The sequence below is a fragment of the Seriola dumerili genome, unplaced genomic scaffold (genome assembly GCF_002260705.1).
Source record: "Seriola dumerili isolate Sdu_G_001 unplaced genomic scaffold, Sdu_1.0 BDQW01000002.1, whole genome shotgun sequence".
NCBI lineage: Eukaryota > Metazoa > Chordata > Actinopteri > Carangiformes > Carangidae > Seriola > Seriola dumerili.
In genome coordinates, this window is record NW_019174257.1 from 10978835 (window position 1) to 11050923 (window position 72089).

The window sequence follows — 72089 nt, forward strand, 5'->3', positions numbered from 1 at the left end:
TTTAAAAATAAAAAAAAACGTTCTCACAGATTGATTAACACACACAAGCATTAACAGAAGCCTACCTACCTGTGCCCCATACGTAAATATATGATCCATCCCATTCAAATAGGACATAAGATGTAGCCAGATCTTATAAAACTTTGTGCTTAATACCAATCAATAACTGATTTTTTGGTCACTTGGGGACAGTGGAGACAAGTTGTGATCAAAGCACTGATGTGTCACTTTTTAAGTTGATATGGTGAACTTCTCAAACAGTTGTTTATTTACACTTCCAGCCATTACAGAGCTACATTATCATTCATTCAGTTGTGTCTCTGGACACCTGGCTTATGCAAGTCCGATGCTTACTCTCTTTTAGCTCTGTTTTTGGTCTCTACCAAGTCCTGATTAGCTGATTAAGCTGCTAAATGCTCCTCTATATTCAGCAGCTAGTCGCAGACTGCGTCTTTCTGCAGCTAATTGCTGGAAACAGCTGCATGGTGCAGGCGAAAACAACTCAATGAGAGTGAACCAATGAACAGTTAAATATAGCTTTAAATATAAAGCTCTGTAAAGCCAAAGGCAGCTGCAGATTCAAGTGATAATTCTCAGTGGGTTCATCACTATGTGTGTCACATTGTTTTCACTTCATCATTTGAAACATGATTATTGTGAAAATGATTATAGCCGCTTTAAGTCCTCTGGAACCACCCCACATATAGCCACCCAAGGGTTAAGGCCACATGAACAATCTTGACACTGAGGTTTCCCAAAGAGAAGTTGCATACTGTATGTAAAGAACATACATAGTGATGATGATCTTTAAAGGTTACTTTTCATTTTGATTATAGTTCATTTTTCCATGGGTTACGGGCAATATGTTTTGGTAGTTATGCCAATTGGTCATTGATTTCTCTCCGTCTCTCTCCCTCTCTCTCTCTCTCTCTCTCTCTCTCTCTCTCTCTCTCTCTGCTGCAGCTATAGTCCAGGGCTCGTCTCTAGAGGAAGTGTACTCGCAGGTGAAGCAGATCATAGAGGAGCAGTCTGGTCCTTACATCTGGGTACCAACCAAGGAGCGACTCTGAATAAACACACACATACTACATGATCACACACACACATCACTCTTTCAATACTTCCTACTTCTCTGATTTTCTATTATCAGCCTGCTTCCTCTCTTTCTCTCTCTCTCTCTCTCTCTCTCTCTCTTTCTTTCTCTTACATACACATCACCACCAACACACACATACACACACAAACACACACACACACACATACACACACACACACACACACACACACACACACACACACACGTGCACAAGCACATAAAATTGAACGAGGCTGGGACTATCTGGGACTGCTACTTCCTGAAGAGGGAGGAGCTCATGTCTGTCCAGCAGCCTATTGGTGGATCTTCCTACAGCTCAGTTCCTTAATGTTTAAGGAGGTGGTTCAAATCAAGGCGACATGTACCATTATCTGATTTGATTTCATTATTGTTGTTCTTATTGTTGTTGTCGTTGTTGTTTTCATATTAACGAAGGGTAATGCATTCATGTATGGGTTTGTAATGATAATATTGTCACCAAGAGGCAGACTTTTGCACGCTGTAGCTTTAAGAGCATGTTTTTGGGACAAAATCTTGATCTCCCTCCCCGTCTGTCTGTCTTTCCTCATGGCATCGCTCCGGTTTCTCTCTTTCTTGTCTTTTTCTATCTTTCTCTCATATCTCATCCCTGGTTCCAGACTGTCAACAGTCTTTAGAAAACTTTATAATGTGCCCCAACATTTCGGTTTAAAGGGTCAGAATGAAACAATATTGCAATTACTCTTTAAAGCTGTAGCAAGAAAATATATCCTAAGTAACATAGGATTTCTACAATTCAGACACTTGCTAATATTTATTGTAACAAGCAAAAAATCAGAATTAAAATAGAAAACTAAATTAGACTGCATTAAATTAAACAAACATGATTAATCACATACATGTTCAGAGCAGGAACAGCCAATCAGAGATCATCAATTAAAAAAATCATTAAAAATAACTTATATCTCACTCAGTGATATGTTATGTTATGTCATTTTATCCTTGCCAACCTCAATATCTCTAATAGTAATTAACATGTGAGATTAACAACAACAATCCAATATATTATATTTAAATTGGTTGTGATTGAAACTAACAGAAACCCAAAATGGAGCAGAGAGGAAATTCTCCATCTGGTAGATGATCTACAAGCAAGATAGAATGTTAGCAAGGTAAAATTAGATAGATACAAATGAATAAAACAAAGATAAGAAAAGAAAATAGAAGATAAGTAGAATTTAGTGCCACACTGACAGGTGGAAATTGATTGATTGCAGTTTTATTCTTTTTGATTGTAACTCTGTATGAAGAAGGTCATAACAGAAGAAGAGGAAAAAGTGGTGTAAAATCCTACTAAATGTTCAAATCAAATGCACATGCTTCAGCCAACATATTGCTCATTATGACCAATAATGTTTCATACAATCCCTCCAAAAGCAACTGCATTAATGAGTCAGTTAATTTTTAAAACGAATGGGTTTATAGTGAATGATTGATGATTTGTTTTTCTTACGTCCAACATATGACTTTTGCTGTTTGATAAATACAGGTTCAGATCCTCAGTTTAAGAAACTTGGGTTTGTATCGCTCAAGTCTTCATCCCACAATGGTTTTTCTGCCTTTCCTTCCTTCTCCTCCTCTCTCGCCTCCTCACCCCTCTCTCTCTCTCTCTCTCTCTCTCTCTCTGTCTCTCTCTCTCTCTCTCTCTCTCTCTCTCTCTGTCTCTCATGCCTTCATTTCTCTCTTCCTCTCCACATCCACACTCACAGTGTGACATTAGTTGAGCAACAGTGTATCATCGTCTTCATCAACACTATCATCACAATCATAATCATCAGCATCATCATTATAGCTTACCTTCTTCTCTGTAGTTGCACTAATGAGGGCTGGTTTCTTAAAAGCATCTTCGTGACAGAGCTGATACCATCCCAGTGTTTCTGGTATTGATGGATATGTGATACACTCACTTCTCCTTCAGCTAATTCCCTGAGTTATTCTGCTCGTTTGAACGTGCTGAAGAGGTCAGGAAACATTTTTTGGTAAAAGGTATTTGCAGTTATCTCATTTGCTGTATTTCATGCTATTGTTGAGTAGTTAAAAACATCAGATGCACCCCTCTGGTGAAAGCTACTGTCAGCTACTGTATTAGCTCTGCAGGTAACAGTTTCGTTTTTTTCATGCTGGATTTATTTGAGCCATCAGTCCCAGCACGTATGAAAGACACGTGAAACTAGTGCCATTTGTGACTGCAGGACTCAGGACTTTACTTTGTGATTTGGTCAAATACCATTCCTTACACAAACCTTTGAGGAAAAATCTAAATGTTATTTTTTTTTACCCATCATCCAGCAGTGGGTTGTATCTTCAAGGGTGTCTGCAGTTTGCCCACAAAAAATAAAATGTTTGAACGAAGGTAAACTACCATTTAATTCCAGCGTTTCCACAGACTGCACCAATTATTGCTGTGGACTTAAAGGTGCCCAGGAGAGCTTTTGATCATAAACTTTAAAATGCAGTGAGTGTTTTATTTTGAGGAATAGTTTTCCACTTTATAGGTGCTACAACATGCAGCTTTTGTCAGTCATGTGACCTTCGCTTTTGCACAACTGTTGGCTGTAGTGGAGTTTCACCAGTCTAACTCACTTCACAAGTAACATACTATATTAAACTTTACTTGCAGTGAACACTAAGAAAAATAGAAAACTTGCTATGTTGTACACAGTAAAACACAGGCCTGGATTGAAACCTATCTTGAAAACGACCATCAGTTTCAACACTGCAGCTGTTTTATTGTCATGTTTTTTTGTTTTTTTTTATCAATTCACATGTTGTGCTAAATCATTTTAGTAGCTTGAATAGTGTTATTGAGCAATGTTTTCACCAATGGGCCCCTGTTTTTTTTTTAAATCATGCATCTTGCCTTCGGTTTCATGCTATACCGCTGATCGACAGTCAGTGGCAGGATCAGCAGTGAATGTAAACGTAACTTTTGTCTGTTTACACAAAAACTCCACACGGCATCTTTAATGAACATTCCAGTGAAGAAGAAAAATGGGACATGGCAGTCCGTGGAAATCAGCCGAATATTTTATCTTCCCATGCAGAAAGTAGACGGAAGATGCAAACCTCTGCTGGGTAACGGGTAAAAAAAATGACGATCTAGCTTTTACCTTAAAGTGGCTATAATTAATATTTTTATGATAACAATGTATCGAATGAGCAACAATGTGAAAATAATGTGACAACTGCTCATTGTGATGAACCTACAGAGAATTATCATCTGAATCTGCAGCTGTGCTCAGCCGTACAGAGCTTTATAGTGAGTTTCAACTCACTATTTAGCTGTCTTCAACTTTTCTGTTTTGGTTCACTGTCCCCGTTCTCATCAGCTACTTTAAGCAAAATACTAGCACTAGCTGCTCAGCACCAAACAGTAGGCAGATACAGTTAGAGACCAGCTGGTGACACATAGTGGAGAATATAGCAGCTAAAGAGCCAGATATTTCACTAAGAAGTTGGTGGAGACCAAAAACAGAGCTAAAGGAGCATAAAGTCACAAACGGGGCTAAACCGAAACAAATGACAATAATCTCTGTTGTCGAGTGAAACATTCGAGATACCAAGATGCTTTTGGTGACACAGCCCCCTGTATGGACCTTGTCAGCCAACCACTTCCCATGTCCACCCTCAACCCCCTGAGGCGACTCCTCCAAGCTGACTGGAGACCAGAGCCGTGCAGAGAGACTGTTCTGTCAGCAGAGTAGCTCTTAGACCCAAATAATAAATAGTTTTGACCACATGTGTTTTGAAAGCTTTAATATCTCCTCACAGAATGTTCAGCTAAACTAAATTTCTGTCCAGCTATAATCCTCTGTATGAATCGAGTAGATCAGTGGTGTTTGTCAGTTGACAGAACCAGACTCTCTGGGTGACTCTGGCTGTGTGTTTTAGCCAGGGGACCATGCCACTGTCTGTTAGAGTAAAGCACTGATGCAAAGAATCTATTACAGAGATGGATCTATATCTAACATATTATAATATTTATCCCTGCTCTAACTGCCTATTTTGGTACAAAAAAATAAATAAATAAAAGTCTTTATTGAGATTTACTGAAATCCCTCGACCAATGACCAGACATGATTTTTTCTTTTTGTGTTGTGGAATGTGTATGAATGTGAATATGACATAATAACTGTAAATATGAATATATTTTCCTTCACTTTCACTTCTACTGCAGATTCGTAGTGGTCCGTACTGATGTCTTGGTTTCCACATCAAAGCTTAAGGATTTCTGTGTGTCAACTGCTTTATGCTTATGTAATAGAAAATGTATTTAAGGATCTCCACCTCTAAAGCTTATTAATGGACATGATCACATAATATAACTGACAACAGTTTACAAACTCTAAAAAATTAACCTCTAAACTTTACAAATTTATTTTCACTGTACATGACTTGTAACTCTTAAAATCACAAAATGGAACTGCGATTTATCCATCACTCCCATCTGCGACTTCTGTACATAGGCTTGAAAAAAAAACACCTTTTTTAACAACTGAAATTACAAACTTATAACACATTCAACGTAAAAACCATTCACAGAACATATATCACCTTATGTGAAATGTACAGTCACAGAAAAAGGAAAATTTTCTTAAACCATCAACAACAAAAAAAACAATTGTTATGAACTGGAAAAAAACAGAAAAATTGACTGTGAATGTTTGTAACAACCAACACTGAGGTTGAAGAATTTTTTCCATTTGTCAGTTCAACAAAGTTGCATTGCGCCTGTGTAAAGAAAACTCTTGACACATATACACACATGAAAACACAAAACATTTATTTGCTCATGTATTGATCATTAACCACCTCTGACTTTATCACACAAACAGTATCTCTTTTGTTCACATGGACTTTCAGCATCTTTCCTTTCTCCCCTCATATTTAACTCACTGACTCACTGCTGTAATCAATCACTGCCTGTCCAGCAGCAGAGCCAGCAGCTTGTTTCTCAGCACATGTGAATGCGGTTACACTCAACTATAATTACGTAAAAGAAGACCTCATGTCAGCTTTTAAATTCTCGAACCGAAGTCTCGAAGTGCTAGTGAGATAAAATTATGTCACTTTTTTTGTGATTTAAAGAACTTTCTAAGAGCAAGTAACATGATGTTGATACATTTGTGTTGCACCTTTCATGCAACGACATGAACAACAGAGGTCAAAAATAAAGTTACCTCAAAAAGATAGGTCTTTCATTTCTTTTAAAACACATTTCTGGTGGCATACCATAGGAATTTCTAAATGAAAGGCAGTGGAAGATCTAAGAGTTGGAGCATCAAACAAAAGGCAGCTGATATTAGTTGTTGTGTTCGGAAGGTGCAAGGCTTTATAGCAGGTAAATGGACGTTAAAATCAATTCTAAATGATACAAATATCCAGTGCAGTGATTTTTTTGTATTAGTGAAAATCCTGGCTGCAGCATTCTGAATTAACTGCTTGCTTGCAGACTAATTTCACATGTTTGTATGTTCATCTGACCTAGTGTGCATTCACTCAACCAAAAGACTCCCTGCATAAGGATCAGTTATTTAGAAGTGCACAAGTTAAAAACCGTCTTTATTTTCCCTCTCATTCGTACCAAATTGCATGGCTCTTTCCAGGAACCTTTGTAGATATTATTGGGAAATAATTCTGAAGTGAAGGATCTGTAAATACAACCTAAATGAGCACAAAAGTAGTCCCAGCTGTACTGATTTAACATATCGTAATTAAATAAAAACAAGCAAAGGGTAAATAAATAATAATAATTAAAATAAGTAAAAGGCAAAGATTATTAAAACATACAGATTTCAAGGTAATAAAGTTGTTTCAAGGAAATTCTTTATCTTTACATTTTTTTAAACAATTCATGAGATCTCTGAAGTCAGCATTCATCTCATTTAACAGTGTCACAAAGTCACATCCAAGGTTCACATTATTACAGTCTTTGAGTTCATCCGGCCCTTGGGTTCAAGTTACCATAATCCAGTAATGAGAGGTAATATCCTGCTGTAAACTACTGTTAGAGTAAAGAAATCACCAGGTGTTCAAACACTGTTGTTATATGATCTGTAATAATCTTATAAAATGTTAAGCACCTCGGCTGCACACAGAACCTGCTGGATGTGGCAATAAGAAAAGCTGGTGTTCACTGAGGAACAGATAATTTGGCTGTTTCAGCATTTTAATAGAAAGAAAAGTAGATTTGTTTCACTAACTGTTTCATAAAATTCATATCTCAGAGAAAGTCAGATTTCCAGTGGTGACAGCTGATTCTCAGGTCAGATGATGCTAGGCACTGACTGCTCCTAGAATGAAGACACCAGGAGGGGAAAATAACACCATCCTGACACCTCAGTGTGGCTGTCACCTCCGTGTCATCCTCGCTCCATCACACTGTGAATGTTGCAGCAGATTAAACATAATCTGACTCCCCAGCCAACTACAAACTCCATTCTGCAGTTAGATTTACTGCCCACGATGAATGTAGTTTCACCTGCTCTGCATTCCACCTTATGTCAAGTTGCATTATCTATACTGGGCACTGCCAGGGATTTAGCAGGAACCAACTAATCTTTTCTAATTAACAGAAAGTAGTAACAGAAAGTGTTAATTTCAAGTGAATTCATGTTAAAAAATTCTGTTCATAAACATGGGTTCCCCTGACCTAAAATATTTTGCCTTGACATGATCAGTTCAGTGAATGTACTTCTGAGAGTTCACATAACTAGTTTTTAAAGAAACAGCATATTACCAGATGACCCAGCATAGATTGTTTGAAAGTTAAAACTCTTTTTTTTTTAGATAAGTCATGGTTGTATATTCTCATAATAATGAAAACAACAGAAACCACAATGAAGGTTGAAATGAATCCCTACCCCCTATCCTACTAACTTGTTGGAAACAACCTTGTATGTGGTCTTTGCACTAACTATGTGTTGATTCAACACAATATGCTTCAGTTGTTTGAACTTGTTTTCTTAAGTTCAGTAAATTGAACTGCGTTGGTTTTATGGTTTCAAAACTCACTATTTTAACTCAAACTCTTTTGGCTACAGGGGAGCTTTCATTTTTAAGTTGAACTGGTTTAAAATGATCTACTGTAGCCTATATACTCGATTTTGTCTGATTTCACATATAATTAATAGATTTTTAAGATTTATTAGTGTTATCACCCATGTTAGGTAATTTTTATGGAGGAACATTCACAGCAATTAGAGATTTTATGATGAGGTTGCCTTCCTGTGTTTCATCTAATGTATGCAGAAATATTTATGACCATAATCCTCATATCCGACTTCACTTTGGACTGAATAGAATTTGAATTTTTATTTCTCTGAAGTCTGGTACATGCTGTTTGACACTGGCTTTGGCAGAGGTTCTCCGAGTACCCTTCTAGTTACAGATTAAACCAGTGATACCCAACGTATTTGGCTTGTGACCCATCACAGAAAAACAACATCTAGTCGGGAACAGTTTCTCTGCAGTATAAGTACTTTAACTGTTGCTTGATTTTAAATGCACCTTACACCACATGAAGGGAGGCCCTCTGAACCACTTTGACAACAACTTCGCCTCAGTTCACTTCACAACATTTTACCATGATGACCACATGACCAAATACTGTGGAACTAGTTTTTGGTAGTAAAGCTCAGTGGAAATAGTTGATAACTTTCTTACTCTGTTCAAGACAAATTCAGCTTCTGAGATTCACAGACAAGGTCAAAGTTAGTCAGGGAAGCAGGTAAACAGACTCCTTGTCTCTGTGGTCTGCTCTCAGCAGCCAGAACAGTGACTCAGTGACCAACGGTCTAAATCTCTTCTTTCCCTTTGGCCATTAGTGGAAAATCACCACACTAGTAGAGTAGAGGAGTGAGAGGAAAGCAGAGGTGGGGTCCTGACTGTAAAAGACCTCTCTGTCTGGGCTTTGGCCTGCAGCCAGGCGGCAGCAGCAGAGACGTGTCAGACCAGGTACACGCCAGGGACGCACACCTCATAAACTCTACTCTGAGTTTCAAATACTCAAGCTGAGAGTCTTGTGATTCCTGAATTACATATTCTAGATGACCATGTTGTAAATCAGTGAAAATATAAACCTCCTCTGAGCTTCACACAGGACTGGACACGAGGCCAAGTCTTTGAGATAGAAGTTGGACTTTGACTCTGGAGTCATCATATAAAGCAGCGGAGAGGGAAAAGGAGGCTGTTTTACCTAACAGAGGGAAGACGAGAGAACAAAGCCATGGCCACGTGGAGGACAGTGGGAGCTCTACTGCTGATAGCACATGCTGGTAAGAACTGCTATATTACATCTAAATACACTGTAAAGCTTTTGTATGTATATATTTTTTCAGTTCAGCTCAGATCTTTGTACCACAAGAAGAAATTCTTTTTGTAGCCAGGCAGCATTAAAACACAAGAAAACAAGAAACATAAACACAATAAAAACACAACAAGACAAGCGAGGACATTAAAAGAGTTGGAACAATGCACACATTAAAGAAATTAAAGAAAGGGTGTATGACACAGGCAAAGATATATATTTCTGACAATTATGTCTTTGTGTGTGGCCATGTGAACCTTCTCATCTCTTGTGTTAAAATACATAAAAGACATAAATGAGTAACAAGTTGGATTACCATTGATGCCTGTGAAGATAAGGGGAAATTTTCCTTCAGCAACAATGAGCAAAGACATCATAATGAGAAATTTGCTTTGCATGTCTTACAAAAGTAATGTGTTTTACAAGAACTTACAAGTAAAGTACTTTACTTTGGACAGAAAGTACAGTGGAAATTGTGATGTAGATTTTTTTTCTCATTCCACTGTTCCTCTTGTTTTCCTAAGCCTCACCAACACTCCAAGAGTTATAACCATAACAACCTTCACGTTGTCAGACATTGTTCAGCTGCTATTATGACTGTGTGTGTGGATGGAGCCACCGCTATAATCCGTAGCAAGGGTACCCAGAGTCTGATGGTTAAAGGGGTACAAGGAAAGCATAGACTTAGAATATATTCAAATCTAGTTGTTGTCAAAGATAAGATAAGATAAGATAAGATAAGTAGGCGAAAGGACAAGAAACATGTAATATTAAGTAGGTAAGACCATGTGACAGTGCAGATTTTGGTGTCCAATAGCATCTTCACACATGAATGTTGAGGATAAAGTTTGACCTCATATGGAATAAGGTGTGGTAAAATGTAGCAACCATGTGATACCTAAGATTATATACCCATAGTCTGACAAGACAGTTTTCTTCAGCTCACAAGAATTTCAGTCACAGAAATGACAGAACATAGTCATCCGTATTTCATATGGATGGATTGCCAAATGGGCCTTCACCTACGTATAAAAGAGACCCAAAATGACCACACAGACACATACACTAACCACACAGACACATGAAATGATCACAAAGAGATATAAAACAACCAAATAGAGATTCGAAACAACCACAAAGAAATGTAAAAAGACTACAAATGACATAATGATTTTATGTCTCTTTCAGCCTGGGTGTCTTTGTGCTATTTACATGTGTGTACAGGGACCCATTGTCTTCTGGTTATAGGTGTTTAATACTCAAGGCTACAAGATGTTTTCATGAATCATTTGGTGGAATATTTCAACAACTGAATGACGGGCAGTCTGCATATCTCCTTCCCTCAGTGTTTGGCCAGAAAACCATCAGATGGTGCACCATCTCAGACCCAGAGCAGAGGAAATGTCAGGCCATGTCGCAGGCTTTCGCCAGCGTCTCCATCCGTCCGTCTCTGAGCTGTGTCGGCGCAGGGACAATCGAGGGCTGCGTTCAGAAACTACAGGTCAGATTTTGATAACAGGAACTTTAATTCAATAAATCTTTAAACCTCATTGAGCAAGTTTAATTAAATGACCTGTGATTATTGTAGTTTCTAAATGTTCACTGTTATATCACACTGTGTCGTTGTGGATTGATGTAGAGCATTATATTAAATATTAATTTAGTTATCTATTCATTTTTATCAGTCAGGACAGCAGGGAACACGTTAAAAGCTAATGAACTGCTTAGAGTGGCAGAACATACAATCAGGCATCAGATAACAGAGGCCACATGGAAAGTTTCAATAAACATCTTAATAGGCGATGCAGTTATCAGGACCCTGAGCTCTTTATGACACCCACAGACCGGAGGATTTCTGATCTGTGTTCTGTTACCAGAAGCTGAACAAGGAAGGAAACACAAGCATAAACACATGCATTACCAATTTCATTCTGTAGGTATAAAGAAAATAGATTAATTTTAAGAGGAAGGACATGGTTGTGATGTCCCAGAGCTCAATGTTTTAAATCATCACAAGGCCACAGAAGCTCCTCATGGTTCTTCATCATATACTACAGATTTATTAGTTTATCTATTTGAGTCTATTAACACTGTGATTCCAGTTATTCCCCAATCATTCATCTTTTTCTTTGACGTGTCTGCAGAGAAAAGAAGCTGATGCCTTGTCCATGTTTGCCAAGGACATCTACACCCTGGGGAAGACTGCCTCCTTCAAGGTGGCTGCCAGTGAAACAAAGGCTGACCGTAAGATTTAACAATAACTAAAAAGAAATTGCATCACTGAAAATTCATTTTGGGCTAGTGGCAGTGGGGATTATAGGTACTGGTTCCAATATTATCCGAGGATCAGCAACAGTGAAGGAGTAAGAGTTGTATCATGAGCAGCACAGGTTCCCAAAACTCTAAGTGACTTTTGTTGTATTTTTATTGGTGTGATCTAATACAGCATTTCAACAAATTCACTCTAAGGACAGAATTAATTTCTGATGGTCACAGAGTTGCCACTGCCACTGCAGCAAAGATTACTGTGATACTAATAGAGCATTGTCTCCTAATTTATTGATGAGGATGTAGTTTATAATATTCAGTGCATCAGGAAAAGACTAAACAATCTGACGATAATAAAACATATTAATGATGAAAATTATGACTTACTCTTAAAGAACTCTTAATTCAATCTTCTGGCTTTGACTAGTGTCCTAAATCTGACATCATATCTGACATGAATGTTCTCTTTTCTTTTTTTATCAGAAAAAATAACTTATAATTTATAATTTCTTGTCACAATAACTGACCTACTTATTTAAGTTACATCACGCTGAAAAACATTAACTAAACTCCAGATCACTGTTACATACTCTGGACTTCTTTATACTGATGCTTGATGAAAATATGTGATAATTCTCCACTTGTGATGACACATTAGCTCAGTTTAATCTTGTTGGATAACACAGATGTTCTGTTATCACACCCTGATTATAATCTCTGCACAGCATGTGGGTTATTTCAGAACAGGACTGGTAGTCTGTACTTTGATCTCAATCTCATTTCTGTTCTGTGATAACATGTTGCTGTCCAACTACTTAGTGTCTCAGTGTCACACGTGTGCCAACACCAGTGATTTTTTTGCCTCAGGTACTGGTGCCGTCTACTATGCAGTTGCTGTGGTGAAGAAAGCGAACTTTGCCATCAACATCAACAACCTAGCAGGAAAAAAGACCTGCCACACCGGAAAAGGCCGAACAGCTGGCTGGAACATGCCTCTGGGATACTTCATAGACCAGGGTTACATGTCTGTGATGGGCTGCGGCATCTCACAGGGTAGGACAAATGTACATAGACACAAATACATATATACATATATATACTGAACATATAGAAAGCTGGAGTGAGGCATGTGTATGTGTGCATTTGCGATTAGGTGTGGCAAATTTCTTCAATGCGAGCTGTATCCCCGGAGCAAACACATCTGAGGATCCTCCGTCTCTGTGTCAGCTGTGCATTGGAGACACGAGCGGAAACTTCAAATGTGATTGGAGTAACAAGGAGAGATACTTCAGCTATGAAGGAGCTTTCAGGTAACACACATTCATACCATGTATACTTACACTCTTACACAAAGAAGTTACTGTCCTGTAGAACTGCGTATATACATGTGGAGTCATTTTTGTTCACTCCAACACTTCTAGATTGCTTCCTTTCCTTGTTTGCACCTTTAATTGGGAATTTCTCTGTAGATGTATGGCTGAAGGTGCAGGAGAGGTGGCCTTCATCAAACACACGACTGTCGAGGAGAACACTGATGGTAACGTCTTAGTTATGGCTGGACAATGACTAGTTGGTTATTACAGTAACTATTGACCCATTCAGCCGCTTTGTTGTTAGTGAGCCAGTCTTTTGGCTAACCAGTTATGTTTTTCACCAGGTCGTGGCCCTGTGTGGGCGCAAGGACTGAAGTCATCTGAATATGAGCTGCTGTGTCGTGATGGCACCAGAGCTCCAGTCTCTCAGTGGAAAACATGTCACCTGGTCCGTGTCCCATTCCGTGGCATTGTGGTCGCCAATGACATCACTCCCTCTGTGGTGTTTAACATGCTGACGGAGGGGCTGGTACGTCACAGCTCACACACTCTGTAGTAGTAACACACATGAACCGGTCCTCTGCTCATTCATAAACAGCACCCCAGTGTCCCAGATGGCCAGTTTCATTTCTGCACATTGTGAATGTCAGAGCCTGTCACTTGACTTCTGCTGATAGAAATTTGATAATAGCCAGAATTATCCTCATGCAGTGTTCTTGATAAGTACCAAAATAAAATCTAGATCTTTAAATTTTAATAAATCTCACCACAAATTTAGTTTAGTAGCTGTACAAGAGCTTTCGTTCATGTTATTTATTTTGATGTGATCTCTGCTAGAAACCACCCAAACTATGCAAAGCCTTAAAGGAGCTATTTGTAAGTTTTGCTATTGCTACATAGCCAACATTAGCATTAGCAGCTGTCAGCTGTTTACTTACCAGTCTAGAAGAAAAGTTGTGGGTTCAGCATCAAGCTTAATTCCTTTACTCACCAAGAGTTGTCTCCAGCACTGGAAAGCAACACCAATGTTAACTCTTGTCTCTAATAAGTTTTTTCTTCTACTGAAGTTAGAACGCTAACCAGCTAGCTCCGGCCCGTCTCGTCACTTTCCAAGAGTTACAATAACTTTTCTCTGAGCATTTGAGGCACCTCTTGCCCACATTCACTTCAAAGTTCACATTTCAAAATTCCCAGCCATTGGGCTGCTGATGAGGATCATGTGATATGATTCGAAGATCCAGAACAGTTACTAATTTAACCTTGGCATGAGATTGTTTGTTAATTTTGAATCTAAGTTTTAAAATACAGTTGTAATGTATATAAGAGAGTGCTCCAAACATTGCATGTTCAAGCATTACAAGAATGACTTTCCATCAGCTCTTTATTTCTATGTAGGCTATGGTCACTCTAAAAGATGTATTTAACCAAATTAACCTCTACATGTGTAAATTCCTGTCTGCAGGAAAAGTCGGGCTTCCAGATGTTTTCATCTGCTGCGTATGGAGGAGGAACTGTGCTGTTCTCCGAGTCATCCATCATGTTTCAGGGGGTGGAATCAGAGGACCACAAGAAGTGGATGGGCAGCAATTATTATAATGTTCTGCGTGCCATGGACTGTAAACCAGAAAGTAAGACTATCTATCTATCTATCTATCTATCTATCTATCTATCTATCTATCTATCTATCTATCTATCTATTGGCAGGTGAAATGCATGTACTCTGTAAAAGGATGGATGGATTTATTTGTTTCTAGTTAACCGGGCAATGAACCTACTGTACCTATCCACGTCTTTCTTTCCGTCTTTACCACTCACCCATCTACCTGTGAATACCCCAGGTGCCCTGCGGTGGTGTGTGTTGTCCAGCGGTGAGCAACAGAAGTGTGCTGATATGGCTGTGGCCTTTCAAAGTAAACATCTGACTCCGGACATCAAATGTGTCCATGGGGACTCTGTGACTGACTGCATGAATAAAATCAAGGTGACCGATGTTTCTCAGTGATATTCATTTATTTCTAATTAAAATGTTAAACACTTGAAATTCTAGGGTCTGATGGAGTTTTTGAGTAATTTTATATCAGCTGATATTTGTTCTTTGCATTTGGAGTGTCTCAGATTATCACTTTCAGATGTAAAGACTAACATGCTGATGTTTAGAAATTATTTTTACCAGGTTCATCATCTTGATTTAGCTTGTTAGCATGCTAATTCACACTAAAAGCAAAGTACGACTGAGGCTGATGGGAATGTCAATAGTTTTAATTAAAGTATGTCGTTTAGCTACCAAAATATCCTGAGGGGACCATGAATGTCTGCACCAAATTTAATGGTAATCTAAGAGTTGTTGAGCCGTTTCAACAACAAAATTACAAATATCAACCTGCTGATGGCACGAGAGGAAAATCAAGGCATCCCCAAATTCAGTCGGTTTTATCCTCTGGGGATCATGAATGTCTGAAATACATTTCAGGGCAATCCATTAAATAGTTGTTAAGATATTTCAGTCTGAACCTATGTGATGGACCAACCATCAGACCGTTATTGCCATCCATATAGCCATGCTTCTAGCACGACTGAAGAAAACACTGGTTAATAAAAACCAAGCAAAACAAAGCAGAAACAAAAACTGATGGCTTTTTTTTCGAGCAGTTCTGAGATTTCAATCTGTCTTCTTCTGTTTCTTGTTGGTGTAGAACAACGAGGCTGATGCCATCACTCTGGATGGGGGTTACATCTACACAGCAGGCAAAGACTATGGCTTGGTTCCTGCAACTGGCGAGAGCTACACAGGTAAAAACACAAAACAAAAAAGCACAAAAAAGTCACACGTTCTGGATTCAGACAGCACATACATTCGTTTTTTTTGTTTCTTTTCTCTGCAGATGACCGTGATGGCTCCATGTACTATGCAGTTGTGGTGGTAAAAAAGAATAGCTATGACATCCGTAACCTTGACGACCTGCGTGGCCGTCGCTCCTGTCACACAGGATACGGTCGCACCGCTGGATGGAACGTTCCTGTAGCGGCGCTGATGGAGAGAGGCTTGATCACCCCTAAGCAGTGTCAGATACCTCAAGGTTAGTGGGATGTTGGTGTGTGAGTGTCAGTGAGAGAGGCAGAGGTGTGAGCTGGACAAGTCAGCTTAACTCACTCCTCCTACCCATTCTGGGCATCAGAATGTTTCGTTTTCTAGATTTTACTACGGATGTTTCTTTATTGGTTAGTCTGCTGATTACTTTTTTCCATTACTGATTAAGTTAGGTCAAAAGGCATGTTTTGACTGATTTAGTATTAGAAAACTACTGTATTACAGTGACAAAGACAAAGACAAAAGAACATTTTTAGATTTGAGAAGCCTGACACAGAGAAAGATCATTGATTATTACTGTAAAATTGTTGCTAATTTATTTTCTGTTGATCGGCTATTGGTTTAATTGACTAATTTGTTTCAATACTAGTTTATACATCCCCACTCTCAATTCCCTGTTAAGTCAGCAAGTGCCATCATGTATGGTGGCTGACCAGGGTAAACGCGCTGCAACGGCCCAAAACACTTCCAAAAGGAGAAACAAGAGCTGTAAATTCATAAATGATGCAGATTCAAAAACACATACAAAAATACAAAATAAATACAACAACGGGAACTAGCTGCAAATGCAAATGAAAAAAACATGCTGCAGGAAGTCAAAACAAAGACATTAACTGCAAACACGCTGCAAATACAGAAACGCTGCAACAAAAAAAACACACAAACCCCCAAAACAAATGCAACAGAAGGAAGCGCTGCATATTCAGACAACATGACGGAAGGGCTCCAGGGCTCTAGAGGGAAGGCCAGGTGGAACACCTTGACCATAAGTTTGAGCCTCGACTCCAGAGGCCAGACCAGAAGTGCCAATGGTATAAAATGGTCGTGGTCGTGATTGCTTCCTTATGTCAAACAATACAACACTAGATACAGAATGAATTTGTGCCTGATTTTCTGCTTGTTTCTAGCTGCTATCCTAATATCTGCTCAATCCAGTACAAGGACAAGTACACTTTTTGAGATGTGACTGAGCTCCTCCACAGCCACAGCTGTTGTCACAGGCTGAGTGTTTCTTGTACAGTAGATAGAGCAGGTTAGAAAACATAATCGGTTTCAATGCCTGAATATTCCCTCCAGTGTTTGACTTTCTGTTTCTTGTCTTTCCCATGATGCTTAGCGGTGGGCGGGTTCTTCAAGCAGAGCTGTGTACCAGGTGCCAACCAGCCTGGTTTTCCCAACAACCTGTGTGACTTGTGTGTGGGAGACAACACAGGGAAGAGCAAATGTGAAAAGGGAAAAGACCTGTATGATGGATACAACGGTGCCTTCAGGTACTAAAACATTGGAACATCCTAAACCACTGCCCCTCATCAGGATTACATGTTTCACTCCAGTAGCTACATTTCCATTTCCAGCTTTTCTTTTAATTATATCCTGTATATTACTTAACATAGAAACATGTGCCTCTCCTGCATAATGTAACAATCTTATTTATTCTATCACCATGCTGATCCAAGCCTAGAAAAGCTCCAACTGTCTGTCACGTACCTTTTTCTGTGGGAAAAAATGAATGTGCCTGAAATAGCTCATCCTACTTTGAAGCTCTTCTGCCTCCAATAGAAAAGCGACTGGAATTTAATGAAACACTTCATGTGTCTATCTGTCCATTTAGGTGTCTGGCGAAGGGAGATGGCGACGTGGCTTTCATCAAGCATTCTACTGTCTTCCAAAACACTGACGGTAAGTAAAGTAGCTCCAAGATTTTCAAAGTTTTCTTCTTTCTGGGGTCTCAGATTTTTAACCATCTCACTTTGTGTGTCGATTCAGGTAACTCTGGAGAATCGTGGACTGTAGGTCTACAATCTACAGATTTCCAGCTGCTCTGTTCTCAGGGCGCGAAAGCCGAGGTCACGCAGTACAAACACTGTAACCTGGCTAGAGTCCCTTCTCATGCTGTAATGGTACGACCAGACACCAACATCCACGCTGTCTATGGACTCCTGGACCGCGCTCAGGTAAGACTGTTTATACTATACGTTCCGTTTGTGAGTGAGTCAAGCCAACAAAGTGCTGAGACCTGAAACTGGTTTAAGATAGGTAATCCTTGAGAGTAAAGAACTTTTTTGTAAGATTTATGTCATAATCATAATTGTAATTCTTCTTGCTGGTGCAGTCAAGGATGCTCCGACATCTGAGAATCAATAATTGGCCATCAGAAAACAGAAAGCAGTATACATTAACAAATAAAAAAAACACACTACCATGGGATTTTTGAAGATAACATTACTTTGACCCATAAATGAATACAGAAATCAGGAGTCTTGTCGTGTCTCATTTTAGTTTCACAGTGAGATGAATGGAAATCAAGTGGTAACTGGCATCTCTCTTTATCTCTTCCTCACTGTTTCCATGTAGACATATTTCGGCAGTGACACAGGTACTGGTTTCAAGATGTTTGACTCGAACGGCTATCAGGGAACAGACCTCATCTTCAAAGACTCCACTGTCCGCCTCGTGGGTGTCGGTGACAGAAAGACCTTTCAGGAGTGGCTGGGACAGGGCTACATGGACTCACTGGTAGAAATGGAATGTAATTCATCAGCTGCAGGTAAAAACACATAATTCCTTATAGTCCAATGCCAATTCAAGTGACTCCTGTTTTTAATAGCCTATGTGAAATATGTCTTTTATTCTGTGTGGGTATGAAATAAAGCTGATCGCAAAAGCCCCAAATTGTTGTTCCCTTGACAAAAGCAGTATGAACTCTCACTGCTTAAACATCTTGTAATTAAAAATATACATCAACTTTACAGAGAGGAATGCAATTTTTATGATTTATTTAAAGGAGCTACTTGTAAGTTTTGCTATTGCTACATAGCTAACGTTAGCATTACCAGCTGTTTACTTACCAGTCTAGAAGAAACTTTGCAAGTTCCGCATCAAACTTCATTCCTTTACTCACCAAGAGCTATCTCCAGCAGTGGAAAGCAACACCAATGTTAACTCTTATCTCTATCATGCGTTTTCTTCTACTGAAGTTAGCATGCTAACCAGCCAGCCCCCGTCCAACTTGTTACTTTCCGATACCGACTCACTGTAGCCTCCAGTTTGCCCTGAAGACGTAGCACTACACAGAGGGCGTATTTTAACATCTTGTATTATAAAGACAACAATTGCTGAAGCTTTTGTCAGGGGACAATCACCTCCACCTGCTTCTGGCAAGAAACCACATTCAGCGGCAGAGAAAACTTACAAATAGCCCCTTTAAGGGAATAGTTGGACATCTTGGGGAATACCTTTATTCAGCATGATACAACTCTCATGTCTGTACATTAAATATAAAACTACAGCCAGTAGACAGCTTATGCTGTGTTCATGTCATGTCGGATTTACCATAATTACTGGTTTCCCCACTTGTAAATGGCATTCACATCAACATCCAAGTTATAATTATGCCTGGGAAAGTTTCATTTTTCTGAAAGTTACGATACATATGATACATTAGTTTTGAAGTGCTGGCAAAACCAGGCAAACATAGATGTCTCATTTCAGCCAAAGTCTGTTGTAAAGGTTTTTTCTTTTAAGAAATGTCACTAACGTTTGTGCCTCTGTTTTATTTTGTTAGTGTTTTTTCTCCTTGTAGCATCAAAATCCAACTGGGCAGTCTAAGATATTATAGATGACATATTAAAAAAATTGATCAGTGTAGCTACTCCTCTGGCTTATCAGTTTGATTTTGTGTGTTGCCATGAGATGAATCTTTCATCTATTTGCCGCAATCATTCAGCTGTATATGAGACATTAAGTTGTATGGATGGATAGGAAATTGATGGAGAGATTGATGAAGGAAGAAACGAATACTGATCCATAAATAAAGACTCTATAATCCACAGATTAGGGAAGCTGCTGCCAGTTTTCATTGCATAAAATGGCCACTTTGCCTCTAAGAGCCAGATTCAGTCAAAGTTGTTTTCTTTTGTACAATCTCTAATATTTACCAATTTCTCTCCCTGTTGTAGTGATGTCCTCTGCATGGCTGCTGCTGGTGGCCCTGTTCAGCTTCATGCTGACCAACCTCTGGATGTAAAGGCACAATATGACCCAGGCATCCTGCGTCTTCTCCTACTCCCTTCCTCACCTTTTTTTCTAATCCTTTCCCCTTGCTTTTCTGGAGATCCACTCCTTCTATCCATGAATGTTTTTTTTTGTTTTATTGTAAAATTGCGTAGCTTCTACCTGATTGTATGATGTTTTGATGTATGTGAGGGTGGCATGTTGGAACTACCTTTGGATTTGAATTGCGCTACTGTTGTAGAAAATGAAGGACTTCTTTTTAGTGGCAGAGAAGAGTTAGATAGATGAGAGAAGGTGTTACTACCACTGTGTTTACTGAAGGTGAGCTGCCATATCAGTGCGTATGCTGCCACCTGTTACATTGCTTTAGTGGTTAGTGCCTCCTCCGAAGCTTGTTTTACAAAGAACAGCCAATATGATTTTTAATGTCACATGAGCTACAGAAAATGCTTTAACTTCTGGTTTAACTCTCTGAAGCCTAGTTACTTAAACTGCAATGATCACTTAAACTGCATATCTAAAAGTGCAGTTTTCAGGTCAGTGAGCTTTGTCCAAGTTTTGATATTTCTGCCTCCACCTCAATACAAAAGGAAGTGAAACAAATCATTTGTGGAGCTCACAGCATTGAGAAAAAATTACATTACTTCTCCCCATTAGTTTGGATTATCCACACAACACCCTCTCAGTAGTTTCTATAGGGAATTAGTAAGTAGTAGTAGTAGTAGAAAGTAGTTCTAGTCAAAATAGTTCAGTGTCTGGGAATTATCCAGAAAATTCTGTTGAATTGCTCTTGAATTTGTAATTTTAACTTCTCAGTGATGTGAGCACCATCTACAGTACATCCATTGTATTGGAGTAGGTACAAACCTGGACAAATAACAACAACATTTACAAACTTACTGGAGGTAAATGTGTTGTTATGTGGGTGGACTGGCCCTTTAACCTAAGGAGCAGTAACTTCAGTAAAATGGATAAAATGTATCCAGACAAAAATATATCATTACATCTTTAAAGCTTTTTCTTCTGGTACCTTTAAGACTCTAACCCGCTGTAACTGATCCAAGTTCAGTTTCCCCATTTGCAAAGGCTTCATGTGTATTTAGAAGTCAGATTGTTGTTCTGCTCTGCTGCTCTTTGCTCTGTGAGTACTACTAACAGACATGGCCTTGTCTGAGTTCAGGCTGTGTATCTTACTATAAGCTAATGCCATATCAGTGAATATGCACTAGTGTTGCCTCCACAGAGAGCTGTGTTGGGGATGGTGTGATGATGAGTGATTGAGTTTTCATCCATAGGCTGTTGGCTTCATGTATTCTCCTCAAATGCTTTGAAATTAAAGAGATAAATGATTTAATTCATACAGTGTACAGTGTAACTCAGCATTCATTTGAGCCCGCCTGCAGCTCAACATCTAAATCTTTTGCTGCATTATTTTTTGGCTTTTCACTTATTTCCGTAACTTATCTGAAACTGTGTAGACACAAATGGAGTGAGTAACTCTAACACACTGGTTTGGGGAGAACATGAAGAAAACCTCCTGTGGTTTGTGATGGAGAGTGAATGAGTTTTTGTTTGTCTGGATGGTATAAGTCAACAAAGAGAATGTGTCAGGTGAAGAAAAACAACAGGGTTTTAATACTGGTTAATTTCCTGGTAAAAAAAAAAAAATACAAAATATAATACAATTAAAAGACAATAACTGCTAATGCTAGACTATTCTGAGCCCTCGTGTCTGCTTACCTGAACGACTCACTCCAGGATTGTCTCTTACTAACTCAAACTAACCAATTTCCTGTCACAACTACTGTACTTCCTGCTGCTTGATGCTGTTTCCAGATTTAAAATTGTTGATTGGATGTGTATTTCCCTATGTTGAGAGATTTATTTTTATATGAAGTTCAGGTGCCATATCAGTGTATATGTACTGGCTCATGCTGTCAGACACTTATGTCTCTTCTTCCTCACGATGAAGTTTTATTTCTCTGTGAAACATGTAACTAATATTTAGTTGCCAGGCCAGTGCGTCTGCACAAGTATTACTACATAAAGCTGTTTTCTCTGCTTTTTCAAATGAAATAAAGATACTTTATATGCTGCAAAATGGCATCTGTTGAGCTTCATTTTTGAGTATTTGTTATGCTTTCAATGCTTTTTTTCCCCTACAGTTTCTCACCTCTGATTAAGAGTCATATGAGGATCTTTGTCATGTAGCAGTTCTATATAGCAGCCCTTTAACCCATCTGCTGTTACTACTATTATGCATCAGAGTAATGAATTTGCATCAGAATAAAGTCCTTGTGTACATGGAGGCAGAGTATTTTTATACAACCAAATGATGAGATAAGCAGTAAAAAATTTTTTTTTCTTTTTTTGTATATTCTAATATAGCGAAAATACACCTGTATCTAATAATTATTTCCATGATAGATTAATCCAACTGTTATTTCCTTAATTAATCTATATAACATCAGAAAAGTGGGAAAACCCCATCAGAATTTTCTAGAGCCAAAGATGACATGTTTTGTCATGAGCATGTTTTGTTTTTCTACGACCAACAGTCTAAAGATATTCAATTTTCTAAGATGCTGAGGCAATGAAAATAAGAAAGCTCACATCTGAAAAGTTGAAACTCAAATGTTTGCTTGAGAAAATGTCTTAAAGAATTAATTATCGTAGTTGCTGAATAATTTTTTGTTGATCAACAATTCATGGCACCTTTAAAGTAACAGCACAATACACAGTAATTGCCAGAAGTGATAATCTTTGTTCATGCTCTGCTCACTCTACTGGTGTAAAGATACGTGCACAGGTGTTTGAAAGTAGCATACAGCTGAATCTGCTTTTGCCACTGCAGTGACCAAATCTCACAGGAGGCAATAAAATGTCCTTTTATCTCTACTTATGTTGTAAATTCATCTCTGCCACTCTCCTGCCAGAGTTGTGAAAGCAAATGAACTATGAGCTAAAACTTGGAGGCAGTGAACTGTGAACTCCAGTCCTTCTGACTCTGCTGTGGATTTCTACATCACACGTGTGTACTTGTGAACTGCACACTGAACTGAGTGGCTTCAAAACTACTTGTGATATCACAAAATACTGCTCTGGAAGACACTTCTTATACTGAAATTTAAGATGAGCATAAAGAAAACTTCTCCACTATCAACAGATTAATGTGAAAACAACTTCTAACGTCAAACTCTGCAGATGCATCATTCTGCACATTAAAGGTTAGATCCCAAAACACATTTTTTGAGTGGGTGGGGATTTTAAAATCTGATCTTTCAGGTTCACTCGATTGCATTTGGAGTATCAGAAAACAGCCCACCTTCATTTAAACCAAAAAAAAATTATTTCTTTTATATGTAATTTTATTATACAGCTATATCAACTTTGAAAATATAGTTTGCATTTTTTCCTCTTACTTTACACACGCTTTGTTTTGTGCCAGGGGCAAATGATATCAACTGACACAGACTAGCAGTCAAAGCACTGTTATAAATTATAATCTTTATTCATACAGTGAGAATTAAATGAATTCATTGTTTACACACATCACATCCATCTACATATACACATTCAGCTGATAAAAGCGTTTCCACTGACAACTTCATGAACAGATCAGAAAAAGGTCTTCGGCAGGATTGGTGTCATAGATGCATGAGTGCCAGGCGGGGGAGGGAAATGAAAAAAATCAAACAATACTTTTGTCAGAACACAGGACATGACTGTGTAGTGTTGTTCATAGCTTCATGTGAAAAGGCTATGAACACAAAATAGCTCCAGAGTACATAACATTTCCCAAGACAGTCCCACAAGCTTTCTGCAAGACTAAATACACACATCATAAATTATCTGGCCAAAGAAGTGTAGACCTCTCCGTATTATTAACAATCACCATTCCCGATTGTCAACTGCTCCGAGTTCACCATATCTGATGGTTGCAGTTGATCACCACATTCCTGAGGCAGGTTCTTTATTTTTCATTTCTCCTTTCATCTCCTGGTTTCTTCAACGGGCAGTCAGGTGAGATGTTGTCAGCCTGTCAGTAACAACACATCCTACAGCCAGTCTGTCCTCTTTATTTCTTGATCTGTCTGGAGCCGTCCTTCCATCCTTCCTTCACTTCATTCACAAATGTCTCTCGGACTCTCTTGAGGCGGCTGCCCATCTCTCCCAGGTCACCGGGGACTCTGCCGGCCTCGTCCCGAACCTGCCGCAGCGTCTGGGACCGCATGACCCGTTCCGAGGCGTCCCGCCCGGCTATCTGAGCTTTAGTGATGGCGTACGCTGTGATCTGGGCCGCCCTACGAATCGGCCGAGACTCTGCCAGTTTCTCGACTACGTGGAGGTTGTTGAGGAGATAAAATAACAAGCGAGAAATCATTTTATCCAGTGTTTAGGTAAGTCAGCTAACTTAACAGTCCCGTCCACCTCTCGTGTATTTCAGCCCTGTAATGACACCAACATTTTCCGTTAGTTAACTGCAGATGTAAGTTTGTCAACGGTAGCTTAAATCACCATATAGGTTGTGGTTACGGTGTAAATTTCAATAACTACATATATAAAAAGTTGACTTACTTCAGCTGAACCAGGTGACCGCTAGCTAGCAATGGATGACATAACAGACTGTGCAGGGAGGATAAAGTTGGCTTCACAATGGGAAGTTAAACTTAGTAAGCAGCGGCCACAAGTGGTAATTATAGCACGCTGGCACATTCAGTTCTGGAAATGTTTGCACATTTTTTTCCCTTCTGTATATACCGGGTGCCTACCTCTAAATGTAAGGGCTATTTTTAGTTTTTCAGTATTGTGTGCTATGCACCTTTCGGGCCACAATAGTAACACCCTAATGCTGCATTCACTTGCTATTCGAATGGTTCCGTTTCCCGAGCTGGGAAGTTGTTCTTCCGACTTAGGTGTGTTCGTGTGCTTTAAATCGGAATATGGAAACAACATGGACGGTACAAAGAAGATGTGCTGTATTTTATTGCTCAAGACAACATATTGATAATTGTTCCCAGTATTTGTCTAACTTATTGGTGCCGTTATTGCTAATAAATAACTTTTCTAGCTACTATAGGTCACTCTGCGTAGACAGCAACTAACGGTAGCAAACTAATATATTGCCGGGTAGCAAAATCTATAATAATACATATTCTGTCTCATCATACATCATCATTTCTTTTCTGTACGAATCCGAAGCCAACTTCAAAACAAACGTTTTTCCGGACGTTTTTTTCTGGTAACACCAACCGGTGAAATACATCCGGTGGTATCGCACGTACATCCGCTTTCAGGAGCAGATTTCACTGCTCATTTCCCTTATTCATCCCTCCAGATTTTCTCGCTGAGCGTTGAGCTCAGTCTCCAAACTAAACTGTAAACTGTTCGCGGGCTGCAGATATGCGGGTGTTTCTGTTGTTCGCGGTGACGGTGCTGTCTCTGAGCCCGGCGGGGGTGAGCGGAGCCGAGAAGAAGAAGCTGCAGATCGGCATCAAGAAGCGAGTGGACAACTGTCCCATCAAATCTCGCAAAGGAGACGTGCTGAACATGCACTATACGGGCAAGCTGGAGGACGGCACTGAGTTTGACAGCAGCATACCCCGCGACAGACCCTTCACCTTCACCCTGGGCACCGGACAGGTGATCAAAGGCTGGGACCAGGGGCTTCTGGGCATGTGCGAAGGCGAGAAGAGGAAGCTGGTCATCCCCGCCGAGCTTGGCTACGGAGACCGGGGAGCACCCCCAAAGATCCCCGGAGGAGCGACTCTCATCTTCGAAGTGGAGCTGCTCAGCATCGAGAGGAGATCCGACCTTTGATTTAGAAGAGATGGCAATTAAGGCAACTTTGAAAACGTACGTTTTACAAGTGGTACACTCTCAGTGCACTGTCTGAGTTTGGGCCTTGTTCTTTGTGTATTTTTCTTTCATGTCACTTTATCCTTCTACTCTACAACATTTCAGAGGGAAAAATTTAACTTTTTACTGTTCTACATTCATCTGACAACTACACTTACTTTACAAATTAAGATTTTTGCATAAAAACACATGAACATCTTATAAAACACGATATAGTTACTTGTAGATATTCTGCTTACATACTTATGTATGTAAGCAGAATATCTACAGAATATCTACAAGTAACTATATCGTAACTGAAAGGATCAGTAGATTAATAGAAATTTTACTGGCAACTACTTTGCTAAAGGTTTAGTTTTTCTGCTTTTCCCTTCTGTTAGTTTTAATATTTTTGAGGCTTGGTCTATTGGCAGAACAGAATAAGCAATGTGAAGTTGTCAATTTGGACTCAATTTTGGTAAATGTGACAGCATTTATTAATTTTCTGAATTTTTACAAAACAACCTGTTGGGTCCGAAGGGCAAAATGAGTTCTGGGACTTTATTAACCCCCTCCAAATTCCTCCCTTTCTGTGTGCTTTTTATACATTATTACTGAAATATAACATGGTCACAGGTTTCCTATGTAGTGATTTGATTAACAGTATTTTGGTTTTGGTCTCAGTTTCAGAATCATTACACCCCTAGCAGGGAGTAATGGAACAAGGAAGAATAGCCACAGTGAACTATTACTCATACAGATACAAAGTAGTTGGCAGTGTCTGGCCTCTCATGAATCTGTTGCCACACACACCAGCCATAGATGAAGAGCTGCAAACAACAGGATATGAATAAAGTACTATTTTTATAATAGTGCCAAAACTTGGGTATCATATCGATGTCAACTGAAAAACTGAAATGATATCAACCCTTATTAGAAGTAGCATTAACTGTTCAAATTGATATTTGAAAAAGAACAAACTAACAAAAACAAGCACCCTCTCCCAAAAGATTTTTAGATTGAGATTCTTTGTTTGCGCTGTTCTTTATGACATAAAGTCAAAATGTTTAGTGTACTGTCATTTTCTTTCAGGTTCCAGAAGCTGCTGCAGCATCAAGTGGAGATCATCTGACCTCTGATAAAGACTACATGGAAAATCTGAGAGTAGGGTTGGCACCCTCCAGCAGAGCCACTGTCCTCCTTTCACTGGCTTTGCTTATTATGCCCTGATTTATTGGACTGACGTTATTATATGACACAAGAACTTACTATACTGTATGTCCTTGTAAACCTTAATGGAATTGACAGACAGCAGCTAATCCTAGTATTTAGCCAGGGGCTGATGATAATGTCACACCCTGATGTTTCATCTCACTTTTGTTTTTTCTGATTTATAAGTGGGTTCATTCATATCTGTACATTTTTTACAAAATAATTTAGGTTGTTGATTTAGTTGGAAGTCAGTCATGGGACAGATTAGGATACATGTTTTTGTTCACAGTATTTGAATTCTGATAATAAAATGTTGACCTTACGGGAACCTTTCCAGTCTGTAGTAGTTTTCTTAGACAAGAAAATACAAGTTTTTATTGTTTTCTTTGGCTTTATGTCTGTCATCTGTGTCTGATTCATGCACTGGAGTATTCTGGCAATTACACTCTTGATCATCTTAATCATTAAGGTCTCTCAAATGGGAAGTACTGTGTGAAATACAAATGCATTAGAGGCAGTTCAAACAAAAAGCAAAAAGAAAAAAAAAAGTAAATTGGTAATAAAATATTTAAAAAAAAATACAGTTTAAATATATTAGTAACAAGAAATCTTAAAATAAAAATATATATATTTGTAAAATGTCAGTACAATAAAAAAGACTTACTGGTTAAAGTAGGTCAAACAAGGGGACCAGTCCATCAGTGACCAATGACATACAACTGACTGCAGCCAATAGTGTGGCACCACATCTCACAGTTCAACCTCCAGCATCAGTAGTCATGTGACTGTGGGCAGTCTAACCATAGACTACATGGGTGGCTAAAGAATTCGGCATTAATAGAAATGCCACATTTAAAATAACCAATACTAAGTATTTGATTACATTAGATTATTAGACTGAGGTGTGTTTTATGTGTAGTAAGCTTTATTTCTGGGTTCTACATTTTTTTTTTTTGGTTTGTTATTTTTGTTGTTTGAGGTTGAGTATATACCTTTGCATTTTGTTTTCATCAGAATGGAGTCGAGTTTAAAAATACATGACGTATTTTAAACCAATTTATTTTTATAATCAGCGTACTGTACGTCAAATGTCATTACATTAAGAGCATAATCTGGTATCAACAGGGGGCGAAACTGGGCTTGTGTAGAGGTTAATATCTTTGGTTAATATGAAATGTTTCCACCCGGAGTCTTTCACAGGACGGACACACGAACCGGAAGTTGCTACCGCAATTTTTAGTTGAATAGCTGCAGACCGCCAACTTGCGACTTCTTCACCATGTCTGTTAAATTAAACGCTTTGAATAGTGATTCTTACATTGATATTAGCCAATACAGAGACCAGCATTTTAAGGTAAGTGAGGAAATATGAACATCAATACCCGAATGTTTTAGTTTTTTTTCAGTTAGCTAACTGTTAGCAACCGTTAGCAAACAACAGATTCTGCACAGACATTGTGACTTCATGTCTGTAAAAGGCATTTGTAACACTGTGTTATGGTCCTAGGTCGGGCCTATAAGGTATATAACTCACCTGACGTGACTGTAAGTGCTAACGTGTAATTTACAGTACCGGTGTTTATTGTCTTTTGAGCCTCACGTGTTTCGACTCGCAATTTGGTACAGTAGCATGCGTCCAGTTCGCATTTACACGGTTCAGCTCTCTAGAGCTCCCCACCATCGATGGGTGTTTATCTTAAATCAGGGATAACTCAGTGTATAAAGTATGTTAATTATTTATTTGGATATCCCCGTAGTTTCCTTTGCAAATTAAATACACGTGGTCAATTAGGACTGCAGCTGAAGATGATTATTAGATCTACAGTTGACTTTCTCGATTAATTGATCAGTTGTTTGGTTTATAAAATGTAAGAAAGTTTCACAAAGAATGCTCATCAGAGTTTCCAGAACCCGAAGGTGAACTCTTCATTTGAGCAATATCACATCCGAGGTCGTGATGTTGTACTGAATATCAGCACAGCTGTGATTCTGTCATAGCGGCCTGGTAGCGAAGACAATCACATCACGACCTCGAGTGCTATATTGCCTTTATACAACAGTTCTATGATCGCCATATTAGTTAAATAAGCAACAACAGATTATGATTTGTTTGTTTATTTCATAATTTATTTGGCAACGCCACCACAAAGAGTTCCGCAGCTGGACTGGTACTGGACAGTTGCTAAGCAACAATTTCCTGACCTGCACAGTGCACACTAGCTTGCTTCTTTGTCTACACGTTACCTCAGGAGTGTGCTGAAGTATCCAGGCTTCTTCCCTTCGTGCTCTTCTGACGACCACACATCATTTAATTCAAATGTTATTTCTGGAAATATATTCATCTTTGCAAAGTTTGTTGCAATCTAAGATGGATAACGACCGTTGATAGTTAAAAGACCCAGTGCTGTTGTGCTCTTTATCAGCACTCATGGAATGCTTCTCGTCCAATCAAATTACCTACCTAACCTTAGCTCTGGCCAATGTCCTCAGCCTCTGGGGAATGGTGCTTATTCATACTCTCAATGATGCTTGTGTTTGCAGGGTAACCGCTATGAACAGGAGAAGTTGCTAAAGCAGAGCCACACTCTGTATGTGGGGAACCTCTCCTTCTACACCACAGAAGAGCAGGTAGGATACACTGCCATTATTACCGACTACATCATCAGTTAAAGCCCTGCAGCAGCTTCTCTGGAAATTGGTTTAATTATCGTCATATTCTTTCATGACAAGAAATCTGTCTCTTGGTTACTTAATGAGCTGGTGTTTGCTACTTTGTCATCTTTTTATGGCCCCATCTTTTTATTACTCTAGCAGTTAGTAAGTTATTATGCTCATCTGAGCGAGGTATACTTGTATATTCTATATTAAAACGAGACGCAGAGCTTCTAGTGGATTACATTGAAATCATGATATATTTCAAACCAATTTTAAAAATTTTATTAGTGTTAAAAGCATGTATAAAACTTTTGCTTAACATCATACTTATTTTCTCTTACACAGTTCTCTACTTTTGTCATTTTTTTTGGTAACTGATGATCAGGTGCATGAGCTGTTTTCCAAAAGTGGAGACGTCAAGCGCATCATCATCGGCCTAGATAAAGTCAAGAAGACAGCCTGCGGATTCTGCTTTGTAGAGTATCCTTTGAAATATGAGACCCAAATTAAACATAGTCATTGTTTTAAAAATATTTGCATTCACCTACACAGCAAACACACCTGAACACCAACACTCTGCCTGTCTGGTTACTAACCCAAGTACCATGCTTTGTTATGAGCTCAATTTCACCACTATAGCATGAAGTGTATGAGTTTAGGACAGACCTTAATTCCGGATGTACCAGATACTACATGCGTGCAGGCGCAGAACATGCCATGCGCTTCATTAATGGCACACGGCTGGACGATCGTATCATCAGGACAGACTGGGACGCCGGCTTCAAGGAGGGACGACAGTACGGCCGCGGCAAATCTGGAGGACAGGTGAGGATTCTGACACTTGTTTGTTATGGGTTCTTATATGAACATGTAATTAGCCCACTGTGAATGCTGACAGGTTTTATATGTACATGGAAAGCACCAATTCTATAAATGTTTGCAACCATGCCTTCCCATAAAACCGATTATTGTTACAGACACCCTCCTATGCTCACCTCCACTCACACAATCAAACCTGCACAATTTCCAGCTGAGATAACACCATGAATATCAAATTATAAGAATTTATTGTAACAAACTAACAAAATAAAACAAACAAAAAAACAATACGTAACAAGAAACCGCTGTATAGGAATTTACAACTAGGCTTGAGTTTATTTTTTAACTGTAAAATTATATAGCCCTTTAAAAATGAAATTAAAAATTAATGTTAATGTTAAGAAATTACTATCAGTCGATATATCATTATTTGATTATTGAGTATCACCAGTAGCAGCTTCAAAAATCCAGTATTAGACAGGCTTCTGTAGTTTAATCAGTTTCAGAAACATATTTATGGATATATTGTTTTTTGTTATTTTGCTGGATATCACCTCGTATCTTAATATCCCTCGGGCTAAATAAATTTCCCTCTCTGTCTGAGATACAGTTCAGCGGGAAACACTAAATGCTTATTTTGGCAGAAAAATCGAATCTAATTCTGCATATCGACGACAGCTTCAATCCAAAAAGGCCTGTGTGCGCTTTTAAAAATCCATATCCGTTAAACTCCAGATTATATTAAAAGTATCCCAGAGAGGTAACGGTGTACAAAATAAAATAAAAAAATACACATTTTTGCAGTTTCACAGCATGGGTCCAGAATGGTCTTAGATAAGTAAGTGACCGTGTCTCCCAGCTGTTGCTGTGGTTTAGGGGGAAGGTGCAGCCTATCACATGATTTGATTCTAAATCACTGCTCACCTTAAACATCCTTCTGGGTGGCCGTCCTGGTGTTCACGGTCTCGTCCCTGCCTGTTTTGTCTTGTTCTTCATATTGAAAAAGTTTAGGATTTTCTGCAGCACAGCGTTTTGGAAACCGATATAAAAAGCATACTGTGACATTTGAAAAATGACATATACTGAAGTGGCATTCAAAAAAATCGATACACTATATCATGACATTTTAATACACCAGTATGATATTTAGAAAGTGATATAACTTCCAAAATAAATTATGCATGATTAAGCATGGCCTTTGAAGAGACAGCATTACTGTAGCATGGCATTTGAAAAATGGAAGTGTATATTATGCTGTTAACAAATACAACATACATAATCATGTCCAATTTTGTTGTAGAGGTACTCAATGGGCTTTCTCTGAGAGTATTATTGGACTAAGAACCGGCTTATTTTGGGGGAAAAAAAGACAAGCTTCTTAAAAAAATACCTTCCAGTATGTAACTTTAAGATACCTCAGCTAAAATAAAGATGTGATAATGATATCAGCTATACTCTACTATACTGACTATACTATAAGTAACAATATAATATAAGTTCAAAGGTCCACTCAGCACCAGTAAGACAACATATACAGTCACAACTGCTCGTTGATTATTTTTTCAATTAAATTTAGTAATATTGTACTTAAAAATGTATTTTATATAAACAGCTTTTTTGAAAATATGATTAATCAGTCATTTTAAAAATTTGATTAGAAGGATTCAATTTAAACAAAAATAAAAATGTGTGTGTGTGTGTATATATATATATATGTATATATATAAAACATATTTTATACAAAAGATGTTATTCTGTGTGCTTCACATAAAAAGTACACAAAATACAGATTCAAGAAATATGAGAACTTAGAACATGGGCAAAAGGACTTATTTATTTATTTGAAACTTTATTTTTTATAGATATTTTCAGGCGAAATGAATAAAGTTGACATCGGTAACATTACACTTGTATAGAAAAGGGGTCTTTCAGTGACATATGTAATGGGTTATATCCTCCAGGCACAAATATGAAATCAATTATGATCTTTTTCCAGTATTATACATATTGATCATATAAGAGTTGTAAGGTCAAGGGTCAGTTTTTCCATATGATTCATTTTGTTGACAATTGCAGTCCAGTTACCTTTTTGTTAAAGGTGTCACTGCAGCCTTTTTCTGTCAGCATTTTTTTTTAACTACATGGTCTCCAGCATTCATTGTGTCCCTGATAACCTCTGTGAATAAATGTCAATTTTGTAGTCACAACATCCAGAAAAAAAAGATATAAAAACATATAGATTCAAATTAACAGTAAATAAATGAGAATTAAATTAATAATGTGGATTGGTTAGAATATAGTAAAAGCTTCTCGGTTAAAGCAAGTTTGAAAAGATGAGTTTTACAGGTAAGACCCATCAAATGTGGACATTTCCATTACTTAAGTCGTTTGGTAGTCTAAGAACATTTCTGTTTTTCCTTTCTCATTGTGCATTTGTTTTTTTTGTTTTTTTTTCTTTGTGTGTATTTACCTGTGCCCTCTGGCTGTGTATCTGTTTTTTCGTCTAGGTGAGAGATGAGTACAGGCAGGACTACGACCCAGCCAGAGGCGGCTATGGTAAACTGGCTCAGCAGCATCCACCCGCAGAGACACGTAATACATTTTAGACTGAACCCCACCACGGCCACCTGCCTGGACTACACAGAGACTCACCCTCAGTCCTGGACTGGATTATTCCTCTAATAATACTACAACATGCCACCACACATTGTTTGTCCCAGTGTTACCATGAAATCCTCTACAGCACGCCTGCAGGATCCACTAAGCTCCAGAAATTAGCAGCTGTTATTTATTTCTTTTGGACACTTGTTTTCTCTTCTGACTGCATCTGAATTCCATACCTGCTATCAGTCTACAAAGTTGGACAGGCCAAGTTCGTTTGTGATATTCAGTGATATTTTCCTAATCCTGCATACAGAAATAAAATATATTTCCCCACAGGCTGGAAAGTGACGATATGCAACGATGTATTAAATGTATCAAATGTCAAAATGACTACCTGATCTTGTAAAGTCTCAATGTCTAGTTCAAGTAGTGTCTGCTGATGTACTGATTTTCATGAATGAAAAACTATGTATACTTTTTTAAATAAAGATTTTTTTTTTTTTGACATTTATTGAGTGATGCTAAATTTTTGTCCTGATCAGTGTCTAAGGTCCGTTAATCCATGTGTCTGTGTGTCATTCTGAATGCCATTCAACTCATATTTTTTAAAGAGAGCTTAAAATTACATATACATAAATACATCTATTCTATATAAATTGTGTGTATTTAGTAAATGAAGTATTAATATAGTGGTTTAAGCCTGCATCAACAGAGTTTTTTGGCCACTTGGAGGCAGTGGAAACACTACTGACGACCCATGTTAGGTTGATTGTTGCATATTCACATATCCAGAAGAGATAAATGTGAGTATTCATTGTGGGGTTGTTTGCCTCCTTTTAGCTCTGTATTGCACTTATTGATTAATCAAGAGATTACACAGTAGCTACCCAAGCAATTCTCATCCAGCCCTGTATTAAGTTATTAAGTTCAGGGATTCACGGGTGCATGTAGACAAAGTTCACAGACCAGTCCAACAAAGTTAACATCATGGACATTCCTTGAGGACACTGTGGCTCTCCAGGTCCATCAAACAAAGATCTTAAGTTCAAGGGCTTGTCCGGGATTTGAACCCGGGACCTCTCGCACCCGAAGCGAGAATCATACCCCTAGACCAACAAGCCCTTTATATTAGGTGCTCTCTCTGTAATTGCTCATTTTCTCTGTGGAGCAGCTGTTAGGGTCAATAGTGCACATTTGAAAGCTTGCTTAACAGTTTTGCCATGAATGAAAATTACACCGTTAAACCTCGTAAAACCGGTATTGACCTCATGCCATGAACATTTTGCTGTTATTAAACATCTGTTGTATATAGTACAATGGTTTTTCTGTGCATATTCTAATTAATTCAGCTACTGTGTAGTCTGCATGCAGCCAACACTCACAAGTCTGGTGCTTTTATTACCAGTAAAACACAAAAGTAACACATGATTAAAATCAGCACATGCTACTGCTGTAGAGTTTAGCTGGTACAACTCCCTATAGACTTAAACAGTTTGAGTAGATTGAATTTTTGAGAAATGTACTTAATCACTTGCTGAGAGTCAGAGCAGATGATTAATATCACTCTCATGCCTGTACAGTCAGCAGCAACCAGTTTTCTTAGCTTAGCACAAAGCCTGGGAACAAGGGAACAGCTAGCCTCTGTCCAAATCTTTTAAAATATGCCTATGAGCACTTCTAAAGCGCACTAATTAACACTTGGTATCTTGCTTGTTTAATCCATTGTTTAGCTAGCTTTAGATGTGCTTTTGGGTGTTTTTTTTTTTGTACCCTTTGTCACAGCCAGGCTAGCTGTTTCCCCTTATGCAAAGTAAATGAATGCTGGCTGTAGCATCATAGTTAGCATACAGACATTAGAGAGGTATCAGTCCTCTTGTCTCTCTAACCCTTTGCAAGAATTTCAAGCAGGCGGGCCTTGCCATCAGCAGATTATGATTATTGGATATGAAGGATTTGGATTCATATATAGATTAAATACTTACTTACACAGTGCTCTAAATGTTGAATTACACAAAACCCTTCTTAGGAAAATAAGAAATACAAAATGTAAGTACTTTATTCCCTCTTTGATATGCCTCCCCTTTGTGACAAAACCCAGACCACTTATTAATTTGTTTATTCATGAAAATTAGTAAAAATGTGTTATCACATACAGTAGATTCAGAGGAGCATTTAGATCCCTTCACTTTTTTCACACTTTATTTTGTTGTAGATTTAATTTTAAAAGGAAGGCCATTTTTGCCTAACAATCTACACTTAATAACTCTCAATAACAAAGTAAAAATGTGTTTCTAGTTTTGTATATGTATTAAAAAGTAAAACAGATTGAACCCTCTCATTTCCAGGTATTCAGACTCTTTGTCGTTGCACTCCAGGTTGTCGCCAGGTGTGTCCTGTTTGCTTTAATTATCCCTGAGACGCGACTGTGTGTTTGGAGTCCACCTGTGTCAAATTGGACTGATTGAACATAGTTTACAAAGACACCCGACTCTGTTTATAAGGTCTCACAACTCACACTGCACTAAGGACAGAAACCAAGTCATGAAGTCCAAGGAACACTCTGTAGAGCTCTGCAATAAAATTGTGGCGAGGCATAGATCAGAGCTAGGGTATAACCGTGTGTCCTTTATATGGCCGATAGTCCAGTAGCAAATTGATATGGGTGTTGTTTTGTATTGTGTAATCTCCAAGGCAGAGCTGTCACTTTTGTCTGTATATATGGCTTCCTTTTTGTCCTCATGGATGTTTGTCTGACAAAGTCCTTGTAGAACAAAATATTGCATTTGTAAAAACTGGGAGCTTGCAAAGTTCAGTTTGCGGACAAAATAAAGCACTATGGTTATACTGGTGATCATCTTGCAGAGCAGTAGGCCAGGGCTCATCTCCTCAGCTCCTAGACAATCCTCATTCCACCTGTGAAAAAGAACACGGTATCTTGGCTGTGTATAAGCAGTCATCTGGTCTCTTATCTCAAAGTGAGCCGTAGTAGTGAAGTGAGGAGCTGAGCAGAATAATAAACAATGGAAATTGGCTTAGCTTCAGACATGTTTTTGCATTATATCCCTACCACTTACTCCCGGCAACAGCTACTACGCTTTATTCTTAATCAAATCCCCTCAAAGCAGATTTTGAAAATGAACACAAGATGGCAGAAGAGGAGGTGGAGTGCCTTGGAATAATTGAAGACAGACATCAGATGTGGTAGTGAACCAACAGTCATACATTTCCCATATAGACTGAGAGTTCTCACTGTGCATCTGCTTCCATTTTGAGCCTGTTACGACCTTTATCAGCAGCAGAAGAATTACCACAACAATAAGACAGATGTTAAAAAAAAAAAAGAAGATGATTTGAACTGAGACCTTTGACACCTGAAAGGACAGTCGTTCCCCTTGACCAGCAATCCCTGTCTGCTGAAATTTCTCATGTCCTCAAGATCAGTGAGTCCCATCCAGGGGTACTTGTGCAACTGCCACGGCATGAAATGATTTGAGAAATGAAAATAGAAATTATAATTTGATCAAATAACGTGGAGAAAAATAAACATCAATATAGGATTACAAAATGGCATGATGCTGATCTTAAATTATCTGATCTCATTTATCGTCACAATCAGCTACTAGTTTACTACACAATGCATACTGAGGCTAAATGGTTTAGATTGAGCCATTCATGCACAGTCGGAATTCTTAACTACATTTACCAGATAAAAGTTGAAATAATTTGGTCAAAGTAATGGATAAACAACTTAATTAATTTGCTAAAAGTAATTGCTAAAGGGTTTAACACACATAGCAGCTGCAATGCCTCACAAAACTTAACACAGAAACAGTTAAAAGTGATTGATAAACAGTTGAGCCAGTTAACTGAAAGTAATGGACTGTTCTTATATAGAGCTTATCTAGTCTTATTGACCACTTTATACTACTTGCCACATTCACCTGTCACACACTTATACACTGATAGAACAACCATCAGAGGTAATTCAGTATCTTGCCCAAGGGCACTTGGACACACGGACTGGAGTGACTAGAGATCTAACCACCGACTTTCTGGTTAATTGATAACCCACTCTACCTCCTGAGCCACAGCAGCCCCATGTAATTGGACATCAAATAAAAAGGAATGGATGATAGCTGAAACCATTTGCTAAAATTACTGGATAAAACAGTTGAAATTAACTAAATGTAATGGATAAAAATAAGCTAAAAATAAAAGGTCAAAAGGTCTAGCTTTAAGGACAGTAATGCAAACTGACCTAAAAATCGACAGTTAGTTGTATAAAAAAATGTTGTAAAATTATCCACTTTTATGAAGTATTAATTAACATCCTCTTTCACAATCAATTCAAATGAACAAATTTGACAGGCGAGGTCAATAAAGGAGTATACCTGAGCTCAAATGACTCAAATCATCTGATTCAAATCTCTCTCCAGTAGGAGATGTCGCACAGACTGAAACGGACACTGCCACCGCTACTGTTTCATACCCTTCTATCACACTGCAGGAGGGTCTTTGAGCAGAAGGAGCTGTGGCTGCTGTAAGGATTGTGAAAGGATTTCATTGTGTGCTCAGTAACATAAAGAACGTTTTCATGATCCATAAGAGTTCTATGCATCCAAATGATGTGTATTTGCCATTTTATGTGAGCCTGGGGATCTATCCATTCACATGCTCCTGCAGCAAAACATGCAAAGCTCACTGATGCCCCAAATGTGCCCCCTGTGATATGGTTCTTGGAGATTTACAACATTAGCTGTTATCATAAGTCATCTTCAAAAAGTCAAGTTCAAATGGGGTCAAGTGAGAATTAGACAGCACCAAGGCCAGAGCCAGAATTAATGAGACATTATGCTAATGAGAGGGCTGTTTGGAAATATGGAAAGAAAAACCTCAAAATCCCCTGCTTTGTCTCACTGAGAAACGCATTGCTAAGGCTGCCTGTCATTGGCTGGTTACAGATGATGCAGTTAGATAATGATCCACCATTACAATGAAGAACAACGGCTCTCAATGCCAGCCTTTAGCATGGGAGATAACTCCCCAACTTGGTCATTAATTCATGATAAAGGGTGCGTCATGGATAAGCAGACTAACACACCAGCATGTGCTCACTCATGTCAAGTCGTTCAATCTCTTCTCACTCCTAGGGCTAGTGTTTTTTTTTCTTATACAATGATATTTTAGAGAATAGTGCGCTATAAAGGGGATGTAGTACTGGACTGCCGCCTGTGAGCCAGGCCTTATCACCCAACATTAATGCCCAAGCTCAATGGGATCAAATCTTTGCAGCCAGGTTCCAAAATCTCATGGAATTGAATGCATTTTATCCACAAGAAGTGTACTTTACATCAATGTTTTGGGGACTGTGCAGTGGTTTATCAGGAGAATGGGGGCTGACATTTGCATTGGTCCTCTTTTATATTCATTCATTCACCTAATTAAGCTTATTTAATTCAAAATAAAAGTTTTAAAATGCATTTCTCAGTGCACAAAATTGGAGAACACATTACGCATGAGTTAAAAAATCATCATTGTGCACAATATGAATTTAGTCATAATTTACATTATGAACTCTCACCAGGTACCAGGAAAGCAGACAATGTTGTAAGATGACTGTGTGAGATGCTTTCTGACCAGGTCAGCTAATGAATTAATTCCACAATTAGAAAAGAATATTGAATGCATAATTTAGGCTATGGGGGAACATACATTTGAAAGCTTTTAGCCAGAGTATGTAAAACAGGGGAGGAATACTTTGTTACATCATCACTTACTGTGGAGCTGTGAAAACCCATTTCCATCAAGAAAAAAGAATGAACAATTAGGAAATATACTCAGGAAATCCAATTTATTCAAATAAAATGTATGAGCTATTATATATAACTCCAAATGATGAAATAATCACCTTATAATTTTGAATTACTATTATCATTTCATTTAAACAGTCTAAATCTGATCTGAATGGCTCCCAGACTTCCCATGAGTATTTTTATTTTATTATTGACATTTTTTTTAATTTTCCTGGCAGAAATGAGCTTCCATATTGACCGAATATATCGGAGGTCGTGAGATAAAAACATAGCACAGGAGAAACACATGTTTAATGTATTAAACAATAAAAAAGAAAAAACATTAATGTATCTAAAACAACATTAGACCCATACATTTCATCTCAGGGTCACTGATAGACAAATACTTCCATCACCATTCTGCAGTGTCAGGAGAAACATTAACCTCCTCCACATTGTATTTGCTCCAGGAGAATATCAGCTGCGGGCGTTTCAAACAGTCCAGTGAGTAAACATGCACATTTCCTGTTACTGAGGGGGATCTCATTACAGCAAAGTAATTCACTCCTCTATGGCTAGTCTGGAAACACATCTACACAGAAGAGCTGCAGGATGCGCATAAAGAAACTAAATTAGCAAATGGTAGTTTGACATTTTGGGGCTGTGAGGTAAGAATTTGTGGAAAATGAGCTGCTTTCTGGTGGCGTGCTTTACATCCAGCCAAAATGTGAGCATTAGTGTCAGTCTAGACTGAGATGGAGTAGTGTCGTGTGATAAGGCTGAAGAGAAATCGCTGAAAAGGATCTGACAGGTAGAAGCTCCGTGTCAAGGCTTAAAAATCCCTTTGTCCTTCCGCACAGATCCTGTTGTGCAATGTTTCATCATTGTGCGGTTTCATTAACTCTGTCATCTGATCCACCATGAAGGGGTGATGCAGGGAACATAAAAAACACAAATGTCACATCAGAGAAAATACTGGGTAAGACTTCAGGAAGTCGATAACTAGGAAATCAAGGGAACAGAAAAAAAGGCCTTGTGATCGATTTAATATGTTCCCTGCTTGGGAATGGGGGAAATGATTTGGCTGTTAAGGAAGTTTAAAACACGGGACCTCCTGAATGGACAAATGTCCTCTTGCAGTTTACTTCAGCTATGTATTGTCTCTCTGTCTCAGTACATTTGTGTGGTAGATCAGCTCTCTGTCAGATGAAAGATGTATCATCTGTAACAAGCAAGTGCTGTGCGGAGAAAATGGCAGGGATGGGAGAGAAGAGAGAGGGCAACAAGGAAAAGAAATTAAATTTCTGAGGACGAACCCTCATTTTACCAGGGGAAAGTAGCCTGGGGCAGTATTTACATCAAGCAAACAGTTATGTTTTTACCAAGGGCTAAAGGGAAATAACATTATTAGAAATGACTAATTACCAAAACTACATAGAATTTATTTCATTTAATAAGTCTACGTCTTCAATCTGCTGCTGTTTCTGTCCGTCAAGCTTCCTGTTCTTGCATGGCACATACACAGATCTACCATCAAAATTCACAGTAACTTGTTTTTTTTAAAAAAAGAAAAAAGGTCATGTAAAATGGTCATGAATTTCCCTCAGGGGATAAATATCTATCTATCTATCTATCTATCTATCTATCTATCTATCTATCTATCTATCTATCTATCATAAAGTTTGTGACAACAAATTTGGCTGAGGTTTCTGGAGTGTAAACTTCTCCATACACCATAAAGAGCAGGACAGAGCAGCTTAAATTACAGTTTTAAGATTCTGGCTTAATTCACACAGTGTCTGCCCAGCTGTATACAAGAAGATAAGTTTACCAGTAATTGGAAGTACTCTTAAGTCCGTGAGAACAGTACAATGTCTTTTGTGACTCCAAAGAAGCTTTCTCCAGTCTGAGAAATGAATGAATGATTTGACAAAATATCTTGGCTAAAAGTCTACTTATCAGCTTTTTTCCAGAGCTTTCAGTTGCATCTTCGACTACAAGTTTGTAACTAGAAACTGGGGGAATGCTGTGTGAGTCTCTGAGTCATTTACAAGTCAAAGAGGGTCTAGTTTTATTATGGAAATTGTTTGATGCTTTGATTTTGGTGCTTTACCTTAACTAGAGATGAAAAGCTTAGATATCTCTGCCTTTGCTTCATCAATTTGGGCTGATTTTCTTTCAGTCTTTCTCTATGAATTTTGGCCAGTCAATAACCTTTTGGTTAAGGTCAGGGAAGCATCACAGTCATAGTTTATTAGTGCTCTACATGAGAACAAACAAGGAATCTGCACATTGCTGAAGACCCAAAGGAGGCAGAGGAAACTTTGTTCGAGACATTTATTAGACTGTTGCTCTGCTCAGCAGAGTGTGATAAGAGGAACAACCACAATGTAGTCCTTAATTGGAAGCAACACACCCAGTGATGATGAAGGACTGACCACAAGCTCGACAGTTCTCCTTGTAAAATGGCAACAGACACTTCGAGTACGACCTCCTCCGGTGTGGAAGGCCGATGTTGACATAATTACTTTTCCTTCATTGAGACTAAGTGTGGTCAGTGAGCGTAAATCCCTAATGCAGAATAGTCTTATGTGAACATAATTCATAATAAAAAGCGGTGTCTGTTCAGGCAGGAGCTCTAACTCTCTTCTGTTCTCTTCTATGTCTTGCTCCGGCTCAGGGGCCCTGTCTGTCATAGCTACTGGACTGGTGGTGCTTGCAGGTCGTTACGGCTCAGAGGTCTCTCAGTGGGTAGCGTTGGCCGTAATATCATGCTCCACAACACCCTCAATACACCGCAGCTGTCTGGAGAGCCTCGCCACCTTCCTGCTCGCTGCTCATACAGTACTGCAGTACATGTGTTCCTCTTGCCCACTGCTTAAAGATCAATGTCAGCTGATCGAAACACTTACTGGAGTGAAATTTGAACTGTTTCATACCTCTGAAGCCTTTCAGGTCCAGGTTTTGCAGTGACAGACTTAGTGTCAGGCTCAAGGCTAAAGATTTCTATCCTAGCGTTATTCCTCTTTCACTGAAGTGTCTTTATATGTGCTGCTCTGAGAGTAATCTACTGGCAGAAACAACCATCTCGCTTCAGCTTCTCTTGCTTGAACTGCAAAGAATCCGGTCCCTTCAGCAATAATGGTAAGGCTAATTGAACACAGTTATAATTACAGGAGATTTTTTCAGACTGTTTCAATTTAGCACAGTCCATTTCCTGCCTCGGATCGATTCGCTTTCTTGCTCCCAACGGTACTGATGACTGTCTTTGAAAACCAAAAAGCATACAGTAGCTCGCAGATTCAAAAAGCAGGTAAACACTGCCTCATGACCCCTCTCTTTCTCTCCCTCTCCTCTCAGTAAACACCAGCAAACACTGTTGTTTACACAGAGAGATCACTGCAATAGAGCGATCTTTTCTTTTGGCAGAAATGGGATTTTACAGTAAATCTCAATTGGAATCCTTAGGGGAGGGATGGGAGGATGGTGCAGTATGTCAAAGTAACTTCAATTTCGCTTCAGCTCCTTTCTCCTTATAACTGAGGTCAGTTCACCTGCATTGCACAATTTCCTCACGTACTCCTAGTATCTAGCCATTCAGATACTGCACTTTTGGTTTTATTTATTTAAGTTTAGACGTATACATAGACTCACAGAGTAACAACGGTGAATGGAATTTCCCTTCTCTTTCCAAAATCTCAACATCTCTTTGTGTTGTCCCTTGTTACTTTGGATAATCCATGAAACCGCATTAATCAGATTTGTTTGGGGAGAAAAAGTAGAGTGAATTAAAACTATTCACAGATACAGGATACAACAAAACAAACTGAAACAATAATTCAGGTCAGGAGGAGTTTGACTCCATCCCAACATGCTCACACCCACCACCAGAGCGATCATTTTGTAGACCATCAGACTAGTTGTAAATTTGGACACCCCATCTGGGAGGAAAGTTATCCAGATTCCAATATACAAAAATTTGGGGCTGACCAACAAAATAACCATTTTGTTGAACCATTTTATCAATTGCATGTTATTTAATGAGGAAGTGGAGGCTATATGTGTACTACACAGTATATAGTCATAGCAGAAACCCAGTGTAGGCTATCATTATATCATGCCAATAAGTAAACAGAACATTAAGGCAAGTAGTTTTCCGGTCTCTCTCTCTGAGCGTGGGTAAACAAAAAGAACATAACTGCTTACTGGTTACAAATATTCTCTCTTCTTCTCTTCATTTTTAAGATATTGATGTGAAATCAAACTTTCTATTAATGATGGCCATTATCAAAGACAAACTCAATGTTTAAAGATAGAGCTGGCAGTAACACTGACGGTGTAGAAAGCTGTCACGCAACAAGTAAGAAACCAGATAGTGAGACTTACAGTACAAGAGCAGGTTAGGAGGTATAGGAAGAGCCGTACGATCAATAACAGAGGGCACAGTGGCTTTTTCAGAAAATGATGCCATGCGCAATTCACTATTTGTGCAACCTTGCATTAAAAAACAGACGGGTAAGTGCTTCTGTCTTGGATTATCTGTGGAACTTGGGCTTTAAGAGACTGATCAGACATTACATGACATCAGCCTCTGTGGACGAAGAAGAAAGAAAGAAAGCCATTGCTCACAAAATGGTACAAAACTACAAGATTAAATTTTGACAAAGAATGTGACAAGAGGCGTGATGAATGTTGGCAGCCCATTCCTCGGTCAGATGAAACCAAAATAGATTTGTTTGGATCAGATGGGGCACAGCATGTTTGGTGCGGACCTGGCTAGGACACAGGGACTGCATAGTGCTGACCGTGAAACATGGAGGTGGGTGTGTGCTGGTATGAGGCTGCGCGAGTGCAAAAAGTGTAGGAGAGGTAAACATTTACAGATTACACTATGAATGCATGTTTGTATATCCAAATACTGAATGAGAATATGACTCCTAGTCTCAAGAGAAGCTTGTCAGAGGAGGAATTTTCCAACATGACAATAATGATCCAAGCATACTGAAAAATAAAATCACACAAGAGTTTGAAGAGAAGAAGAAACTATGACTTGGCAAAGTCTGTCTCCTGACCTGAATCCAGTAGAACACATTTGGAGGATTTTAAAGCAGAAGGTAGAGCAACAAAACCCCTCCAGCAAAGAACAGCTTAAAAGAATCACCTGTGAAGAATGGCAGAACATCTCTCCACAGATTTGCGCGAGGCTAATATTATCCATGCCCAGGAGGATCGAATCTGTCACGAAAAATGAAGGTGGACATACAAAATATATAGAAAATAAAAGAATAGAATCTCACTAATAAAGAGCGTTCTGACCTTTGCTGTAACAGGTTCATAAATATGGCCTTTCATGATCGTTGTAATTAGTGAAAACATTTCTGTTTTTCAAATAAATTGCCCTCAACCTTCGTGGGCTTTAGCTTAAACAAATAAAATTGTATTAAATGGACAGGATTCATAACATTTTAGTGATATTTTTTTGGAATCACTTTATTACAGATCACATGAGACCTTTGGTTTTTCAGGTTTCAATTTCAGCTAAAGGGTCACTGAGATATGAGAACCTCAGGTCAAGTGTACGTGGGTCGTACAAACCTTGGATGAAGGTTGAACTTGAGAAAGGTGATGGAGAAATTTGTCCCCATCTTCTGCATGTGGTTGAATTGATGTGGATGCAATAAAATAACCAGTGAGATGAAATCATATTAAAGTAGTAGGACACATATTACAGAAATAACATTCTCTATGTAAATGCTACCCTATAAAATAATTTATCCAGATGTTCAGAAACTGTTTCACATCTGCTTTTAATTTAGGCATCAGGTATTTTCACTGTTGGGAAGCTTTTGTACAACACAGGAGGTGACAAATTGAAAATAATCTTTCCACTCAGAGAAAACTGAACTCACTCCCAACAACAGAACCTCTTCATCCTCATCCCATCATCTCTATCCTGAAACACGTTATTTATTTGTTCCTCAATTGTCTGCTCATCCATGGGAATGATTAGAAAAGACAGTAGCTGTTGGTGGGATGTTGCCCAGCAGTAGCCACCTCTCTGCAGGCTGGGGGTCCTCCTTCTAGACCCCTCAGGTTAGCTGGTGATGTCCGGGCCAGGCTGCAGCTGACAAATGAGCAGAATCCTGCAGAGCCAATGTCAGCTGTGGGTTCATGTCAAACCCTGTCAGCCTCCATCTGCTTGGGATGTGAGAGATATATTTATCCTCCCTAGAATCGTCTGTCTGAGCATCTGTCTTTCTGTCAGCTTGTGTGGGTGTGTTTGTGTGTCCACCTGTATCTCTGACTGTCTTTTCTCTGCCTGTTTACAGTATAATGTGCCACCTGAAGCCTATTCTTACATTAGAGCAATCTTCATATTAAAAGTTGTACTTATAGAAATATTTCGGCATAGTTCTTGTCTGTACACTAAATATGAAGCTATTGCAAGTAGCTGTTTAGCATAGCGTAGATTTCCATAAAGACTACAAATTGGGTAAACAACTACCTGACACAAAATCATTTCACTAGTTAACATGAGTTGTACTTGCAATCACTCCACTCAACTTCAACTTCTAAGTTAGTTGAAGAGTGTTCCCTTTCTATTGCACATAATATTCTGTTTGGAGATGTGTTTTTTTAAGCTAACCAGACAGATTTCCCAATCACGTCAGAATCAGTGTGTAGCGTGCATCAAAGTGTTGAAAATGAACATGATCCTGGTCAGAACAGCGGGCAGACTGCAATGTATTTGCATTTGTTAGCAGTGCTAGCGATCTATACAATCAATCCACGCCTCGACTTACTATGTAAGAGGTGAAAGAGTCACACTTGCAGCCATGCTGATTTGGCAAAGATGGCAGCAGGTCAGTGCAGGTCAAGGGCAATTCAGTCACTTGATTCAGCAAGTATTGCTGATTGGCACAACTACAGTGTTTTCAAACAGGAAACCTGTCGATAAATTTAGTCTTCTATTTTTTCTTGTCATGTTCTTATTTATCTTTTCTATATTCCTATTCATTACAGTATAGCACTTCTAATGACAATTTGAGTTTTATCTCATCAGCCATAGGACCACAACTCACTACCCAACAAGAGGATGAAGACTGACTCTCTCCTTCTCCTACTCCCAGGCCTGGACCAAAACACCGCACCAGACGCTTGCTCACCCAGTTACAGCAGATGTTTGCTTCAGTTCTGGCAGCTCCAGCTTACAGTTCCTTTGTTTTGATGCTAAGGTAATAGAAAATATAGGCATACAGACCAAGGTAAAAAAAAAATCCCAGACCCAGATGTCTCACAACCCAGTCCACCACCATCCTCACACATGCTGCCAACTAGATATCCAACTGTCACTCCTACACACATGAGACTTGGTGGTTGTAGATTGTATGGTTGTGGTCCAGCTGCCTGAAGAGGTAGGGCTTCATCAGATCTGTTCTCAGAGGGTATGAGAGGAACATCTAGGAAATCAAGCTCCAATGCTTTCTTGAGACCAGAATGGGCAAATAGCCCAGCATCTGAGACCCTGCCCTGAGTACCTACACTAACATAAATTAACTTGTAATTTGCATCTACGGCTGACATCATAAAAACCAAAACTTTTTTATAATTGCGCTAGTGCTGCCACTTGTGGGCCTGTGGGGCTGGATGTAGACAAGCTTCGCATCGAGGGCACCGTGGCACATGGGAATTGCCATTTCTCTGTGAAGTCCTTGGTAATTGCTTGCCATTCCTCCTCGGATGTTGGTGTCTGCAAATATGAGAGCAGAATGATAGATGCACAATATATATATATATATATATACAGTATATAAACAAGTATATTGACAAATTATTTACAATTGTCAGGTTGAGAGATTTCTCCTCACTTGATTCTGAATTCTGAATCTCAACCTCTCCTGTGGTGCATTCACTCACACACACGCGCGCGCGCGCACACACACGCACACACACACACGCACACGCACGCGCACGCGCATGCATGCACGCACATGCATGCACGCACAGACACACACACACACACACACACACACACACACACGCACACACACACAAACACACATACTTCTAACCCCCCTGCTGCCGGTCAATCAATGGTTGAAACACGCTGTATAACATGCCCGCCACATCTATGCATTCAGGTTTCTTTTTGTGTTCTCTCCTATTTCTGTTTGTCAGTATTAACTGATGTTTGTCTACATTTTTGAATTTGCTGCATGTCATAATGTCTATGGTTGTGATGCTAATGGCTGGTTACTACACTCATCTTTCAAGCCATGATACAGGGTCTTTCATGTCTTTCACTATATCAGATACAGTAATGGCCTCAGTCGTGGCCTGGGAACTGAGTGAAGTATCACCTTCAAGTGAGGAAAAAAATGTTAACATTACTGCAAAATGAAAACACAAGAGAGAAACCTGAACATTTCTTTTCTATACAAACCTGTTGCCAAGAATGTGAGGGTCAAGGAGAGCCTCTCTGGCAGTAATTGCCCGCCTCATCTCGGTGCCCTGTCTGGCGATCAGTGGTCCCGCTCTACTCTCCAGGGTTTCAAATTTGTCTGAGGTCATCCACAGCAGCTCCTTGAAGTCTGACCTGTGCTCCAACTGAAAAGCAACAAAACAAAAATAAAGAAAACTAATTACATTTTTAATAAGCTTAACCCTTAATAAATTAGCCACAGTAGCCTGTCTTCTCCTAAACCACAAAAATCAGCAAAAAAGTCCAAACTACACAATACCCTGTTTTCCTAGCACCACACTTGGTGTCCTCAATGCATCCCATCATTCATTCAGAGAACTCGTTACACTATTAACTTTACTCGCTGGTCACTATCTACATATAAACTGTGTGCGCATGTTTGAGATTAGAGAGAGGAACATCTGTGGAGTTTCTCCTCATGAGTGTGATGCAACCCAATTTCAGTTAGGATTTAAAGACAAACTGTAGGCTGAATATACCTTTAGGTTTAGGGATGAAACCAAGTTACGATAAGTACGCGTACATTTCCACAGCAGTTACATTTGAACTGTTCTTGTTACATTATTGTTGCATTTGTCAGCTCTTGTTGGAGCATTATCTGTAGCCTATTTTCATCTTTGATTCATTAATTTAGTTTTTCTGTGATCAGTCCACCGCTTATCAAGCAAGCTATTACACAAGCTGCCTGAGGCTAATGTGCTGTTGATTAACTGTCAGGTCAGTTGTTTATTGGTATGTCATACTGTGATTCATATTGCATGTTGTACATGTACTTTTATATTTTCATAACATTTTTCCATATTGTAAGTGGTTAGTTGAAATTTTTTCTATTTTCTTTTTATGTTTCCTGACTTGCAGAACTTGCTTTGTCCTAATTTTTCTATTTACTGTGTTTCTTGCACCAAAACAGTCCTCGTATGTGAAAACCTAGTTGGCAATAAATCTGATACTGATCCTAATCTGTTATGTATCTTTTTACTTTCACTCCTGTGGACTCTAAGTGTATGGTTGCGATTATATTAATAGTATGTAATTATGTTTTCCCTCTTTATAGTCATAATCATTACATTTGTTGGCCAATATACTTCCCAGAGTTTCAATTGCCTCCAATCAACATTTCAAAAGGTCAACTGCTGTCTTCAACCTTTACTGGAAGAGTGTTTATATCTCTGCATAGCCCTGCGCCTACAGCGGGGGCAGAATCACTGATTGGAAACACCATGATAACAGTTAATTACTGTATGTGTACTGTATCACTGTAATGTGTGACATGTAGAATTGGCTCTGTCTCTTCATGTTCACTTCTTCTCAAATAGAGCTGCCACTTTGTTTTAATCTTTTAAATGACTTGCTGAAATGAAATGCTTTTTTTTTTTTTTTTTTTTTGGGAGTTTCCCGTTGGATTTTTAATGCAAAAACAGAAAAAGTTACATTTTCAACCAGAAGAAGAAAACAAGAAACTCACCAGTTACAGAGGATATCTTCTTACTGTGGTTTTTCTATGCCTAGAAAAAGCTTGCATACAATTATTGCAGGAGTAAGGCAAGGCACTCAAATATGTAAATAATACCAGCTAAATGGAAGAAAAAACGCTGTCTGTCCCTAAAGAGCTGAATCACACATATCAGCGCCATTAACTGTCTCTAAAAGATTCAGATTTAACTGTCCAGCTGATACACAACACCATTCACTTCACATCAAAGTCAAAGAGCTGTAGTAACTGCTTGTTGTCTGGCATGTTTGACAAGCAGACGTTTTTTTTTTTTGGGTGAGGGTTGTTATCAGATGATGAGTGTTTGTGATGATATTAGTCAGAGATGATGATGTCCAGCATGCAGAGTCGTGCCGGCAGGCTGCGGATCACAACAATGTGTCTGTCAGTCAGCCACAGGAGGCTTGTTGCCTGATCCAAAACAGTGAGCTTTTTCTATAAAATAATTAATCCTGAACAAATCATAAATAAGTCAGTAATGAATACAGCTGAGGAGAAGCCAGTGTTTTCGTGGAAGATGAAAAATGGAATTTAGAAAGGTGTTGTTTGTAAACCGACCCAAGGATGAGCCAAAGGAAGCATGAATGCTGATATCACTTTTATAGACTGCTGCTTTCTCTTCCCTTGTTTGACCTTGCTGTATAAATCTAGTCTCATAAGTAACACCTTGAGGCTGTGTTTGTTTTCATTACAAGGGTGACTGGGCAGAGACATGAAGCAGCTTTCAGCCTACTGACAAAAACTTCACAGGCCAGAATACTTTACAAATGCCCTGTGCCAACATACATTTGGATTACTGGCCACATCCATAATACAATAATCATAATAAGTGATTGCCCATAGGTGTGAAACTGAGCCTGAGTATTGGATTGGGCACGTGGATGTCTTCTCCCTCCACCCAGTGCCTGCTGGGATAGGCCTCCAGCTCCATGTGACCCTGAACAGGAGAAAGTAGGTTTAGAAAATGAATGAAAAATACAACTAAGGCATGCTGAGTCTCTTCCAGGAGCTGACGGCAATTGAGACACTGAATATTTTTTTCCTGCTAAATGACCTGCCAAAAGCCCAGAGAATCCAGCAGCAGATGCTGTGAATAAAAAGTTAAAGGGAGTAGTGCATTGATCACTTGGCTGATTCTGTTTGGTTTGCAAAATATATAAGAGCATGCGGGAGAAAAACTTTGAGACAGTAGATTGTGGAGTGGATCAGGAATAGATGCAAAGCAAAATGATTAATTTCATTTAGCGGCAAATTAAAGCATCATATTGGGAGCAGTGGCTAGACAAGACACATTGTCCAGTAAATGTCATATAACTCCCTTATCAACTGAAACTGCCAAGTGATTTTCTGGAGCAGAATATGAGCACATTGGAAAAAATGAAAAATGTTGATTATTTGATATTATCTTCATATTAAGATAACTTTATTTCTTAGGTGGAGCTCTTTCAGTTGTTACATATACTTATACCTGGGAGCAGTCCAGCACAACCACACACTCTTACTGTTTGCCCCTGAGCAAGTCCAATTATGATGATAGGCACGGTCACCATTATAAGCTTCAATATGAAATTTCATCATCTCATATCAGCTGAACTGGACCATAAAGGACACTGGGGTGAAATAACTTCCATTTTCCATCAATATTCAGGCAGTCAATCAACTGACACATAAGTGGTGAAAATCCCTGAGTTAAATGTACTGTGTTCAAATGTTCAGCCATGAATATTCCATTCTCACTAATTCCATATCAGAATATGTTGCAAAATTCACCGAGTGTAAAACCTGTGTGAAATGTAAATGAGCCAGCTAAAACTATACACACACTCAAAATGGAGATAAGAGCAATAATTGGAAGTTGTTGCAAACAGTGTGCCTCAGCAGAATGTACCTGGTGTATCGGGATTCTCAGACCCAAACCTGCATGAATGTGCCAACCTCCACCCACCCATCTTTTACTCTTTATAGCGTTCATGATGTGCAGCATAACAGTTCTCAGACATTTGTTTCTGATGTAGACCTACCTCCACAGCCCTTTCAAGTTAACTAGGCACCCCTTCATGGATTTCAATTGACTTTAAATTGGATGATATATAACATTATTGACAGTTTAAAAGTGGGTACTGTTACAGTATATTTATTCATGATTGAACTGTCAGTATTTAGGTTGGTTTGGTCAACTAGCCTACTTTTGCTAGCTATTTCAACCATTTATCCCTAACTTGATCTATTTCAGACATTTATTTTACCATTTAAACCATTTCTAAAGCTACTTTCATTTCTGGCATTCATCCATTACTTTTAACTAACCATTTCAACCATTTACTCATTACTGTAACTATGTTTCCATGTGCTATTATTTATCCACTTCTTTCAACTATTTCAGTGTCCATTGCTTTTGTCCATTCTAAACCATTACTCTTACCTATTTTAACCTTTTATCTACCACTTTTTCTGCATAATATCCATTACATTTATTTCAACCTCTAACCTTTTCACCACTTCTCCATTACTTTTAAGTATTTCAGCATTTATCCATAGCTAACATTTTGTATACTGTAATTTCTATTTTTTCAAATTAGCTGAGCAATCTTTCCAAGTATCCGATGACATGTTTGGGAGTCAGTCACGTACAGATATATGATGCTGAAATGCACTCCAAAGCCATTAAAAAGCTACCTCTTGTTGCCTGCCCTCACAAAAAGAGCATCTCTCTCTCCGTCTCATTTTTAAAAAGGACACTAACAGGCTAGTTGGAGAAGTAGAAAAAGACACACTGATAGGAAAAATCCACAGAAATAATGTGAAATAGCACAAATGAAGATGAAAATGGACTCACTGGTCTGAAATCTAATTCTAGCCTTGACTGGATTAATGATTGACAAGCAAAGGAGAGAAAGAAGTAATGTGTTGATGGAGTGTGTGTTTGTGTGCGACTGTGACTTCACAAAGCAGCGTATATAAGTATGAGTGCCTGCATCGGTTTAGCCTACATATTAATGGGCAAAAACATTTCAATATCAAAGTGAAGCGGATGTCTGGATAAATGAAGCAATTATTTTCACAGACTCCGCTAACACTCATTTGCACTATATGCTAAGCAGGGTTATCAGCAGGTAAGAAAGGAATGATGAATACCAACAGTAGATGCTATCTGACACAGCAACTTAATTCTGCCCCCTAAATAGATTTGGAGAGGAAGACTATATTTAAACTTTGTCAAGACCCCCAAGATATTCAGTGTATTCATATGGTGACTAAATAAGTTTCTACACAAGGTTACACACAATAAATAGTTAGGAATAAATAGTCACAAAATAAAGCTGCACGGTATTTTTGTCAAATGGGTCAAATGTTATGTATAATGTGAAATGGTTCACTTGGAGTGTTGATCCCAAAAATGATTGTAAACCACCTCTGCAACTCCCATTAGCTTGATGGGGCTTCGGCATCTTTCAGTACACTTTTTTGGTTTTATGGCCCACAATTTTATTGTTCCGGTTCCCTCTCACTGCCAACATCAGGTGCAACAGATCAGGTGCATCTATTTTTCTGCCAGTGAGGCCCTAAAAACCTAGTGGTGGCCACCTGCCCAGCACCAAATGATAGATGGTGATTATCTGATGAACATGGTGGAGAATTTAGTAGCTAGCCTAAGGAGGAGCATTTTCCTCAAGAGTCGGTGGAGACCCAAAAAGTGCAAAAAATAAGGTTGCACTTGGATGGTCAAAAACATGTTTGTTTATAAACCTGTTTGCCACACAATTTTATATGTCTTCATATGTCCACTCATTGCACTGCTTACAAGTGACAAAAAAAATGTATTTTATGTTTAAGTTATAGAATAATGTTATCTTGAGGTAAAGATACCCACCATCTTTTGCTTATTATGAATCTTTTTTCTTCAAACATTCTTTCGCTCAAGAAACGTTTGTATATGTGTCTTGTGGATTTACAATTCCAGCTTTGCCATTTTTTGTTTTCTTTGACTTTTGACATCATTTTCATCTACCTCATGTTTTATGAATTTATTTTTTGTTTGCTTGCTCTTATGTTGGTTTTCCTATTGTGCACCTCGTAACTTTGTAAATATGAAGTTCTGAATGATGCTTGTTCCCCAATCCCTTCCAGTTGCATGGCTGCTTCTCTGTGGCCTGCCTGTTTTTGACTTCATTGCAGAAGCAGTGAGAGATTTTACAGTAACAGTCAATCAATAGTCAGCGTCTTGATTCAGCTTCCTTCATTAAATGAGATAAATGGCTTTACACAGTATATGTGCAACAGACAATATCTCCCTGTTAAACACAGCACTCAATATAACAATTAATGGTGAGGAAAAGTTGTCTTTTTCAGTCCGCAGCAGTGGTAGCTTACATAATATTAGCTGCTGCCTCTCTTCCGTCTTGCATTTTTTACTGTTGCTTATTACTAAGCCAGGGCGCCTTCACTTTTTTGCCTTCCACTCTCCTTCCAGAGCAGCTCTACCTCTGAGTGTTGGCATAGCAAAAACTCCAGTCCGCAGTACAGAAACCTGTACAAATGAGTTGATTTAGACAGACAGATCTGATATGAACTCAGAATAACTTACTGTCTCTGCACCTTCAGATCAAGCTGCAGCCTGCTTCCTGCTGTCACCAGGCCTAAGCTCCACACTCGGCCTACAAGGGGAAGGTAGCAAGAGACAGTGGACAGTTTTGAAAAAAGACAACATTTTTTTTTGCAAATCAATGCTAGCTGTTTTTGTAACTGTACTGGTTTTGATTTTGTTCCGCGTCTTCTCTTTTTGCAGTTTCCTTTTGAGTTTTAATGAAAAGCTCATTGGAAAAGAAATTCATGCAGAACATATTCATTATGATAAACCTCACTAAGTAAGAATAAATATGACAATAATAAAAACATGTTTGTATTCAAAGCAGAATGACGGATATTTTCATGGTAATAATTTAAAAGACATCTCTGAGAGGGAACAAGTCTGCCGTCTGAGATGAGACGATGCATTTTCACCATGTGAGAGAAATTACTTTTCTCACACCTCCACTACAGAATGGTTTCTGTTAGATTGTAAGGCAATTTCATCAGATCTTTCAGATATGGCAACAAATAATCTAGAGGACAAATAGCATCAATTCAATTTTCAATTTTGCTTTTCACAGGAGGAGAGGTTGGTGATGGCGGCATGGCGTTCCCATCTATGACACAGTGTCCTGTTAAGAGAGGGGGATTCTCTCTTTGAATTTACAGAAGTGTTTTCTCTACCTCACAAGGAGAGAACAAGGAAAGATCTCGAGGGGCCAAAGCTGCTAAGAGAAGAGGGATAAAGAAAGATAGACACAGAAGAGCAGAAAGAGAGAGGGAAAGAGTGTGAATGACTACGAGGCTCTATAACAATAAACATTAAAATGAAGTACAAAATAAAGACAAGCTTGCATTGCAACGCATTGAGTCGCTTCTCCTCTAATTACTACTAATGCATCCATTGAGTGAAAGAATTCTGCTTTGGGAGCAACTGAATTTAGTGAATATTCATCAGTTTTTTTATGTACGGCATATGTCTACTGTGGATGTGCACACCTTTCTCCTTTTTTGGTTATTAGATAGCAGATATTGCCATTACATAGTCCACTGACTCCTCTATGTGCTGTCAGCTGGTGGAGCGCTGAGAGGTGCGTGCGTGTGTGTGTGTGTGTGTGTGTGTAAACCTCTATCACTCCTGCACTCAGTGTCCTCCCTCTGGGTTGATATTACCTGCTGTCTCTCACCGCAGTGCTTCTTCTCTTGTATCACTTCAGAGTCATTGTTCTTCATCGTCCCTCCTTTACTGCGTATGAACATGTGCCTCCTCTCATCTCTGTTGCCAGCTATCATTCCTCACCGTGCATGCTTTGTTGAATATGATCATGCAGCAGCTTCATCAGTGTTGGCAGTTCACTGTATCAGTGGGGAAATGAGCCGGGTGCCGTGCAGCTCATTCTGGCTCAGCGCTAAGGTCTTGTTACTGTTCATTTCAGGTGTACGGTGGAGCAGGAAGATGGAGCCATGCAGAGTGGATTCACACCAAAGTAAACCTCTTTGCACCTGTATGATCATGCATATGCAAATTGTATGGAAATCTCTAAAATGTACCCACATTATGCTTATATTTTTGATGAGCCGAGACTATAATGGCCTCCCTGATGCTTCAAAATGTAAACCTCCTCACATTGCTGCAGCACAAAACGTCAATGTAAAGGTGTTATAAAGAGTTTGGTCATTCTGAATTGTACTTATCACTCACTGTCCTCTTTGTTTAATACACAGTCTTATAGCAAACCTGTGCTCACCAGAAAAACAACATGAGTCAATTGTTCCAAAGCTTCCAGTAAAATAACCTATGTTTAGGTTTTCCTGACAAGCCACCTCTTGTGAGTGTCTCAAAGGGAAGAGGTTCTGGCTTCACTGTCTTACTTTTACATAGAGTTGGGGGGATGATACCGAAGGTTGGTTCACTCCTGTGAAGTGCACTGCTTCAACACACTGTGTCGGATTTTGTATCAAATGAAGAAAACCACAGGACTGACGATGTCCAAGGCTTCAAATTCATCACTGGCGCTTCAGAAAGAAGAGCATAAATTTTGCAAACCAATAGATTTTGCTGCACTTGTTTTGCTTGAAAAAGTATTTATTTTGGGGCAATATAAGGAACAGACCAAAAGAAAAGAGCCTCAAAAGACTTCATCCGCCCTTCAACATTAAAAACTGCAGTTTGCAATCAGTGTTTTATATCCATGACCTCAATCTTTCCAAAACCCTGACAAAAATCCATCAACAAGGACCTATCATAAAATGTTCAAAATAATTGTTTTTATGATTCTTCTATTTGAATTTTAAAGCACTGCATGGACTGGCACCAGGTTACATCTTCCCCTGTTCCACCTCCAGACCCCTCAGACCAGCTGACCAATCACCGCTCTCCATTCAAAACCGAAGGCAATCAAGCATTTTCAGTTGTACACCCAAGATTATGAAAGAGTTTGCTACTGAAAATGAGCTCTTCCCCCTCCACTGATATCTTTACAACCCATCCAAAGACCCATCCATTTTCTTTAGCCTCTTAACTGTCAACATGAAGTGAGAGTTATTATATCTGAACGTACTTATCATTTAACAAAGCTAGTTTTAGTTGTGTTGCTTAGCTAAGATACCATACCACTGCACCGTGTAGCCCAGGCCTCTGTGGCTAAGTGAGAGCACTTGTTGAGTGTAGCAGGCCAACCTGCTGACAATAGAGTGGTTATTTCAGTAAGCTTTCAGGCAGAATTTACATGTTAATGAAATAACAACATATCAACAACATATTGTCACACAATGAAATTCAGTTGGCGGTGATATTTCAATTTCAGTAACTCCATTGTTTGTTCCATGTGCTCTGGTTATTATTATGTCCGGGTTAAAGGTCCAGACCACCAAACAGGATGTAAGAGAATCCCATGTCTTTTATAGTAGGGGGAGCCCAGACTGTACCATGCTGGGTGGAATACAGAGGTGGGGTATGGGTTGTTTTCAGACAAGTAACTTTGTATGTACCCTAAACAACTTATGAATTCAAAATGTCCATGTTATTCAAGTAAGAACAATGTTTAGACATTGTCTTGATTGTTTTTATACATGAATGTAGTTTGTGCTGCTTCACTGATTAGACCTAACATTGGTTTGTCTCGGGAGGAGGAGCCTCCTGTATAAAAGCCAGGAGTAGCAGTGTTGGAGTTGAGAGCAAATCAGTTCAGCTGCAGTGTGCTGGAGTCAGCCTCTGCTGGCTTCCTGGTGTAGCCTTGGCCTGAGTGTTTGTTTGGCTGTTCACTCATTTTCTAATTTTTTTTTTTTGGGATAATTTTTATATGTAGTTTTTCCACAAACCACATCTACAACCAGCCTGAACTGTACTGTGTTGTCTAGTTAAAAAGAGGAACGAACCACACACAAGGTGAAAGTGATTCTTGCTTCAGTGTGTCCTTCCTCCACACCTTACAAGGACTATGGGTTTTGTTCCCATTTCTTACAGTGTAGCTGCACAACAAGCAAATCTCTTCATTACAGCGACCAATAATTCTTAATGCACCTACATGTGAGTATTGTTTTAAGATGGACTGACATTTGCTATTTTGCTGTTGTCCCACTGATAGGGGGCATCAGATTAGAAAACTCCTAAATGACCTTCTTGAACCTAATTAAACTGAATTTCAGTTAAAAGGACCCTTTTGGGTTCAAGCAAGCCTCATAGGAGGATTTATCTTTGAAAGAAAATGCATTGTAGTTGTGCTGGTCTCAAAAGTGCTATAGATTCACATTAACTCTGTTGAAATAAAAAAATGAAAACCCTTGACCTGATTCATATCATTCAGTAAGTGATCTTTTCATAGTCCACATGTAAACAACACATGCTATCTGAATTGTCATCTAAAGTGGTAAATCAATCTCTTTTGTCAGGTGCCCACATCAAAGAGAGACTCTGCTACTGCAGCCAACAACACACGACCTTGATAAGGAACAGCATGCAGCTGAGAGCAAGGATCAAAGGTTGTGTGGGTGAACAGTAGCGAGGCTAAGCTACTGCCGGTCCCATTGAAGACCTTCAAGGGGAACAACTGAAGCTCAGCACTGCTGTTTTTCTCCCAGTTTGAAGGTCAGTGGTAGATTTGGCTTTGTGTTTCAGGAGTTATTTGTGGATGACTGACATTTGTAGGCGTTTTGTCTAAAGTTTACAATGTCTTTGTGCTGGCCTATGTGTGACCCTGGGAGATGAATGTAGATTTGGTTGATTGATGGACATCTCATTTTGAAATTCAAGTGTCCTCTTAATGGATATATGTAGAAAAGTACGTGCATAATTATCAAATGTTTAGGGACTTTGTGCCAAACTTCCTAATTAGCATTTCACTTCTCTCCAGAACATGACTGATGACTGATGAGGTGTGTCAGACTAGACCCATAATTAGACTGAGGTCTTCATAAATATACAAAAGGTGTCTTTATTTGGCTGAGGTGCATTGTAGCTGTGAGGTCTCGGGTCAGATCCAGTCTGTGCTGTGGGTGTCCTTCAATCTGCTTTCTCTTCTCACTTCACTCTGAATTTTCTATTAAGAAAGAAAAAAGGAGAGCTTCCCTATAAAACCTGAGGACAACATTGTCCCTAGAGATAGTGGGTACAGATTTTCTTAGGATGCTCAGGAAGATCATTTCTGATAATTTCTAACATGAATGTTTGTGTTTTTTTAACATGCATGCAAATACAATACTTCCTCTGGGTCCACTCAAAACTGCTGTTAATTTATACTTTAATTTAATTTTAAAATATTTTGTTAATTTACATATTTAGTGAGTTGCAAACATGTTGATACTGAACATATCTGTAAAAATTCACACACAACATATTTCTCTCTGCTGGTTTAATACAATAAAAGTTCACAGTGACAAAACCATGATCTTACCCGAAGTGCTTTTGTTGCCTAAACCTGACCACAGACCGGACTGTGGATGTGAACCTTGGTCTCTGGTGTGAGGGCCTTTGCGAATTCGCTGCCATTAATAAACATAGGGTTTCATTCATTAATGAAAATTAAAATGTTGCCTCTGAATGTCATCCAGCCAGTGATTATGCTGCCACAACAGTGTAAGTGGGAAAGCAGTAAATGGACACAATTTCTAGGAGACAAGGTTGGAAAGAGAGGGCATTTAGGAACACATTGCACCACTTTATAGTGTCCTCATCTCAAGCAGTGATGTAGTGATAAATTTAAAGTCCCTTCCACTCAAAGATATGTATTGCCTATTGTTATTTCACTTGTTTGACCTTCATTGTGCAGGATGATGTATGTGCAGAGTTTGACAACAGAAGGATGTCTTCAGATTTATCTACTGAAGGGTAGAAGTTTCTGTGCTCACCTTAAGACTGAGGATGAGGAGATAAAAAGATGATTGTGAAAGTAGTTGTTTGGAACAAGTGGTAACCGCCAGGGCTGATAAACACGGCCACACAGCCAACACATAAGGGCTCGAAAAACTGCATTTCCTCGAATGACCACTAAAATGCCCAGCTTTACTGCAGAAATAAATATGTTTACAGCTTGGTACAACACACACCCCACATCTTTCCCCATTATTGGAGTTAGGTGGACTCAGGCACTGCCAAGATGGTGACGGTGTAGCAGCTCATTCTGTACTTCAAACCTGCTCTTCAGGAACCTATGGGTGATGTCATGGAGGCTTCGGTCTATGGTTTGGTCCAGCTGACACAGGTGAGATGTGAGAACACAGATTAAGAACTTTTCAGTGAAGTTGGAGACCTCTTGTGTCCAGTAGTTAAAGGAAACAGTTATAGATTCTGATTTTTTCAATGAGGAAGAAAAAAAGTTAATCAGATTTTAATAAATTCTTATTAAATTATTTATTTTTGTGAAAGAAGCAGCAGATTTTTGTTGAAGAGAAAGCAGATGTCTTAAAACATGTATAGAGGGGATCGTTAAAGGTGGGCAAATGATTTGATCCTCAGCTCGCTTATATTAGAAGTTTCTTTTTCAGAATCTTGCTGGTTTGTAAAGGCGGATTAGTTGTGTTGAGTCAATCCATGGATGGATGGATTACTAAACAGATCTAAAAGGGGTCAAAATCACAAAATCTTTTTGACAGATGCAAAATGACCAAAAAGACACACCAAAAAAAAAAAAAAAACACAGGTGCAGAAACACAGAAAATGACCACATGGTTATATCAAAACCAACACAAAGAGACAAAAACAGCTTCTACTCTTTCAGTATTTGCTGCGGGTGATTTGCTGTTATATGAGGGGTGGGGGCTTTTTACATATCTGTGCCCATGGAGCCCATTGTCTCATTATCTTCCCATCAGTTTATCCTCTATCTCTGGTCCTGTGCAAAGAAAGATGAGAATTGCATTACTACTTTCAGATGACTGAGACCTACAGTGCACAACTGCACTGAGAGTTAAGCATCGTTCAGCCACATGCTCTCACTGCTGTGGTGAAAGCGGTGGTGGGACTCCCTCCAGGAACTCTGAGCACTTCCAGGATCTCTGTGCGGGAGGCGGTGCGCTTGACTCGGACCTGCGACAGTCTCATTAAAGTCCTCCTTCCTCTTTCCTTCGCTCCTTCTCTTCGTTCCATCACTTTACGGAGGGCAGGCGGTGTGACAGCATCCTCCTCCTCCTCCTCCCTACTGGGTACCGGCCGGCCCCTCCACACAGTGTGGCAGCAGGGCGACTGCAGCGCGCCGGAGCTGGAGGAGAGCAGAGGAGAGAAGCGAACAGGAGAGGAGAGGAGAAGAGGAGGAGGACGGACTGTCTCCCCTCCTTCAGGCGGGATTATACTCTGCAGTGTCCCGTCACTTCAACATGCCTTTGGGGAGTAAAAGACTCGCTGGGATTACTGCGCTGATCGGCTCGCTGCTGCTGCTCGGCTCCTGTGGGACAGGTGCGGAAGGTGAGCGGCTCCGTGCGCTTCCTGGGAAGGAAAGAGGGCTGTTGAGTGTTGTTTTATTGAAGGGACCCCCACGGTTTATTATTACACTAAGACATCACTCAGCTATAAGGGCATGGACCAACAATGTGGGGGATGCTGTACTGAGTCCACATAGGGGTGTTGGTGAGACTTTTAACTGATGATAAATTAAAAAAAGACAAAAGAAGAAATGTATGGAAAACAAATAAGGAATCATTTTTAGCTATAATAAAGTCAAAATAACTGGGAAATATGTTTAAATACGCACACTTGTTAATCTAGAGATTTAAATTTTTATTCTAGGACTGCAGTTAGAGAATGTTTTCATCGGAATAATCTACCGATTATTTTCTTGATTTTAAACAACCCAAAAACCAAAGACATTGATAACAGAAAATAAAGCAAATCCTCACATTTGGAGAAGCTGCAACTTTAAGTAATTTTGCTTGAAAAATGACTTGAATGACTTTGAAAACTGTTTAAGTAATGACTAATTGACTAATTGTTTCAGTTAGTTGTTAAAAATCGTGATTCCTAATTTATTTTCTTGGAGCTCTCACTTTTTTTCCATAAAAATGTGTGAGAGGACATAAAAGAGGGAATGTAAGGCTGCAGCTGCAAGTTGATCCCGATCAGTTTCTGCAGTTTGGGGAAGCGGTGCTGCAGCTCATGCAGTTTATGCTGTGAATTTAGTGCATTAAACAGTTGGCTGGGTCTGATCCGACCACCACGGGGGCTCGCTGTTGAAAGGGAGCGCACATCCTCTGGGGATTTACGGCTGTCAAGTTTTAAGAGATAGCGAATCCCACAAGTTGCGTTCTTAGTTTAGCTTTTTCCAGCATTTGATGTGAGAGAGAGAGAGAGAGAGAGAGAGAGAGAGAGAGAGACTGTGGTCTGTGGAGATGTGAGGAAGGCTGCACAGGAGGATGCTGCTGGTCCTTCCTCAGCTTAGGAAAGGTTTCAGAAAAGATCCTAAAAAAATAGGCTCTTGGGTAAAAGGGGGATGGTCTTGAGAGAGATGACAAAAAAAGTTGTTTATTTAAACGCTGCATGAGAGGAATGATTTTTAAGGACAGAGAGAATTTCTCCCGCAACAAGTGAGCTAGACAGATAGATGCTGTTGTCAAGTCCCTGTGTGCATATGAGGTTATTTTCCTCTTGGGAGGTTTTAATGAATAGTTCCAGTAGCTGCACAAGTGAAGAAGCGGCTCAGTAAAATCTGATGACCCTTCCTCCCCACTGTAATTACTGCACTCCCTTGGACTGATGCTGTAAATAAGAGCAGCTGTTTGTGTGACATTCCTGTAAGCAGACTGACAAAAATAAAATATAAAAAAAGATCAGTAATAAGCCTGATGGATCAGACGTTTTCACACACATTGTTAATTGGAGAGTTGCAATCAATGCTTGAATGGAAGAATGGATGGATGATGCTGCTGCATGTGGAGGATAGAGAGGGAGGGTGGATGCATTAATAGGCATTGTGGTTTCTCAGGTGGATTGATTGTTTGGAAAGACAACTGTTATTTATTTATTTATCTATAAAGGGCTGCATTGATAGTATGGATTAAAATTGATCCACATTGTCTGTGTTGGCTCAGACACAACAATTTCTTGGGTGTATGAAGCCCTGGACAAAACCTGCAATTTTACTGGATGATTTCACTGTGCCTCACATATTTAGCTCTGCGGCGCACTGTGTATCAGTCAGAGCCTCTATCTTCCACTTAATGACCTGTCTTCTGTCCAGATTATACCTCCTAAGCAATAAAAAGGTTTCAGATCAGTAAACAACAGTCACATCATCCATCATGTTCTGTAACATGGAGGGCAGGAGGTTTCTGTCATTGGCACACTCAGCTCTGTCTCTCTCTGTAGCCTGTGTCTCTCTTGCACTCTCACACACTCATACTCACACTTCTATACATAAGCTGCCTGTACCGCTCAGCACAAGTGGGCACTTGCACGTCTCTGGAAACAGGCTGTCTGACTATCTCTTTCTGAAACGTTTTGAAACTGACCATCCAACATTCATGCCCGCTTCATGCAGCGACTGGCCAAGCGTATCCTTTTCCCTCAAGCTCTCCTTTTTTTTATTCATTACCCAACTTTTTTTTTTTCTTTATCATTGCTTTTGATATACAAGTAAGTGCAACACTGTGAAAGCCTTGCAGAAGATACTGTCTAATTATGGAGCTAACATTGCACATTTTCAAAGGGCATTTGACCTCACCTATGTGTGTAGCTATTTGGTCCAACTGGATTTCTGATATGGTTGGAAAAGGACCTGGCTCTTATATGTGAAGATACTCACTGCTATAAATCTAACCCTAACCTAGAGGTGTGAAATTTAGAAAACTCAGGTACGTGTTAAACCAGTGTGCCAGTGTATCATCTCCCTCACTGTAATTTCGGGGTTTGTGATGGTCACACATCGAGCTGCGGTGGCAAACTGAAGAAATCAAACCATAGTGAACCGAAAGCCAGAGGGCTGCGGTATGCTCAAAATGAAACAGTTCATATGACAAGTCATCAGACCACATTGTGCAAACACATTTCTAGTGTTTTTAACAGGTGGAAAGGCTCCTGTCATAGAAAGGGTTGAGATAGGCTACAATCAATTGCTCAAATGGGCACTTTCAGACAATGTACATACAAAAAGAGAGTCCCCACTCCCCACATGAAATTTTCTGCAAATACAATCATGGAAGAGCTTGTTGTGAATAATTCAAAATCCCCTGTTTTGGATTATTTTACTTTTAAACCAGATGCAACCGGCAAGCTGAAGGACCTACACAAAGCAATTTGCCGTCTCTGCAAATGTATAGTGCAGGCAAAAGATTTGAACACTACCAGTTTGGATGAGCATTTTTGCGAATACTGCTGAGCATGCTACGGAGAGCAGCGCCCCTCCCCTCAACTACCACTGGACAAGGCCCGCTTCAGCAGCCCATAATCACCCCCCCCCCAAAAAAAAAACAACCAACAATGGATTCAGCCAGTCCTCAATAGGCAATATATTCGTCCAATTGCCCAACCCTAGTGCACTATGTATTTTACAGAGAGTATTAAAAGCAAAGACTAACACAGTTATAGGTGGGAAAGTATAGGACGAATCCAACAAGACTTTATACACAAAGTACAATAAGTTGTTTTGCCTTCCAAAACGCTCCAGAACGTTCCTTAAAAATGGTTTGATTAAGTTTTGATTAAGCAACTAAAACTTAATTAAGGTTCAGGAAAAACTCCCCTACATGGTTAAAAGAATCGAATGGTGACTGTAGGTTGTGGATGGCACGTCCTCTAATGGCGAAGTCATATATGCAGCATGCTCAGCCGTCCCCTCTGACCTCTCTCTAAGTGGTTTTGTGGCAGTGTAACAATGTCACAGTATTGACAAGGTGCTGCCTTTACTAGCAAGAAAGAAAAGTAATTATTTGCATGACTACAAGAGGTCACTTGTCAGGGAAATGTAAGTTGTTTTAAGCATTTGAAAAAATGATCAGTGCTGCCACTCTTCTGGTGAGGATTCTCAACATCATTATCATCACACCATCGTCTTTATCACCATCACCTTCTCTAAAGGAGGGTGTCTCTTGCAAACAATCAGTTGCTTCCTCCTCCCACACACACTCTCCTCCTTTTGTTTTGTTACCACTTTGCTACGACAATGTACGGTTAGACACATTTCTTTAGCATTTTTCTAAGACGTTAGAGAAAACACAATCCTGTCTTCATTTTGATTATTGCACCGTCAGAAGCAGCGGGGTAAATTCAGGAGCGTTTCATCCTTCAGATGGCTGAGACTGGGCTTGGTAGATGTGTTTGATTATTTAACCAGCTAAGGCTGAGGGGGGGGGGGTCTTTAAGGTGCTGTTATTTCCTCAGAATTCATCTCCTCTAGTCTTCAGCCAGACAGAGAATAAGTTGATGAAAGAAAAAAATGCTGGGAAGAGGAGTTGATTTAAATTTAGGTCTAGCTCCCTGATTCATATGCGAGCAGCCTTGTCTCATCAGAATACATTACTTTTCTATAAGCTGGTGGTTTGCACTGAGAGTACATAAACCTCTGAATAAAATCAATTTTGTGTGGATGTGTGAGACATTTTCTTCTGAAATCCCTGCTGTCCTTTATGCTTCATGAGATGGTGGAGTCCTAGAGAACCAGCAAGAGGAAAGAGCAAAGTTAAATCAGCCTTGCTTTTATTCTTTAGTGTCATTTATGAAACTGTGCTGAGTAAAAGTGGAGTCATGAAGAGGTCCTGATTAAGTCAAGGTTACATAAAGATGGCAGCGGCTGGTGGTGTACGCCTGGAGCTGTCAGTCTTGAATCTAGATTTATTAATCCAGAGACAAGTAGTTAAGCGATAAAAGTGACAGAGAACTGCAGTCCATCCATCTGCCTTTGTGACCTGTGGGATTTTGTGTTTGCCCAAGGCTGAGTCCCCAGTGGATGTGAGCCTCCCTAAAAACAGACCCATTCATCAAATGGCCCTGTCATGATATCAGATGACTTGTTATCGGTCCAAGAATCGGCCACATTCTGCTGAGGTCACTATTCACTGTCACTCTTGGAAGCGGTGGGTATCAGCTACCAACAAAAACACACTGTGTGTTAATGTGGAATGATATGTTTATATGTTGTAAATTATTCAAAAAATATCTCTGGAGATTGTATTTTTCATTTTTCTGGTACATTTAGAATATAAAAATAAGTGAGTAGTTCAGAAGTAGGTTACTGATGACATATGCATCTTTTTTGAAACTATACATACTGCTCAGTAAATAACTTGAAGACTTGTAAAACTTGATGGAAAAGTTGTCATTGTTTTCACTGAACTGAAAATGTCCAAATTTCAGTTTTTTGAATCATTTATTTTTCAAAAGACTTATCACTCATGTTGGTTTCAAAGTTTAGATTCAGTGTTGAAAAAGTTCAAAAACGACATTTCCAAGCGAAGCGGTTAAACTCTATCTGCTGACGAAGGTCATGTGATATATTCAAAAGTTCCAGAACAGCTACTAAATGGACCTTGTGGTGGCATTGTTCTCACAACTGCTCAAAAACTGAGGTCTCATAGTCACAAATGTATGCATTTCCTGCTTTTACTCTGAAGGCCACAGCCATATTACAAGTGTTATAGTTCAAAAGAATCTTGGAAGAACACTCCTTGACTCTGAATACATTTTTTCTCTTATCCGTCTTACTTGACCTAACCACTGTGAGCATGATTTTCCATTATATGTTTTTTTTAACCATGTGATCCTTATGGTTACTACTGATGGAAAGACACAAGACTAAGACAGGCGATAGAGTAATATGTGCATAGCAGCAGAGTTGTTTTCTTTTTTGCTTTCAGATCTGCATTAATTGTTTTTCGGGCAGTAAACACATGTAGCCTAACGGGGATATGGGGAATGTGTTAGCAAACGGTTACCTATTTCCTCCTCCAACAGATATGGTGTAACATTAGCATTCATTTGGAGTTAAGTTTCTGGCCGTGTGATGAATGAAAGTCCAATATTCACTCTCTTTTAGCTCGGTTTCAGTCCTCACCAGCTCCTCAGGGAAATATCTGGTTCTCTAGCTACAAAGTGGAGACTGTCCGCCCCTAAAAAAGACGTATCTTATTGCCACCCATAGTTACCCATAGTTAGTTATAGCTCGTGATTATGACGAGAGCAAAGGAGGAGGTCAGGTGATAGGTCAGGTGGTAGTATAAAGAGTGACAAAGTGACAAAGTCAGGAGGCTGGGGTGTGGATGGGATGGGTCAACCAGACACAGCACTTTGACTCAGGAAACCGCTGTTTGTTTCCCATTTCAAACCGATAATCATTAGTCTTTCTGTTAACCAGGACCATTCCATAAGTTTAACTGTGTTTCTTATTGTAACCATGAGGACAAATATCCGCTATGCCTGCCACCATAGGGGCACTATTTCAGGAGACACTGCTGTGGGTGGTATCAGAGGCTTGGAACGAATGACCTACAGTATATGGTCATTCAGGTTGCTCACCAGCTAGTTGCTAACTGCATGTGTCTGTCCACTGTTTGGTGCTGGGAAGTACTACACAGTAGGTTTTCAGATCTTTGCTGCAACTAGCTGTCTTCTGGCCCGCAGTGTATTTTTCCTTATCCCCTTTTCCAAGAACAAAGCAGAACCGCCTTGGTTACTGTCCAGCTGATTTTCAAAGGTTCATATACCAAAGGGTTGTACTTTTCTAATTGAAAGAGATCAGTGATCCTTCAGCCAAATTCAACATAGGATGGCCAAAATGTCATTTATTATTAAGGGAAACAAGTGGTAAAAGCTGACCCCAAGCCAAAAAAACAGACACTAGATTTCTGAGTGTAATGGTTGATAAGAAAGAAAAAGAAGAGGAAGTACTCCAGGAGTTGGTAGAAGAGAGTGTACAAAAACAAAGAAGTGGAGGACTTTGGTTCTGCGCCCTGTGTGGACATTCATTGCAGTGACCCACCATCTTTAAGCCATGCATTGACACTCCCAACTCCTTCTCTCATTTCACCCATCACTGAGTTTTTGTGTGTGTGTGTGTGTGTGTGTGTGTGTGTGTGATGTCAGATTTGTTTGCCTGACTCCCCTCATCTAACCTTCACACGGCTGCAGCTCTGTGGTGCACGGCAACACAAGTTTTAACAATAAAGCCCTGCCCTTCTGTGTCGCAGTCTTACTTTCCTGCCACTGGGTTGACGTTAGTATAAAATCGTTTTTCAACGCAATTACGTTTTCTTATTAGAAAAACCTGCTTTCGTGAAAAAGCTTATGCACCCTGAAGATGTCGTCACTTTCTCCATGACAATTATAACAAACTCTCATCTGAAATGTGTCAGTACAATGAAAGTTTCTGTTTTTACAGTAAAGAGGTGGGCAGACCAATAACAAACATAAGCAGTACACTGCCACTTTTTTTTACACTTTTCTCATATTCACATTTCAATGGATGCCATCTTAATAGACTTTGATCTACAGTTTTTCCATCTTTTTACTCATGCTGAAAACCACTGTCTTGCAAGGATATGGTGTTTAAACATCAAGTCCTCTCATGTATAAACTCCATTAACAATGTCTCTTAACCACAGTAGCAGTATCTCAAATGTTACATCAAATAAATGAAAATAGATGTTTTGTTTCTCATTCTACTCTTCTAAAAATGACCTTTAAGTGCAACTGACTTCACTGTTGCAGAATGAAATGTGTTCATATTTGTAAGTTAGATAAGGAGACTTAAGCTGGAAAATGAATGGTTGTTGTTGAGTCAGTAGCTCTTGTGCAGCAGGCTGCTTTCTGGCAGAGTGTGATTTCACACTGTCTGTAATAGAAACTTGCAAGTATTTGATTGGTTGTATGGAAAGAAATTCTGTCTTTGAGTAGAGAATTAATGGTCTTCAGAGAAATTAATGCAAAACTAGGGGTGCCATAATATAAATTTCCCCCCTTTGGTTTCTTTATACAAAGAAAAGAGCAGGCACAGCCGTTGATACAAAGTGGACCGTCTGGTTTCAGTTTGGCCTCCACAGTTTATGACGGCTACGAAGGCGGGCCACGTTAACCAAAGGATGCAGCTTATGACTTCTGGGATCAGGGCTGCCCAAAATAACGCCTTCCTTTGCAACTCAGTTCCAGGTTATTACAACATTGATCTTATTTTCATAGTTCTGGCCATCATTCCAATCAGATATAATAACATTGTACTCACCAAGTTAAAGGTACCTTGTAGAAATTTGACCAATAGCTGCACTGTGTGAGTGAATTATGACCCTGTTTTGTTTGTCTGCTGCACACACAGGAGGATGCACATGTCGCACAATGTAATACACATTTCTGTCAATAGATTCACATTATTCCACTGATATGAAGGTGGTCATTATCTTGCCATTAATGCAGCAATTTGCCTGCAAAGGCAATGAAGAAGAAAACCATGAGCTACTAAATGTGGATGCAAAAAAAAAAAAAAATGCAGCTCTGAAATTGCTCCAAAAAATAGCTTTGCAAATGTTTTATGAGGAAGAAGAAGCTTACAATTGACAGACATCGTAACAAACTACAATTTTCTGTATTATTGTTTTGCATGTGCTTAAAGGGATCAGCCTTTCCCTCATACAGTACATCATCACGTCTGTGTCCTTGCTTATTGCTGCTCCCGTCCCAATCAATTAAACTGAAAATTAACATCAGAATAGTTATAAATACAGGTTATTATGATAGTCTATATAATTACCTAACCCGCTGCTTTGACCTTGCCTGTTTCCCGTTTAACGACAGCCCTTATGTTTGTTAGCTTGAGTAGGGGAGCACTACACAGCGGGAGCGGGCCAAGTAAGTGCCTCTTGAAAAGAATAGTAATTATAAACATTAGGACACTTATTTACTGAATCCATTCTGACCTCCCCCTCCTTATGTGCAGTACCTTATGTAATGACACTGGACTTCTGCTCACCTCAAACCAGACCTCATTTAACTTCCACTTAATTCTCCACGATCCTATCTCTGTAGTTTTGGCCATCACCCCAGTCTCTTTTGATAACATTTCACTCATGACACAATGCAGTTTTAGTCCTGTTATGTAATTATAACAAATTAGAGTGAAACTACAAAACCAGACTCAGGTTGTAAAAGAAACCCTGAAGTTTCCTTTAACAAGAAGTATTTATCAATGTGGGCTATTATTTCAGATTTGAAAGTTGGTGAAAAGACCTTGGGGAACTCAGTAGTTTTTCAGCTGCAGGATGTCAACTCAGGACTCTCTGTCCTTCACACAAATATAACAAAATATAAAACAGGAGCATGTAAACACAATATTTCAATGTGAAACCTCAACCAGAGAGGAAATGATGCCCTTTCAACAGTGCCTATAAAAAGAATTCGTCCCTCGAGGGAAATTATCTAAGGTGGATATTTTGACAGTGATCAACAAAAAAGATATTTTACTGTCAAAAACCACGAGTTACAAATAAAAAAATACCAATTACTATTGCATCAGCCAACTGGTTTTAGAAGTCACATAATTAGTAAGATGGAGAACACCTGTGTGTCCCCTGTGTGTTGTCAAGGAGATTCAGTTGATTGCACTATAACAACACCTGTATCATTAAGCTCCATCTTTTGTTGAGTCACTATGGTGGCCTCTACCTCCACCATGAACACAAAGGAATACTCCGTGAAAAGGTATTCATTACTTTCCATATACTAGTGATAGTATGAATATTTTTGTGTGAGAAGAATGTAACCTTAGCTTCTTGCATTTTCACTCAGCTGCTAAAATATGTCCTCTGTTGTGGCCACAAGGATTTTGACATGTTTGAGGATGAAGCTTGAAATCAGGAAAATTAAATTGAATTAATATGATGTTAAGGTATTAGGTTGAAAAGTTCATGCTGCGACTTAATTTCAGTATATAAGGAGATCACTGACAGCAAAGGTAAAAGTAATGTCAGGTTATCAAGCCACAATGTCAGCAAAGGGAGGCGGTCAGGGTCAACGAAACGTCAAACTTTGACATGGGAGACCACCGTTTGTTTCCCATTTATAACTTTGGTTGATCGTTCTTGCATCGTACTGCTACACTTTCATTTTGTCACTAAATTTGGAGGACTGCACGGGCTTCCTTTTCCCCTTACTGAAAAAAAGGCAATGCTTTGCTTGAATGTTTGAAAAATCTTTTAGAAACTTCAGTTCTTCTCCACCCGCGGGGAAATCCAACTTTGCCAAAGTTGTAGAGGCAAGAAAAGGAGTAAGAGAATAATCTTTTTTTTTTAAAGTGTTTTTTTGTTTTTAACAAAGTGACTTAATGTCCTCCCAGTGAGAGGTATGCCATTCAATTTCTTGTCTGTATTTTGAAATCCAAATACGAACCATTTAATGATATTCTCATCACACGCTCCACGTGTCTCCTCAAGGGTCCATTAGTAGAAGTGATGTAACCTGCAGCAATTGTACCAAATCTGAATAAGACTGACATATTTCACTGTGTGATTTTTTTCCTCTCTTTACTAATGTGTTTGCATTCATTTTATTTTGTTGCTTGTTTTTGCACTCTGCGTGTGTGTGTGTGTGTGTGTGTGTGCGTGCGCTAATGTGACGAGGGTTTAACCTCAGACTTCAGATAAATGTTTTAATTGCTGCTTTGTTGCAGTTCATTTTTCTTTTGATCATTTAATTCTGCTGATTAGGTCTGCCTCCTGTGGAGCCACATATTAATGTAGTTAGCGCGGAAGAAATTGGAGCTTTGTTTTCATACGACTTCTCAGAGAAAAAAAGTAGTTAATTATGTTGCAGAGAACAGTTTATCTTTGAGTGTACTCTAAATGTAATTTTCTAACCAGGGAGGTCTTAGATGGTGAGAGTCAGCAGAATTACTGGCGTGCCTGGTGTGTGTCACCAACACACAGATGAACAAACATCTCTCTCGTTGTTAGCAGTCAGCCCAGCAGCACAGCGGCTCAGTTAAGCTGTCAGACTGTCGGCTTCCAGTCTGCAGCCAAAGCAGGCACAGGATTCTCATCAGTCTCAGCCAAACTGCTCTAACAGGCAAACTATTAGTTTGACTTACACTGCCACAAAACGGTGATGATTATGGATGACTCCACAAAATACGTTCGGGTGACAACTTTCAGAGGGAGTAGAAAGAAATGGAGAAGTGAATTTACTTATGAAGACTTCGGGAAAGGAACCATCAATCACTGCTCTCTCGTAGTTCAGTGTGAACATAATCTGTTTTTACAGAGAAAACTAGTGGCTCTGTGAAGCTGCAAATACCTTTTTTGTAAAGAAATCAAACCGTAGATAAAAGTTGAATTCTAAAATGAGTTTTTAGGAATGTTGGTCTGTCGATCAGTCCACCACTTTGGTCCAGACTGAACTACCTCAATACATTTTTGGATTCATTGCCGTGAAATTTTGTACAGATAGTCACGGTGCCCGGAGGGTAAATCCTAATGACTTTGGCGATCGCCTGGCATTTTCTCCCGTAGCATCATGAAGTTGTCATTTGTGGTTTTGAGGGAAATGCTTTAACAACTATTGGATGAATTGTCATGAAATTTGATGCACACATTCATGCCACCCTCAGCATGAGCTGTCATAACTTTGGTGATCCTCCTCATCAGGTCAAAATGTTGTCCAATACTTTGTTTTATGGTCAGGGCACCTCTGTGCACCGCGGTGCCTCAGTACAACCTTACAGGGGTGCTTGTGTAGCTATGGACTAAACTTAATAAGCCAGAGGGCTGGTTTATCATGTTGTGAGCAGAGATGTGCATGGCAGTTTTAATTAGTTTATTTGTGTGAGAATGTTTTCAAATTAGCTGGGGAGAAATACAATTCATTTTCTCTGAACATTAACTATAATATTGATATTACTGGTTGTCAGTTCTGTACAGTTAACCACCATCAGTGTTTTCGTAAATGTGAAGTGGCACTAAACACACCACAGTAAGTACAGCTGAGGCTGGATTTAATTTATTTTGAAGGTATTTGGTCTTTAACCAAACAAACTGACCAGATGATGGTGCTAACTGGAAAGTTAAAGGTTTACCAAAGTCATTAGGTTTCAGTCTCTAGG

General features: G+C 39.2%; 6 protein-coding genes and 1 non-coding gene across 7 annotated transcripts in view; 5 read left to right on the plus strand and 2 right to left on the minus strand.

Moving 5' to 3' along the window:
• Window positions 1–1197, plus strand: part of LOC111237413 (discs large homolog 1-like protein) — a 105291-nt gene extending 104094 nt beyond the window's left edge. The window contains exon 28 of the mRNA XM_022766536.1: window positions 964–1197. Within this exon, the coding sequence (XP_022622257.1) occupies window positions 964–1070 (107 nt within the window). The 3' untranslated portion in view covers window positions 1071–1197. The remainder of the gene's footprint in view (window positions 1–963) is intronic.
• A 7919-nt stretch (window positions 1198–9116) lies between these two features.
• meltf (melanotransferrin) lies at window positions 9117–21794 on the plus strand. The gene is made up of 16 exons (XM_022747568.1): window positions 9117–9411; window positions 10790–10944; window positions 11588–11687; window positions 12579–12764; window positions 12865–13021; window positions 13181–13248; window positions 13369–13553; window positions 14487–14652; window positions 14863–15005; window positions 15718–15814; window positions 15907–16101; window positions 17230–17383; window positions 17725–17792; window positions 17880–18067; window positions 18468–18660; window positions 20072–21794. Exons 1-16 carry the CDS (start codon window positions 9363–9365, stop codon window positions 20137–20139), a joined length of 2172 nt encoding a protein of 723 aa, XP_022603289.1. The 5' UTR covers window positions 9117–9362; the 3' UTR covers window positions 20140–21794.
• A 1741-nt stretch (window positions 21795–23535) lies between these two features.
• LOC111224836 (uncharacterized protein NCBP2-AS2-like) lies at window positions 23536–25290 on the minus strand. Its single transcript, XM_022749845.1, has 2 exons — window positions 24705–25290; window positions 23536–24575 (listed from the first exon to the last, which is right to left on the minus strand). The coding sequence occupies exon 2, from the start codon at window positions 24508–24510 to the stop codon at window positions 24205–24207; it is 306 nt and encodes a 101-aa protein (XP_022605566.1). The 5' UTR covers window positions 24511–24575; window positions 24705–25290; the 3' UTR covers window positions 23536–24204.
• A 132-nt stretch (window positions 25291–25422) lies between these two features.
• On the plus strand, window positions 25423–27500 carry fkbp2 (FK506 binding protein 2). Its single transcript, XM_022748714.1, has 2 exons — window positions 25423–25982; window positions 27057–27500. Exon 1 carries the CDS (start codon window positions 25530–25532, stop codon window positions 25944–25946), a length of 417 nt encoding a protein of 138 aa, XP_022604435.1. The 5' UTR covers window positions 25423–25529; the 3' UTR covers window positions 25947–25982; window positions 27057–27500.
• A 718-nt stretch (window positions 27501–28218) lies between these two features.
• ncbp2 (nuclear cap binding protein subunit 2) lies at window positions 28219–33761 on the plus strand. The gene is made up of 5 exons (XM_022770477.1): window positions 28219–28530; window positions 29718–29804; window positions 30217–30311; window positions 30518–30656; window positions 33158–33761. Exons 1-5 carry the CDS (start codon window positions 28456–28458, stop codon window positions 33254–33256), a joined length of 495 nt encoding a protein of 164 aa, XP_022626198.1. The 5' UTR covers window positions 28219–28455; the 3' UTR covers window positions 33257–33761.
• Window positions 33762–34303: 542 nt separating this feature from the next.
• On the minus strand, window positions 34304–34375 carry trnap-cgg. The gene has a single exon. It is a non-coding gene; the product is annotated as a tRNA-Pro (tRNA).
• A 26024-nt stretch (window positions 34376–60399) lies between these two features.
• LOC111237494 (contactin-associated protein-like 4) overlaps window positions 60400–72089 on the plus strand; it is a 119616-nt gene continuing 107926 nt past the window's right edge. The window contains exon 1 of the mRNA XM_022766650.1: window positions 60400–60487. Within this exon, the coding sequence (XP_022622371.1) occupies window positions 60400–60487 (88 nt within the window). The remainder of the gene's footprint in view (window positions 60488–72089) is intronic.

Bases quoted from the DNA above. Each gene is read 5' to 3' on its own strand.
- meltf (XM_022747568.1), top strand. From the start codon at position 9,363: ATGGCCACGTGGAGGACAGTGGGAGCTCTACTGCTGATAGCACATGCT. The intron at 11,688-12,578 runs GTAAGATTTAAC...TTTTTGCCTCAG, and splicing joins CAGTGAAACAAAGGCTGACC to GTACTGGTGCCGTCTACTAT. The intron at 17,793-17,879 runs GTAAGTAAAGTA...GTGTCGATTCAG, and splicing joins TGTCTTCCAAAACACTGACG to GTAACTCTGGAGAATCGTGG.
- LOC111224836 (XM_022749845.1), bottom strand. From the start codon at position 24,510: ATGATTTCTCGCTTGTTATTTTATCTCCTCAACAACCTCCACGTAGTC.
- fkbp2 (XM_022748714.1), top strand. From the start codon at position 25,530: ATGCGGGTGTTTCTGTTGTTCGCGGTGACGGTGCTGTCTCTGAGCCCG.
- ncbp2 (XM_022770477.1), top strand. From the start codon at position 28,456: ATGTCTGTTAAATTAAACGCTTTGAATAGTGATTCTTACATTGATATT. The intron at 29,805-30,216 runs GTAGGATACACT...ACTGATGATCAG, and splicing joins TCTACACCACAGAAGAGCAG to GTGCATGAGCTGTTTTCCAA. The intron at 30,657-33,157 runs GTGAGGATTCTG...TTTTTCGTCTAG, and splicing joins GCGGCAAATCTGGAGGACAG to GTGAGAGATGAGTACAGGCA.